The sequence below is a fragment of the Hyla sarda genome, chromosome 3 (assembly GCF_029499605.1).
Source record: "Hyla sarda isolate aHylSar1 chromosome 3, aHylSar1.hap1, whole genome shotgun sequence".
In the NCBI taxonomy this organism is placed as follows: Eukaryota; Metazoa; Chordata; class Amphibia; order Anura; family Hylidae; genus Hyla; species Hyla sarda.
In genome coordinates this window covers 83844039-83912120 of record NC_079191.1, presented here as the reverse complement: position 1 = coordinate 83912120, position 68082 = coordinate 83844039, and the positions used below count along the sequence as shown (strand labels likewise).

The 68082-nt window shown below is 43.6% G+C and overlaps 2 protein-coding genes across 2 annotated transcripts in view; both read left to right on the top strand.

Annotated features, from left to right (window-relative positions):
- RNF7 (ring finger protein 7) overlaps positions 1 to 813 on the top strand; it is a 15588-nt gene extending 14775 nt beyond the window's left edge. Inside the window, exon 3 of the mRNA XM_056564467.1 lies at positions 498 to 813. Within this exon, the coding sequence (XP_056420442.1) occupies positions 498 to 616 (119 nt within the window). The 3' untranslated portion in view covers positions 617 to 813. The remainder of the gene's footprint in view (positions 1 to 497) is intronic.
- Positions 814 to 7943: 7130 nt separating this feature from the next.
- GRK7 (G protein-coupled receptor kinase 7) lies at positions 7944 to 58660 on the top strand. Its single transcript, XM_056564466.1, has 4 exons — positions 7944 to 8784; positions 19653 to 20090; positions 46995 to 47263; positions 58002 to 58660. Exons 1-4 carry the CDS (start codon positions 8179 to 8181, stop codon positions 58342 to 58344), a joined length of 1656 nt encoding a protein of 551 aa, XP_056420441.1. The 5' UTR covers positions 7944 to 8178; the 3' UTR covers positions 58345 to 58660.
- The last annotated feature ends 9422 nt before the right edge of the window (positions 58661 to 68082 follow it).

Below are 68082 nucleotides of genomic sequence, written 5' to 3'. Positions count from 1 at the left end.
ACCTCACTACTACATCTATTTACTGGTATTTAATGATCTCGGATCTAATGGGTCTAGAATATAGCCAAAGTTTTCTTTTTAAATTTTTTTGTTTTTTGTTTTTTTAATCCAGTTGACCTGTTTAGTGATAGTTGTGAACCTGCCAAGTAAATGTTAGTATTTCTTAGTGGTATTGTTCCTTACAATAACCCCCAGAACTTGTTTGTTGCTGCTTTCTTTCCTCTCTTGGAGGAGATGGCTTCCTTGGTGGTTGACGTGTGGTAAAGATCTGCTCAGACCTCTTCTTCTCTAATGTATTCTTTATATACACTGTACTTTTATATTGCTGTGGTGTGTTTTTTTTTTTTATTTTATTTTTTTTTTTCTTTTATTTTTTTTTCTTTCTTGTATTAAAGTCATTGACTTTCTAAAGCAGTCACAAAGTGTAAACCAGTCCTGCGTGCCCTGCACCGTTTGTATGACCAATCATGCCAACACTGTGCTCTGTTCTCTTACAGTGGTATGGGGAGAATGTAATCACTCATTCCACAACTGCTGCATGTCCCTGTGGGTGAAGCAGAACAACCGGTGCCCACTGTGCCAACAGGACTGGGTGGTGCAAAGAATAGGAAAATAACCCGTTTGCGTCCTGTCCGTCATCCAGACACATCGAAATGCTCGTATACAGTTCTGATGTACAGATCGTAGTGCTCAACGTGAGTGACTGGTAATATTTAAGAATACACTAGCTGAGGATGGAAGCAAAGGGACCCCCTTGTGAATCTGCAGCAGATCTGACTAGACTTGGTGTTCAATAAAGTTAACCTACCTTTTTGTGTTACTTTTTCCTTTTGAATTGTGGAATGAATTATTCTTTTTATTTTTTTTCAAGGGTTTTCATGTTTGTTATTTTCGTCAGACATCAGAGTTAACCAGATCTGTAAGCTGAATATATTGTGCTAAGTCGGTCATTACAGAATACAAGCAGAATAATAGTTATGAGAGGACACACGCTGCTGCTGTAGTCTCTATTAAAATAGGAGCTAAACATGTCTTGCATAAATAATTATAGATCTTCCTGCAGAAGGAACCAGTCACATATAAAGTCCTGATGTGTTTTTTATATAGAGATAAGAAACTTCTTAATTTGGGTCAGTGCTTTTATATTTGGTGGGAACATATGAGACTCTCTCCTGTCTATAGGACAGGCCCCTTCCTCGAGTCCATGTAGCCTGGATGCTATGGTCAGGATTGGAAAACGGCCACAAGGGTTGTTCTACGCTCTTTCTGTAACTCATTGAACTATATATAGGATCTAGGGAAATGATCTATGCTGTAATGAAACTTTACATTTAAATTTTTATTAAATTTTTTTTTGTAATTCAGGTCAGGTGGGTCAAGGGGTTTCCTTCTGCAGGTAGGTGGGGAGCCCAGACGTGGCATTGACATCAGCCAGACATTTAACATATTCTGTGGTTATGCTATAAATGGCAGTGTTGGTAATAACCCTTTTTAATGCAACCAGTATAAGCTGAGGGAAAAAAAATAGGGGTCCAGCACCCTGACATGTGATCCAAAATCTTGCCTCTTGATTTGGCAGGTACTTTGATCAGATGGTATTACAGCTACAGATCCTGGCTCGCTTGTGAATAATCAGAGACCCCGATACAGCTGCAGAGGGTATGTTCACGCAGGGGGAACATGCGTTGTGTGTTGTGTGTTTTTTTTTTTTTTTTTTTTCTACCCAGTCCAAAAAATCTTCTCCATTGTCTTTTTGGAAAATGAACCTTTGACCTAGTCTCGGTTCACAGGCTCTTTTGTGTTTGCGGGTTTTCTGCTGCGTATTTGAAAGGGTGGGGGCTCTACTCGGCTGTCCGGAGCAGATTTTCCACGGAGGAATTTAGGCTGCGGAAAATCCGCCGCAAGCCCCATTGAAGTCAGTAGGGACTGCAGTGGATTTTCCGCAGCGTAAAGTCCACCGCCCACAATCTGCTATGGACAGCCGAGAACAGCGGAAAACCCGCAAATACAAAGAGTGTGTGAACGCACCCTTAGGCTCGATTCACACTTGTGTTTTTTTTTTATTTTTTTTTTTTAATGGCAAACTATTTTCTCTCGATGTGAGCATAACCACAACAAAAAACACATACCTGATTTATTGAAATGTGCGAGAGAAAAAGTGGAGGGATTTTGCCCATAACAACAAATCACAATTGGTTGCTTTGGGGAAAATCTCTTCAGTTTTTCTCACATATATAAATCAGTGTGGGCCCCAGCCTTACAGCATTTCACCTTTACCGTGAGTCAGTGTGTGAAACATTTGATAGGTGTATCTCTCCCCCCCCCCCCCCCCCCCTTTCCAAACAGTGTGTCTCCAGCTGTTGCAAAACTACAAATCCCAGCTTGCCCAGACAGACGTTGTAGGTGACTGGTTTTTGACTGCACTAAAAAGTAAGGTAAGTTTCCATAGAATTGTTCACCACTAGAGTTAAGCGAAGTTACAGTGATTCAATTTGTCACAAACTTCTCGGCTCGGCAGTTTGATGACTTTTCCTGCATAAATTAGTTCAGCTTTCAGGTGCTCCGGTGGGCTGGAGACTCTCTCCTAGGACTGTATCCATCTTTTCCAGCCACCGGAGCACCTGAAAGCTGAACTAATTTATGCAGGAAAAGTCATCAACTGCCGAGCCGAGAAGTTTGTGACAAATTGAATCACTGTAACTTCGCTCATCTCTATTCCCCACTTTATGATTTGCAGTGCAACAGTAAAGCTTTGTCTGCACAGTGACACGTCACATGACAGCAAATCCTAGTTGTGGAACTTTACTACAGTTGCGATTTTGCTGTTAAAATATAATGTCTAAATTGCAGAGAAGCCACAAGCGAGTCAGTCACATGAGACTTACAGTGGGGCCTATGGTGGTGACCTAGGATCAAAAATGCTGCCCTGAGAATTACACTAGAAAAACATATTTTTTATTTTTGTCCACTATGAGACTGGAATTCCACTGACATTTTTTTTTTTTTAGCAAAAATGCCATAAAAACGCCCATTTCACCGCACAGTGTTTTTTTCAGCAAAAAAAAGCCACGTCCAGATGTTAGATGAAAGTCAATAGTAAACTGCAAAATGCCAGATCCACTTGGCGTTTTTCAGTTTTTGCGTTTTTTTTTTAAAATTTTTTTTTATTGCAACAATTTTGGGCTCAGAGGCTGTTTTTTCAAAACGCCCAACAAAACCTAGTTTGGCATTTTTTGCACAGAAATCTTGTGTTTTCCTCTCGTAGAAGTCTATGGCAGAGCAAAAACGCCATGCTGGTTTTAACTTTACCATTTTTGCCGGTGATTTTTATTCTTTTTTTATTTTTTTGGACTTTTTCGATCTAAAGTGATGGAGATACCCTACGAAATTTTTATAAAAGGTACCATAAAAATAAATAAATAAATAAAAATACAGTAGTGATGGAATAAACTGTATTTAACAAAATGAATCGTTTTTTAAAACATTTTTTTTTAAACAGGACTCAATTGGCTCAAAGTGTGTGTGTGTGGGTTTTATTTTTTAAATTTTTTTTAAATTTTTTTTTTTTGGTAGTACTGCTACTCCCAGCATGGAACACTGTTTCATGATGGAAGTAGTAGTACCTGTACTAATTGACAGATCGTCCCGGGTCTGTTGCGATCTTCCTGTATAATGTATGGATGCGGCCGGCTGCTCTTCTATGGTCTGCTGCACTGCCGTGTGTGTGTGTGTGTATATATATATATATATATATATATATACACACATACACATACATACATACAGATGGTTCCAGCCAATCACAACTCTCTGTGGTGATGTATGAGTAGGTGGGTATATACACGTCGGTGCAGGGGATCATAGAGCAGCAGCCCGCATCTATACATTATACAGGAGGATCACAGTGGGTGTCAGGAGTGGCACCTGCTGTGATCTGTCCTTAACTGCAAGTACTACTCCTCCCAACATGGAGCACACTCTTCTCCATGCTGGGAGCTGTAGTACCTGCATTAATAGACAGATCGCAACAGGTGTCAGAAGTTACACTCGCTGTGATCTGTCTATTAATGCAGGTACTACAGCTCCCAGCATGGAGCAGAGTGTGCTCCATGTTGGGAGTAGTACTACCTGTAGTTAAGGACAGATAACAATGGGTATCCCTCCTGACATCTGCTGCGATCGTCCTATCTATTGCAGATGTGGAGCGGCTTTCTCCTGCGCTCCGCATGTCTGCACTATAATCCGGCCAGTGATGTGAATAGAACATCACTCATTCATATTTCCCTCAGAGATGTGATTTGCTGCAACAATCCGCCTAATCCCCACTCTGGGCGGAAAATATGAATGAGTGATGTTCTATTCACATCACTGGCCGGAGTTCAGAGCAGAGATGCGAGCGCTGTATAGAGCTGCTCCACATCTCTGCAATAGATAGGACAATCGCATCGGGTGTCAGGAGTGACACCATGGGCGATCTTTCTATTAGTACAGGTACTACTCCCAGCATGGAACAGTCTGTTCCATGCTGGGAGTAGTAGTACTACCTTTTAAAAATGTAAAAAAAAAAAAGCGTTCCCTTAAGAAGTCACCTTAAACAAGGGTATACTAAAACTACACTCATAGACAAATGACTCTTTATATTTGTGAGGAAAACCTGTACAATTGAAAGGAGAATCTAGTTCCCTGGTGGGCTGTCTCTAGTCTGAATACAAGACGTAACATGTTTGGTATGGAGATATACAGGCTCCATATGGCATCATGCAGCATATTTTGCCCACAGATTTTGTAACTGGGCCAGTAATCCTGCTACAAATGCTCGATTTGCAATAAATCTGGTGACCACGCATTTCAAAGAAGTCTTGCAATCTGGCAGGGCATTCCTTGGATGAGCATTATTCTGATAAAAAAATTCCAGTTGGAAGCCCTGCCATGAGATGCAACACATGTGGCCACAGGTTGTCCTGCACATATTACGGAGCTGTTAGTGGCCCTCATTATTACTAGGGGTGACCGGCTGTCATGTGTGATGGCTCCCCAGATCATCACACCAGCATTGGGACCATCTTGAACCCAAACAACCTGAATTCATCACAAAGTAGGATACTGGCTGTCAGCGGCAGGACAGGCAATGGGTGCTGTAACAAATATCTTCCTGGTAAGGTCCTTGAAATGGTCTAGACCAGTGGTCTGAAACTGTGGCCCTCCAGATATTATAAAAATTCAACTTCCAGCATGCCGTTCACTTCAGCCATTGGCTGTCTGGGCATATTGGGAGTTAAAGTTTTGTAATATCTGGAGGGCCACAGTTTGAGACCACTGGTCTAGAGAGAAACAGGGGTGGTCTGTCTGGGCCTGCTGGAGCCTTTTCGCTGTGTGTATGCCTCATGTAACCACTGCCCCCCAACACCCGCTTGCCCAGAGTGACCTAGATAGCGGGCAATTATTTGAAACAACCATCCTGCTTCTCTCAGGCCAATGATATGTCCTGTCTCAAAGTCTGTCAACTGCGCAAAATATATGTGAGTGCGTTGTTGGCATTTCTAATAATTAATACACTCTCACGAAAAAAAGTACACTACACAAAAGTGGCCGCAAAGAGCCTTTTACAAGGCATTGGGGAAGCACTTTTATACCCTCTTATGGCAATACCCATCAGACCTGTAATAGTTTACACATCTGCTTAAAGGGGTACTCCCACTGGAAAACATTTTTTTTTTTCTTAAATCAACTGATGACAGAAGGTTAAACAGATTTGTAAATTACTATTGAAAAAAATCTTAATCTGTCTAGTACTTATAAGCTTCTGTATGCTCCACAGGAAGTTCTTTTCTTTTTGAATTTATTTTCTATCTGACCACAGTGCTCTCTGCTGACACCTCTGTCCATTTTAGGAACTGTCCAGAGCAGGAGCAAATCCTCATAGCAAACCTCTCTTGCCTTGAGAGTTGTTAAATATAATCGGAACGCTACAATATAACCCGGTCTGACCATGGAGAGAGTGAGCTCTTTGTTTTAAAAAACAAACATTTATTGTATTGTAATCTTCTTGACATCATGGGAGACAGTACATAAAACAAGAAATCTTCATATAAAGGCAGTCCTTAGTATAAGTAAATAATGTAGGAGGGTTATGTAGGCATGTCCATAAATCTCTGTTAGCTTCCGCTAGCTGTCATCCTCCTTGTTCTGGAGCTCTGCAGGATTTCCTTGGAGACCTTCATCTGTTCCTCCCTCTGTTCGTCCCATCCTGGCTTTCTCTGGAGCAACTTATGCTCAAATAATGGGTGTGTCCATCATGATTGAAGGTGTGTCCTTTATAAATGTGGGTGTGTCCATCATGATTGAAGGTGTGTCCTTTATAAATGTGGGTGTGTCCATGATTGAAGGTGTGTCCTTTATAAATGTGGGTGTGTCCATCATGATTGAAGGTGTGTCCTTTATAAATGTGGGTGTGTCCATCATGATTGAAGGTGTGTCCTTTATAAATGTGGGTGTGTCCATGATTGAAGGTGTGTCCTTTATAAATGTGGGTGTGTCCATCATTATTGAAGGTGTGTCTTTTATAAATGTGGGTGTGTCCATCATGATTGAAGGTGTGTCCTTTATAAATGTGGGTGTGTCCATGATTGAAGGTGTGTCCTTTATAAATGTGGGTGTGTCCATCATGATTGAAGGTGTGTCGTTTATAAATGTGGGTGTGTCCATCATGATTGAAGGTGTGTCCTTTATAAATGTGGGTGTGTCCATCATGATTGAAGGTGTGTCCTTTATAAATGTGGGTGTGTCCATCATGATTGAAGGTGTGTCTTTTATAAATGTGGGTGTGTCTATCCCAAGTGATCCTGTGTCTACTATCCATAAATATACAAATATGGTTTATTAAAAGTATATATCTCCTCCTAGTGGGTTGGCTGAATATATATATTTAACTTGTGGGTGTATACATTATGTCATGTTATGTTGTTATCTGATTGGATACTACTAGCTCTACAAATATGGTACTTCTCTGAAGTCTCGACATGACTATTCTTCTGCTACATATATACTGAAATAGTATATAGCGTGTCATGTTGTCTATCTATAGACATTATATCCTTTGACAACTGGTGAGCATGGAACATGTACTTAATAACCTTAGTTATTATGCGATATTGAAAAATGACAAGCTTTTAATCAATAGTTCCTGACATGGACAGAGGTGTCAGCAGAGAGCACTGTGGTCAGACAGAAAGGAAATACAAAAAGAAAAGAACTTCCTGTTGAACATAAGGAAGCTTATAAGTACTAGAAGGATTACATTTTTTAATAGAAGTAATTTACAAACCTGTTTAACTTCCTGGCACCCGTTGATTTAAAAAAATAAAATGTTTTCCAGCGGAGTAACCCCTTTAAGTTTTGGAGCAATCTCCTATTTCTATCTGGGTGCTTATTTTTTGTCTATGAGTATAGTATGTTACAAACTTATTATTTTTTTTTTGGGTGCATCATGCAGCATATTTGCCCACAGATTTTGTAGCTGGGCCAGTAATCCTGCTACAAATCCTCGATTTGCAATACATCTGGTGACCAGGCATTTCAAAGAAGTCTTGCAATCTGGCAGGGCATTCCTTGGATGAGCATTATTCTGATAAAACAAAAATAAAAAAATTCCAGTTGGAAGCCCTGCCATGAGATGCAACACATCAGTGTTTGACTCCGGTCGGCTCATTAAAGTAAATGGAGTGATGGGCTGATCCGGCTGGGGTACGGGAGAGCCCGGTTTTGATCCGGCAGCCGTATGTACAAAACGTGGTGTGAATGCAGCCTAATAAAGGATTATATAATTTTAATATGTTCCATTTCACAACTTTTGCATTGCTCCTCTCTCCCTTGTCCTTGTTCTAATGTCCCTCTGCCTATTGTAACACTCCTTGCTGTATGTAATCAGCAGCTATACATAGCATGCCAAAAGCTCCTTACTGCAGAGAAACCTCTTACCAGTCACTTTCCACAAATGGTACAAGCAAAGGGTCTTAATGAAAATCCCTCAGTAGTATTTAATGCTAACTCCGGCAGCCGAACCTGGTCACAGTTCCTGTGGAGATAAGAAAGGGAACAACAAGGCAGAGAGGGGAGAAGTCATTGGTCCTGTGACCTCTGTGTCTGCAGTCAGAGTTTAGCCAAGTCTCCGAGGCAGCCATGTGTGACATGGGAGGACTAGATAATCTAATAGCTAACACAGCTTACTTGCAGGCCAGAAAAAGTAGCGAAGGAGATCTGAGAGAGTTACAGAAGAGGCGTAAGAGTCTGTCGCTACCTCCCAAAGACTCTTGTCGCAACGAAATTAAAGACTCTATTCCCTTGGACTATCAAAGTATCTGCGTAGAGCAGCCGATTGGCCGGAGACTGTTCAGAGACTACCTAGCTACAGTGCCGGAGTACCTGCTGGCTCAGACTTTTCTGGAAGAAATCACAGACTGGGAACTGGAGGAGGACTCCGCCAAGGATCAATTGTTACAGAGCTTGGTTAGCAAAAGGTTCAAAGATGATGCTGAGGGTCCGTTGCCTTTCTTGAGTGCAGATATTACAAAAAAAATCAAGCAGGCACAGCTCAGCGAGCTCCCACCATTGCTCCAGCTTTCTAAGGAGGAGGTAAATAACTACCTGAAGGAGGCACCATTCCAGGACTTCCAGAACAGCATCTGCTACGACCGATTCCTCCAGTGGAAAGCCTTTGAGAGACAACCAATCACACACAAGTACTTTTATGAATTCCGGGTGCTGGGGAAAGGTGGCTTTGGAGAGGTATGGGCACTTTTTATGGTTCTAGAAGAAGGATGTGTTAAGTACTTTTGATAATACCAGAGTTTAAGCACCTATAGAACACTTCTATTAGGAATGCAGTGCTGTAACTTACTCATAAACCTGCATTAAAATTCTAATCTATATGTGATCTTGTGCAACATACGGTAAGTTGGAAGTATGCAAGAGCATTGTTGGTTCACCTACTTCTCACCCCTACAGCTGGCTCAACAAATAGGACATGTAGTAAATGGCCATAGGCTAGAGGTAATGTATTTGCATGTTAACAAACATTGACTCCTTCTGTAGGTTCAGTCCTTGAGATGTAAATTTTAATGCAATTTTTTGTTAGGATGTTAAAAATGTGTTTCAAGTCCATGAAAAAGATGGAGCACTCACCAGGTCTTTCGGGGTGAATCAAGCTTCTTTATTCATGTGAATATGCTTGATAACATGGGTACACGTTAGGGAGAGCAGGTAGACAGGCGGGGGAGAGAGATAGGGCGACGGTCCGTATTCGCGCTCGTAGCGCTTCGTCAGGCCCCTCAGGGGCCTGACGAAGCGCTTCGAGTGCGAATACGGACCGTCGCCCTAACGTGTACCCATGTTGTCAAGCATATTCACATGAATAAAGAAGCTTGATTCACCCCGCAAGACCTGGTGAGTGCTCCATCTTTTTCGTCTTTTGCATGGACTTGTTACCGATTCATTATATGTGAGCACCGAGAGGGTCTGAACAGCATTTATACCTGAGTGCCGTGGACGGCTAGACTTCAGTGCCGGGTTTCTCTCTTTATTAGGACTGTGTTAAAAATGTGTTTGATCCTTTTTACCAATAACTATTTTATGCTACAAAGCCCTTTATAATAGTAATTGTTCCAATAATAAGTTTACAATGTGTGTCCCATCAAAGGTAAATATAGGATAGTTTTTTTCACCAATATACAGTAACCCCCCCGACCTACGATGGCCCCGACATATGATAAAATTGACATACGATGGCCTCTCAGAGGCCATCGCATGTCGATGTCAGCATCGACATACGATGCTTTTATATGTCGGGGCCATCGCATTAACTGCTATCCGACAGGGCAAAATGCTTAAGCTGCTGTCGGATAGCAGTTTAAGCATCCCTGGCAGGTTCGCTTACCTATTCCCGCTGCTCCGGGTCCACTTCGCGATCCTCCGGTGTCTTGCGCATCTTCTCCAGGGTCCGGGCCTCGCTTTCCGGCGTCGTTATTACGTCACTACGCACGCCGCGCCGGCGCAGCAGCGTAATAACGTCACCAGAAAGCGAGGCCTGGACCCTGCAGAAGATGCGGAAGAAGCCGGAGGATCGCGAAGAAGACACCGGAGCAGCGGGACAGCATCGGGAGCCCCTGGGACAGCATCGGGAGCGGTGAGGACCTGGTCCGGAGCGACGGGGACAGGTGAGTACAGCTTCCTATATTTTACATTGCACGGATCACTCAACATACGATGGATTCGACAAACGATGGGTCGTTTGGAAGGAATTACCATCGTATGTTGAGGGACCACTGTAATCTGGTTAGGTTGTCCGTCACACACCCCACTATTGAAATACTATCTGGCTTCTGTAACAGAATGTTGCCATATATTAATTGGTGCCCCCATATAATTTCCAAGGTCCAGCCCTTTCATCTGCATTTGGCACCTATAAAAGAGAGAAGCTTTGTATTACTGTGTAGTTGCATATACATTAAGTGTAGAAAAATAGATCTGTTGGGATATGGGGGAAAAAAAAAAACAAGAAACATTACAATATGCTGGGAACACTATGGGCTTGAACAAATAAACGGTGACTAATATGAATATAGGAAAACGAATGTATTAAATGGAAGGTTGATCCCTTCTGACCAATCACCAAACACTGGAAGCAGTTCCTTCTTTTCTTCACATAAGATTTTCGTTATCGTCAGAATCCCAGCCTTTGTCTGTCCAGGCATGCTGGGAGTTGTAGTTCCGCAACAGCTGAAGGCTCACTGGTTGGAAAACACCGATCTAGCTTGTGGAAATTTCGTATCCTGTATTTATAGATAATACACTTAATGCCTCTATTACCGTTTGTAGGTACAAATAAGTACAATTCAATACAATAACAGGTTTCAAAGACTAACCCTATAATGGTCTTGTTGTGGGGCTCCCACATTAGAATGAATAAGCTATTGTAAAAAATTAGTACAGTGATAAAATTCAACAGTAGAAGTTATATCCTTGGATTCATCTCCTTGGATTCATCTCGGCTCTTTATTTTTACTGTCTCCAGAATGTGTCTACTTGGTCACCCATGGCCACTCTTTTTAACAGGTAATTGTTGACTTGTTCACCGATACAGCAGAGATAATTAACGTAACGCATCAGCAGCGGAAGCGCAGACGCCAGTCACTAGAGCGAGCGTTGGCGCATCTGCAGCTTGTAATACCTGCAGATGCGCTATGTGTGACCCTACCCCAGTAGAAATCAAGCAGTATAGGTTGCTGAATCCCCAGGTGAACACACTTACCTTTTGACTCAGTCAATATTTGGTCAATATGAGCTTTTGGGACTAGTGAGATTGTGGCTGGACAATTGGCATGCTTAAACTATGAGTATACAAAAGCCTATAACAGGCATAGGCAACCTTCGACACTGCAGATGTTTTGGACTATGTCTCCCATGATGTTTTGGCATAGGAGATGTAGTCCAAAACATCTGCAGTGCCAAAGGTTGCCTAGGGCTGGGCGGTATGGCCAAATATGTGTATCGCTGTATTTTTTGTAACTTATGGCGGTTCCACGGTATATAACGTTATTCCCCCCCCCCCCCAAATTGATTATTAGCCCAGTGCTGCACTGTCCTCATCGGGGTACTAATCGGGGTCACCCGCAAGCGCTGCTCTCCTCGTCCTCGTGTTTGTTGTGGCCGCCGGCGCTGACACTCTATAGCTGTATCCCTATGCCCGGGCAGCAAAAGGTAAACAAAGATAAACTTTAACACATGTTCCTACGTCGGCCTTCCTGGTGACATGAACGTCGGTCAGCCGTCAGCCTATCACCGGCCGCAGCGATGTTCCGCCTCGGCCGGTGATAGGCTTAGCCCACTGTCATGTAAGAAGCCGGCTACAGTGCGCTCAACCTATCACCGGCCGAGACGCAACATCGCTGCGGCCGGTGATAGGCTGATGGCTTTCTGACGTCCCATTCCCTGGGAAGCAGGTCCGGACCGACGGGGAAGGTGAGTTAAAGTTTATTTTGTTTACCTTTTGCAGCCCGGGCATATGGATACAGTACAGAGCAGTGGTCTTCAACCAGCAGACCTCCAGATGTTGCAAAACTGCAACTCCCAGCATGCACGGACAGCCAATGGCTGTCTGGGCATGCTTGGAGTTGTAGTTTTGCAACATCTGGAGGTTGAAGACCACTGGTATAGAGTATCAGCGCTGGCGGCCGCAACAAACAGGGGGGTGAGGAGGGCAGCGCTTGCGGGTGACATATGTGAGTAGTACCCTGATGGGGACAGCGCTAGGCTAATAATTAATTGGGGGGGGGGAGGGAGAAGCAGAAAAGCCCTCGCGGGTCACATATGATTAGTTCCCTGAGGGGGAGGGGCCAAACCGGCATTGCAGTATGGGGAAAAATTCATATTGTGCAGCACAAAAATTTTGGTATTTGGTATGAACCGGTATACCGTCCAGCCCTAGCCTGGCCTATAATATAGTGACCTCTAATATTCTTAATCAAAACTCAGACAACAAAGAGTGGGCACTTGACTCTTGAATCAAATTGATGCAGAAGCAATAAAAGCAATGCGTTCTACCAGAAAAAGTGCTGGTAAATCCATGACATATTGCGTATTAGCTTTATTATCCTGAGAAGACACAATTGTTTTGGGTTGTTCTGGCAGATGACGCAGCCGATGTATATGCCGCTTAAGATTTTCATATCTGACTTCATGTCTAGTTGCTATGTAGTTTGCTTGTGCTACTTATTCCAAAGGATGACAGGATCATTTCTCACCAGGTAGCCTATTTCAGGCTGTCTCAGTAGAAAAGGATTGTATTAATGGCTCTCTTAATTTTTGAGCTATAACCTTAATATACAGATTTGTGTACATTTTTATTTTTTACCATTCCTTATATAGGGCAAACATATTCTACACACAAGCATTGCCACTATTCAGCCCTATCCCAAATGGGACTTACAGTCTAATTTTGCTACCTCATGCACATGCATACAAGAGCAAGAATCCTAGTGTAGCATTGGCTGAGGGCTTCCCCACCGACCTTGTCTGAGCTGATCTCGAAAATTAATAATATCATCCATTTAGAGAAAGGAGTATATACTAAGCGAAAAGCTATGAGGAAATTTGTGTACATTTGGGGCCCCTGGATACATAGATACTCCTGGTCTACCCTCTACCTACTTAAAGAGGTATCCTATGGAGGGATATGTAATGGGAAAGGGTGTCCCTAGGGGGACGATAGTACTGGTTGATCCGTAAGTTATGGATAGTCTACCCAGACGATGGTTCTCCAGCCATTTTGCTCTTCCCTTTGTCTGTCTGTCTGCTAGCCCTCCTGGCCTTCCATTCTCTTTTTTATTTTCTTCCTCCGTTTGTGAGTTTTGTGCCTCTGATCTGTTCACCCAATGTAAGTGTCTTGGTTTCATTTGTTGTTGGTGCTCCTTGCTCCCCAGATAACTGTACTGTCACGATGCCGGCTGGCAGGTAGTGGATCCTCTGTGCCAGAGAGGGATTGGCGTGGACCGTGCTAGTGGATCGGTTCTAAGTCACTACTGGTTTTCACCAGAGCCCGCCGCAAAGCGGGATGGTCTTGCTGCGGCAGTAGTGACCAGGTCGTATCCACTAGCAACGGCTCAACCTCTCTGACTGCTGAAGATAGACGCGGTACAAGGGATTAGACAGAAGCAAGGTCGGACGTAGCAGAAGGTCGGGGCAGGCAGCAAGGTTCGTAGTCAGGGTGGATAGCAGAAGTTCTGGTACACAGGCTTTGGACACACAAAACGCTTTCACTAGGCACAAGGGCAACAAGATCCGGCAAGGGAGTGCCTGGGAGGAGGTCAGATATAGTCAGGGACCAGGTGGAAGCCAATTAAGGTAATTGGACCAGGCACCAATCATTGGTGCACTGGCCCTTTAAGTCTCAGGGAGCTGGCGCGCGCGCGCGCCCTAGAGAGCGGAGCCGCGCGCGCCAGCACATGACAGCAGGGGACGGGAACGGGTAAGTGACCTGGGATGCGATTCGCGAGCGGGCGCGTCCCGCTGTGCGAATCGCATCCCCGACGGCCATGACAGTGCAGCGCTCCCGGTCAGCGGGACCGACCGGGGCGCTGCGGAGAGAGAGACGCCGTACGCGCTCCGGGGAGGAGCGGGGACCCGGAGCGCTAGGCGTAACATGTACTGCCTGCTGAAGTTATTGTAGCTCTGTGTTTGTACTTTCCCCATTTTTGTTTTCGTCAAAAATGCATTATGGAACCTTGTTTATTACAATGGGGGGAAAAAGTATTTAGTCAGCCACCAATTGTACAAGTTCTTCCACTTAAAAAGATGAGAGAGGCCTGTAATTTCCATCATAGGTATACCTCAACTGATAGACATAATGAGAAAAAAAATCCATAAAATCAAATTGTATGATTTGTAAAGAATTTATTTGCAAATTATGGTGGAAAATAAGTATTTGCTCACCTACAGACAAGCAAGATTTCTGGCTCTCACAGACCTGTAACTTCTTTAAGAGTCTCCTCTGTCCTCCACTCGTTACAGTATTAATGGCACGTGTTTGAACTTGTTATCAGTATAAAAGACACCTGTCCACAACCTCAGACAGTCACACTCCAAACTCCACTATGGCCAAGACCAAAGAGCTGTCGAATTGACACCAGAAACAAAACTGTAGGCCTGCACCAGGCTGGGAAGACTGAATCTGCAATAGGCAAGCAGCTTGGTGTGAAGAAATCAACTGTGGAAGCAAGTATTAGAAAATGGAAGACATACAAGACCACTGTTAATCTCCCTCGATCTGGGGCTCCATGCAAGATTTCACCCCGTGGTGTCAAAATGATCACAAGAACGGTGAGCAAAAATCCCAGAACCACACAGGGGGACCTAGTAAATGACCTGGAGAGAGCGGGGACCAAAGTAACAAAGGCTACCATTAGTAACACACTATGTTGCCAGGGACTCAAATCATGCAGTGCCAGACATGTCCCCCTGCTTAAGCCAGTACATGTCTGGGCCCGTCTGAAGTTTGCTAGAGAGCATTTGGATGATCCAGAAGAGTATTGGGAGAATGTCATGTTGTCAGATGAAACCAAACTAGGACTTTTTGGAAAAACACAACTTGTCGTGTTTGAAGGAGCAAGAATGCTGAGTTGCATCCAAAGAACACCATACCTACTGTGAAGCATGGGGTGGAAACATCGTGCTTTGGGGCTGTTTTTCTGCTAAGGGACCAGGACGACTGATCCGTGTAAAGGAAAGAATGAATGGGGCCATGTATCGTGAGATTTTGAGTGAAAACCTCCTTCCATCAGCAAGGGCATTGAAGATGAAACGTGGCTGGGTCTTTCAGCATGACAATGATTCCAAACACACTGCCCAGGCAATGAAGGAGTTGCTTCGTAAGAAGCATTTCAAGGTCCTGGAGTGGCCTAGCCAGTCTCCAGATCTCAACCCCATAGAAAACCTTTGCAGGGAGTTGAAAGTCAGTGTTGCCCAGCGACAGCCCTAAAACATCACTGCTCTAGAGGAGATCTGCATGGAGGAATGGGCCAAAATACCAGCAACCTTGTGTGAAAACCTTGTGAAGACTTACAGAAAACGTTTGACCTCTGTCATTGCCAACAAAGGGTATATAACTAAGTATTGAGATTAACTTTTGTTATTGACCAAATACTTATTTTCCACCATAATTTGCAAATAAATTCTTTATAATTCAGACAATGTGATTTTATGGATTTTTTTCCTCATTATGTCTCTCATGGTTGAGGTATACCTATGATGTAAAAATAGGGTAGAATATACAGTTCAATGATATTGTTCTTGATTTGTTTCGAACCCAGAACCCGAGTACTGCAGCAATGCAGAGCAATAAGCAACTTTATTGCCTATGTGCCTTTTATCTGTATTATGTAGTATGAGGACATGTAGCCTAAAAAGCACTAGCACTAAAGAAACAGACATGAGCCGCTCGGAAGCACAGCAATTCACAAGGAGAGAAGATGGGGCCGGCCAGCATATAGTGACTGAGGAGCGCTGCAAATGTAAATTTGAAGGCAGAGTACATATAAAGTAAATGAGAGAATACACCCGAACATAACACTCAGAAATGCTTCAGTACTTCAATTCTTTGAAGAACCAATTTGACGCACATATGACATCACGGGTGGAGAAGTAAAAGCTAGAGCTCGAGGGAGTGGCAACGGCTTCATTTCACAGGTATACTGCCTATAGGCGTGATCAAGCGGTATACCCATAAAATAGAGCCTTCACCGCTTCCTGGAGCTCTAGGGAGTGCTACGTTAGGGTATATTCTCTCTTTTAGTAAAAAGTACTAAGGTTTATGGTTTCTCTACGTTAATGGATTATTAGTTTGATGACCGTTACATTTATGATGAACCGATTTATAATAACAATAAATCTGGGTTTATAGTCCTACTGCAAAATCTTTTTGCCACTAAGAATTAAAGGACACGGCCCAAGGTGATTTACTCTACATCAATGCAATTAGGAAAGACTGGAGTCCTGACATCCCCTCTACCTTCATTAATTCCCTGTAATCCTCTGCACACAGTGAAGACTTCCCACTGACAAAAGAAGCATTTCTTCGGAGAATTACCAGGGTGAAGAGTTGACCACATCCAGATTCAGGCAGGGTTTTTAGTTGGGGTGTCTGACATGAAGCAGATCCTTGTGATGCCACTCTTAAAGAGTACCTGTCCTGATCTTGTTACATTTTATAATCCTCCCAGTTCACTGCCCCCATCATGATAAACCACCTCCTGTCTTTATTTTTATTCTTTTTTTTAGTTTTCTACCTTGATATATTTGCTTTGTATTTTCTGTATTTCCTGTTTTTGGACTTCTGCCAGCCAGCAGGAGTCCAAAGTCTGTGCAAGAGATGGGGGGAAATGTGCTCTGGACAAGTAGGGGGACATCTAGTGGCAGCTTTTTTAAATGCAAATAAAACATAGAAAACTAAAAAAATTTTAAGCTAAGTACATTAGAAAGATTATTTATTTCCCATAAGGAGTGCAATAGCAAAAATTAGTTTTAATAAGAGTGCCCATTTAAGTCAGCTTTAGACACAAAGCTTAGACAATATTAGAACCTTCTTTAAAACCCCATAAATATGCAAATGTTTTGCTGTAATGGAGCTGTTCCCCGTTTTTGCAAATTAAGGCCCTTATTTACTAAGAGTGTTGTGTAGGTTTCTTTGTGGGTTTTAATTCCCCACAGTTTATTTTCCACGGTATTTACTAAGGTTTCCCTACAGTTTCCACTTTCCCTACACTTTTCTTTTTTTTACACATGCTCTGATCTGTCGGGTTTTCCTCAGCTCAAATCCACCACAGTTTATGTGGAAACCTTAGTAAATATGTTGGGTTTTTGTGAAAATGTCAGGAACATGCCCCTTTTCGGAGGCCACGTCCCCTTTTCCCGGCAGCCATGCCCCTTTTTCAGGTTTTCATAGCAAAATGGAGAGTTAGTCGGGGTTTTTTCAATTCTGGCGCAAAATCTGGCGCAGACAGAATTTCTGGTGCAATGCGACAGAATCTGGCACACAACCCGACAAAACATGTCGGGTTTGCAATAGTAAATGAGGGCCAAAGTCTTTCTTTGGCACATCCAGAGCAGTTGTATCCGTAGGCAATATAGTGATACTAATACCCAAAAAGTTTTGAAACACAATGCCTAATGTTTTGCTCCACACCTGACGGAAAATGATCACCATGACCAATTGCTGAGAAAGATACTGTGTACCCTATTAGGTACTGATGGGGAACAGAATATTGGGTGGAAGGTTTGACTGTAGGAGTCTAGCAAAAAGCATTAAACAGAGCCATGAAAAATCTTATCTAATGCTTTTTTTAAATTTTTTTATTGATCTTGATCCTGTTAAAGTATATGAATGCATATAGACTAGGTAGTGATATGCTCTCCCAGTAAACATGCATGCTTGGCATGGTGAGCTTGAATGTTTATCTCAATGGATAGAGATGATCTCGGGCTTATCTTCTGTTAGAGCAAAGCATTGGGTTTGTTGAGATCCATCATACCTGAGCCAATTTTACTTTGACATCTGAATGTTCATGTGTTCTTTATGGGGAGGGGTATGCCACAGCCAGAAATCTCCCGTACCAGCTTATCTCTCCCAGAACAATATTTTCGGCCAGTAAAAATTTGAAATGCCAAACCCCTTCTCCTCACCAACATAATCTGTCGGTGGAGAGTTGGGAGGCTTCTATATACCTTAGAAAGTTGGCTGAACCTACTGAAGGCGGTGGGTTTGGCCAACTTCATTTTAAAGTTTATGGGCACCATTACCCCAAACACATTTGATCTGTTTGCCACTGTCAAGATGTAGCCATATTAATCTTACATTTAATATTTTTGGTGGTTTATCTCAAGTATAGCTTTTTATTTCATAAGACTAATGGTAACTTTTTTATAACACAATTCGTTTTTCTGATCTTATGTTTTAGTAATATATTTATAACTACTCGGTTCTATTGGAAAAACAATAAAGGAGTATTCTGGTGCAGAGTACTCCTGCTCCGTTCTGCCCGGGCTGCAAAAAAAAAAATGAAAATAAACCATCGCTCACCTTCCTGGGTTCCCGCGGAGCGCCACTACAGCTGATTGGTCCTCCGGTCCATCTTCTTCATACTTCCGTGTGAACGAAGAGTCACATGGCGCTCAACCTATCGCCGGCCGCCGCAATGTTCTGCCTCGGCCAATAATAGGCTGAGCGCCATGTGACGCTTCGTTCACATGGAAGTATGAAGAAGATGGACCGGAGGACCGATCAGCCGTAGTGGCGCTCCGCGGGAACCCAGGAAGGTGAGTGATGGTTTATTTTCATTTTTATTTTTGCAGCCCGAGCAGAACAGAGCAGGAGTACTCTGCACCAGAGTACTCCTTTAAATTAGGTGTTCCTATTGGCACTAAAGCAAAAATGTTGCTATCATACACAGACTTTTTGATTTTATAGGGCTGTCCTTTTAACCCAGTCACTTACCTATATAGACGCTTACTTGCCCTGTTCTCCAGCCCCTTCTCATCACTTCAGAGCTTTCAGGCTTGAATATAGTCACTTCTTTGGGCCTATGTGAAAAGTAATTCCTTTGTAAGGTATCAAGGAGCAAGGCTTATTCCTCTACAATGTTAAAGTAGTGCTCCACTGCTCAGCGTTTGGAACAAACTGTTCCGAACGCTGAAGCCGGCGCTGGGAGCTCATGACGTCATAGCCCTGCCCCCTCATGACGTCACGCCACGCTCCCTCAATGCAAGTCAATGGGAGGGGGCGTGACGGATGTCACGCCCCTCCCATAGACTTGCATTGAGGGGGTGGGGCGTGACGTCATGAGGGGCGGAGCTATGACATCACAGGCTCCCAGAGCCGGCTCCAGCTTTTGGAACAGTTCCAAACGCTGAGCAGCGGAGTACCCCTTTTAAGCCTTACAGACTTCATGTGAAACCTAATCACTATAGCTATGTTATGGGAAACCATGTAGGTGTAGGGTGTAATAAACCTAAATCTCCAAGAAATAGTCTTGGTTTACAAAAATAACAACTTGTAAAACAAAAATACATATATATACATGTTATATAAGATTGTTGTTTGGTTCTAGGTATGTGCCATCCAAGTCAAGAACACAGGACAGATGTATGCATGTAAAAAATTGGACAAGAAGCGTCTAAAGAAAAAGAATGGGGAGAAGATGGCTTTGTTGGAAAAGGAGATCCTAGAGAAAGTTCACAGCCCCTTCATTGTCTCTCTGGCCTACGCTTATGAAAGTAAAAGCCACCTGTGCCTAGTGATGACCCTTATGAATGGAGGAGACCTCAAGTTTCATATCTATAACATTGGAGAAAAAGGTCTGGAGATAAAACGAGTGATCTTTTACTCCGCTCAGATCTGCTGCGGGCTTTTGCACCTTCATTCTCTTAATATCCTCTACAGAGACATGAAGCCTGAAAATGTTCTTCTGGATGACAATGGCAACTGTCGGCTTTCTGATTTAGGACTTGCGGTCATAGTAAAGGAAGGAAAACTCATCAGCAACAGGGTAAGTAGCACATTGTTCAGCGACTACTGACATCCCATGGCAAAGTGGAAGAGTTGACTGAGCTATTTTACCTTGCATTATAAGAGCAAGTCTTAATTCCTTGGGATTTGGCCTTCGTTAAGGACCTTATGTGGCTATTTAATTTTAAAGGCAGATGGTAAGAAGATTTTGCCAATTAACCATTTGAGAACTACTTAGCTTCCCGTTTACATAATGTTGGGGACACTGAGGTCTGTGTCTCTGGTGGTATAACATTATGTCTCACATGCCTTTCTGCCATGTGACATGCTTGAGGTATAGGATCATGGATATATCAGGGACGGCTGAGAATGGTAGCCTTCTCAATCTCCATGAATGGCTTGCTTTATCTGCTTCTAGGAGAGATAAGTTGCATAGCCTGATTTTCACACATATTGTGATCAAGCCGGGTAATAGGGAGCTATTAGGATCATCTGTCGTGGGGAGAATAAGGAGGGTGCCATAAAGCTTTGACAGTTGGCCAAGCCTGACGAAATTGAAGGACTTGGTTGACTTAATATAAGATGTATCGGCACTTTAATCCCCTAGATGCCACAATCATTGTTGACTGAACATCAAAGGGGTTAAAAAGTAGGGTCAGAATTATCACTTAGGCCCCTTTCACACTGCCATTGCTACCCGTCAAGAACTGCCGTTAGTCTTTTCGGTGTGACTTTAACAGACGTTCTCGTGACGGGAAGCAACAGGCAACCATGGGTCCCGACGGCTCCCATTTACTATTATAGGGGCCATTGGGCACCATTGTTTTTTTGACGGGAATAGCGGGAGAAAAAGACGGGGCTTGCTGTATTTTTTCTCCCGCTGTTTTCCCCTGCTCCCCCAACGGCCATCACACTGCCGTGTCATAACTGCAGTGTGAAAGAAGCCTAATCCCATCCATTAGAGCTTGTTGACAACTGTGTAAAACTGCTATCAACTACAAGTGATGGCAGAGGTACAGTGTATCACTATGACATACACTTATACTCTGTATATTTGCAATTAGACAATAGTATGTCATTGGGCACAAAGGGGTTAAAGTGTTACTGTCACCTATATAAGCTTGAGAAAAAAAAATATAGAATCCCCACACTTGGAGGATGGTCACAAATCACAAATATGACACAAAGCAGTGGATGTTTACAAGCTGAACATTGTAGAATAGTGAATGACCATAAGTCGTCAGATAAGTTAAAGAAACACTCTGGGGATTTTTTTTTTGGTGCATATAGGTGGAGATTTATTAAAATCTGTCCAGAGGAAAAGTTGCCCAGGTGCCCATAGCAACCAATCAGATCGCTTCTTTCATTTTTAACAAGGCATCTGAAAAATTAAAGGAGTATTTCAGGCAAAAAATTTTTTTTATATATCAACTGGCTCCGGAAAGTTAAACAGTTTTGTAAATTACTTCTATTAAAAAATCTTAATCCTTCCAATAGTTATTAGCTTCTGAAGTTTTCTGTCTAACTGCTCAATGATGATGTCATGGCTTGTGTATGCAGAGTGCTTACCTGTTTATCTGATGTGTCAGGCATGTGTTTTCAGCCAAATTAATTTCTGTTTCCACACTGAAATTATTTTTTAAATGCTTCCTACATTTCCCATGAAGCCTCTCACTTGGCAGAAACAGGGTGGGGAGTTAGATCACTGCACCTGATCATCTTATTAGGCTGCTGGTCCTGGAGTTCAAGTGAGCAGATTAGGCTCATAAGTGGGTTGGGTTCAGTTTACAATATAAACAATTTCTTAGAGAAATATTGGCATGAGGAGTAAGTTATTTGACCTATAGTCACATTTAAAGGGGTACTCCACTGAAAAATGTTTATTTTTTTATTTTTTTTTATCAATTGGTGCCAGAAAGTTAAGCAGATTTGTAAATTACTTCTATTTAAAAAATGTAATCCTTCCAGTACTTATCAGTACTTATAAGCTGCTATATAGTCCACAGGAAGTTCTTTCTTTTTTTATTTTTTATTTCCTTTCTGTCTGACCACAGTGCTCTCTGCTGACACCTCTGTCCATTTTAGGAACTATCCAGGGTAGGAGCAAATCCCATAGCAAACCTCTCCTCCTCTGGACAGTTCCTAAAATGGACAGAGATGTCAGCAGAGAGCACTGAGGTCAGACAGAAAGGAAATTCAAAAAGAAAAGAACTTCCTGTTGATCATATAGCAGCTGATAAGTGCTGGAAGGATGAATATTTTTAAATAGAAGTAATTTACAAATCTGTTTAACTTTCTGGCACCAGTTGATTTAAATTAAGATGTTTCCCAGTGGAGTACCCCTTTAACCCCTTAGGAACACAGCCCATTTTAATTTTTGTGTTAAATTTTTTTTTCCTCCCTGTCTTTTAAGAGCCATAACATGTAATTTGTGCATCCAGAGACCCATATGAGTGCTTGTTTTTTGTGTGACCAATTGCTCTTTGGTATATAATAGGTATTTCCACATCCGAAATGACATGTACAGTGGTCCCTCAAGTTACAATATTAATTGGTTCCAGGACGAACATTGTATGTTGAAACCATTGTATGTTGAGACCAGAACTCTATGGAAACCTGGTAATTGGTTCTGAAGCCACCAAAATGTCATCCAAAAATAGGAAAAAGTGAGGATTATAGAAAAATAAGTAGATAACTAATATAGATAAAGCAAATCCTTACATATAAAAGTAAGAAAGATCTGCTGGGAGCTGTAAATCACTGTCTATGTCAGTGTTTCTCAACCAGGGTGCCTCCAGCTGTTGCAAAACTACAACTCCCAGCATGCCCGGACAGCCGTTGGCTGTCCGGACATGCTGGGAGTTGTAGTTTTGCAACAGCTGGAGGCACCCTGATTGGGAAACAATGGTTTATGTAGAGGACAGGAGCTTCTTCAGGGTCCTATACAGTACACATAGTGTCCCAAATGGAGCCGCCCTTACTTGGGTGTCCAAAGGAGCAGCTAACCCTGGCACAGGTAAGCAGTAGTACAGAACTTGTAGTTCCTCCCTGTACTGTAGGGGGCGCTACCAGACACCAGTCAGTGCATGCACTTAAGTAATAGAGGTGATTTACCAGTAAAATGTCCATTCTGATTGGTCAGTTCCTCAATTTGTGACACGTTTCACAGATCTGGACTGTCTGTACATTGTATTTTGAGTCTGGTTTCAAGTTACAATATTCCAGAAAAAAACATTGTATGTTGAAACTATTGTATGTTGAGGCCATTGTAAGTTGAGGGATCACTGTACTATAAAACTATAATGTAAATTATTCCGTACGGTGAACGCCATAAAAAAACAACAAAAAAGTGCAAAATTCACCAATTTTGGTACAAATTGCGGAAGTAAAAAAGATAAAAAATGATACTAATGAAAAGCACAGCTTATCCTGCAAAAAATAAGCCCTTACTCAATGGAGTCAGACAAAAAATAAAAAAGTTACGGCTGTTGGAAAATGAATGGCAGAAAAATCATTTTGCTCAGAAAAGGAAAAAGAACATAGAAAGCTATATAAAATGGGTATCGCCATAATCGTACTGACCCACAGAATAAATATAACATCACTTTTTCCGCACAGTGCACACATCAATAAATATAACATCACTTTTACCGCACAGTGCACACCATAAAAAAATATTTTTTTAAACGCCAGAAATTTTCCAGTTTTTTTTTTTTACAGTATTTTGAAATTTTTCACAAAAAATGCTGCATGTGTCAACAAAAATGCACCACTTACATAAAGTACAATATGTCACAAAAAAACAATATCAGAATCGCGCCGCTCAGAAAAAGCGTTCGAAAGTTATTACCATTTAAGGAGACACATGCCAAATAAAAAATAAGAAAAAAAGAGCCTGGTCATTAAGGTAAAAAAATGGGTCTGTCCTTAAGGGGTTAAAGGCTTTATTTATTTACTTGACAAAGGCAATATGGTGCTGCCACACCGTATTTTTTGTGATGACAAATAAAAGCTAACAATGGCTTTGCATATAAGGATTTCCTATTCTTCAACTAGTTTGGATATATACAGTATAACGTCCATAGAGGTCGGCATCTGACACTCCATGATTATTCTTATTTATGGAATATGTTTTTCCAGACCAAGTAAAGTAAAAATATATGAAATAACTCACATGTATATAAAAATTCTAAAATCAACCTTCTATACTAGCACATAAAAATGCTAATTAAGAGAAGCACTTACAGGCCTTACCACACTGTGGGACTTTTCTGACCGAAAGAAAACATTGCATCAAATAGAAAGTATTATAAAACTTTTTTAAGATGGAAATTTAGCACAGAGTATGGCAAAGGATGATGGTTGTTCCCAATCAGCTCTGAAAACATTTTGGTGCAAATATGAACAACATAGGAAAGTTATAAAAGAAAGAACAACATACAGGTTTACCAAGGAAGTTAACGCATCAAGATAGAAAACTAACAGCGACATGCCTAGAACATGTACAACATAACAAATGGAGATTGAATAATTAGATGAAAGTGATTTTCAGTGATTAATCACCAACTGCATTGGCCAAGAAGATGATGCTGAAATGTTTGGTGCCAAACTGCGGAAACATAGGACATAACCACATTTCCCTACTCATTTATGATATGTAATTGCATAGTAGGTAAAGGACCAGGGAGATGGCAATCATAACCTCAAAAGTGGCATGGACATAGAGATTGACGAGCCTTTTATCATTCCATAGGGAGAAAATAGATTTAGTGAAGAAAAAGTCATTATATAGGATAATAATGCATCTTTTCCAGCGAGCAAAGAGTGTTCAAGCTATTCTTCAGGAAAAGCATAGCAACTCAATAACATCACCAGGAAACAAAAATGATGGTTTAAATAAAAAATAAAAAAATGTTTATATGTTCTGTTAAACTTATCTGTCTTTTAGAAAGTTGAGTAATTATTGAGATTTTTATTTATTTATTTTGCATAATGTTGTCCTCTACTTTATCTGGTAAAATATCAATCTATTCTCATTTGAATGAGGATTGTTTCATGACGAGTGTTCAGCTATTAAACATTTTGTCATATCTGTGATTTGTTTGTTTGCTATGAAAAAAAACAACCCAGTGACCATCTTGAAACTGTTATGATCTCTTAAAGGGGTACTCCACTGCCCCAGCGTTAGGAACATTTTGTCACAGCCCCCCCCCCCTGACATCACGCCACGCCCCCTCAATGCAAGTCTATGGGAGGGGGTGTGGCAGTCACCACACCCCCTCCCATAGACTTGCATTGAGAGGGTGTGGTGTGACGTCACAAGGGGCGTGACCATGATGTCACGACCCCCCGCAGCCCACACCCAGTATTCGAAACAAAATGTTCCGAACGCTGGGGCAGTGGAGTACCCCTTTAATTTCTTGTCCGGGTTGTCGTAGATATAGCCTGATAGGTTTCGTGTCATGATTTATTGGTTTATTAATGGACATAATTGAATTCCATTCTGTTACCACATGATCAATTATCTTGCTTGTTTGGGTCGGAAAATTTGCTGTAATAATAGATGAATTATGATCATCTAAATAATTTTTTAGGGCAGCGATATATCACTATGGGGCTGTGTATTGCAAGGATTTTTACAGAGCATCTAACAAAAAATAACCAGTAGTTTAGGTAAATATAATTTCTTCAGATATGATTTCTTTTTTTCCTTTTTCTTGCTCTCTTATTTTTGCTGATGTCCACTTTTAGGTTATCTTCACATACATTAAAATTGTAAAAATTTTTAACTTATAAAAACACTGTTTTCACAGATAAAAATTGTATGGTTTCCTTGTAATAATGTGTGCAATTGTAGTCCATGGAAAATTGGCCATTAGTGCCCACATGATGTCAAATATCAGTTGTTATTTCAACGGTCGGTAAATTATCCAGGGATAGAAAAAAACAAAACTGATTTCTTCCAAAAACAGCACCACACCTTTCCTTGGTTATCTGCGGTATTGCAGCTCAGCTCTATTGAAGTGAATCAAGCCAAGTTGTAATACCACATAGAACCTGTGCCTGTTCACCTATCTCCAGTTAACCCCTTTAACCTGTTGGGGACGGTGGTACTTAAGGACGGAGGGTGTACCTGTACGCCCTCCGTATTTCCGATCACCGCTGCTCGCCGGGCGGTGATCGGAACGGGATGCCTCCTGAAATCATTCAGCAGGCATCCTGTGGCAATGGCTAGGGGGTCTTGAGACCGGGGAATCACTGTTATTCCGGGCTGATCAGGTCTCTGGTGACCCGTTTGCCCGGAAAATAAGGGTGATCGAGGCTGTCAGAGACAGCCCAGATGATCCTGAAGAATAGGAGTGAGGTGGCAGGGGTGTCACCTCCTCCTATCCCCTGCTATTGGTCAGTCGCAAGTGACCAACCAATAGCAGAAGAGGGCGGGGGGTTAAAACATTAATTCCCCCCGCTGCCCACCAATGGTGGTCCGGGCAGAGAAAGGGGAACCGATAAAGGAGCGGTGGGAGGCATACGACGGGAGGCATGCAGCGATTGTCAGGCGGCGGTGTGGGCACACACTGTGGCCTTCCAGATGTTACAGAACTACAATTCAAAGCATTGTCTGGACATGCTGGGAGTTGTAGTTTTGCAACATCTGGAGGTCCACAATTTGGAGACACTGTATAGCGGTCTTGAAACTGTGGCCCTCCAAATGCTGCAAAACTACAACTCTCAGCATGCCCAGAAAGTCAGGCATGCTGGGAGTTGTAGTTCTGCAACATCTTGCCCTTCAGATGTTGCCAAACTACAATTTCCATGCTAGGAGTTGTAGTTTTGCAACAGCTGGAGGTTTGCGCACCCCTCCCCCATCTGAATGTACAGGTTACATTTACACGGGCGGGTTTACAGTGAATTCCCACTGCAAGTTTGAGATGCAGCAAACACCCAGCTCAAACTCGCTGTGAACCCCAACCTGTCTGAATGTACCCTGAAAACACTACACTAACACAAGATAAAGAGTAAAACTACACCCTTACACAGTACCCCCCCCCCCCCAAAAAAAATTTTTTTTTACAAATGTCTCGTATGGCACTGTTTCCAAAACGGAGCAAAATAACTCCCTGTATTGCCGGATAGCCATTGACTGTCCAGGCATGCTGGGATTTTTGCAACAGCTCGGGAGAAATACTCGGGAGAAATTGTCTTTCAAATTTGGGGGGCGTTTTCTCCTTTTACCCCTTATGAAAAGAAAAAGTTGAGGTCTACACCAGCCTGTTAGTGTAAAAATTTTTAATTTTTTACACTAACATGCTTCTGTTGCCCCATACTTTTCATTCTCACAAGAGGTAAGAGTGAAAAGTAATGCTGAGTACGAAAATACCCCGTATGTGGACGCAAAGTGCTCTGCGAGTGCATAACAGGGCTCAGGAGTCAGAGCGCCTCGTGTAGATTTGAGGCCTAAATTGGTGATTTGCACAGGAGTGGCTGATAGTTACAGCGATTCTGACATAAACGCAAAAACAAAAAAACACCCACATGTGACCCCATTTTGGAAACTACACCCCTCAAGGAACGTAATAAGGGTTACAGTGAGGATTTACACCCCACAGGTGATTGACGAGTTGTTGTTAAAGTTGGACGCGAAAATGTAACATTTTTTTTTTTTCACTAAAATGCTGGTGTTACCCCAAGTTTTTTATTTTCACAAGGGGTAATAGAAGAAATGGAGTTACAAGTTTTGTGGGGGATTTTTCTTCTTAATATGGAAATACCACATATGTGGATGTAAAGTGGTCTGCGGGAATTTGGCTGGAATTGAAGGCCATCTGTGTTTACAAAGTCCCCATGCTGCCAGAACATTGAACCTCCCACATTTGACCCCATTTTGAAAACTACACCCCTCACGTAATGTAATAAGGGGTGCAGTGAGCATTTACGCCCCACAGGTGTCTGACAGATTTTTGGAACAGTGGTCCGTAAAAATGAAAAATGTATTTTTCCATTTGCACAGTCCAATATTCCAAAGATCTGTCAAACGCCAATGGGGTGTAAATGCTCACTGCACCCCTTATTACATTCTGTGAGGGGTGTAGTTTCTGAAATGGGGTCACATGTGGGGGGTCCACTGTTCTGGCACTATGGGGGCTTTGTAAACACATATGGCCCCAACTTCCATTCCAACCAAATTCTCCAAAAGCCCAATGGCACTCCTCCTCTTCTGAGCCCTGTAGTGCGCTTGCAGAGCACTTTATATCCACATATTGGGTATATCCATGCTCAGAAAAAATGGGGTTACAAATTTTGGGGGTCTTTTTCTCCTTTTTTCCCTTGTGAAAATGAAAAATTTGGGGTAACACCAGCATTTTGGTGAAAAAAAATCACTTTTTTTATTTTAACGTCCAACTTAAACGACAACTCGTCAATCACCTCTGGGATGTTAAGATTTACTTTACCCCTTGTTACGTTGCTTGAGGGGTGTAGTTTTCCAAATATTGTGCCATGTGTGTGTGTGGGGGGGGGGGGGGGGGTTGCTGTTCTGGCACCATGGGGGCTTCCTAAATGCGGCATGCCCCCCAAAAACCATTTCAGCAAAATTCGTTCTCCAAATTCCCAATGTCGCTCCCTCCCTTCTGAGCCCTCTAGTGAGCCCACAAAACACTTTACATCCACATATGAGGTATTTTCTTACTCAAGAGAAATGGGGTTACAAATTTTGGGGGACATTTCTCCTATCACACCTTGTGAAAATGAAAAATTTGGGGTAACACCAGCCATTTAGTGAAAAAAATAAAATTTTTCATCTTAAGGCTCACTTTACCCCTTGTTACATTCCTTGAGGGTGTAGTGTCCCAATAAGTGTGCCATGTGGGGGGTTGCTGTTTTGGCACCATGGGAGCTTCTTAAATGCGACATTTCCCCCCAAAACCGTTTCAGCAAAATTCGCTCTCTAAAAGCCCATTGTCGCTCCTTCTCTTCTGAGCCCTGTAGTGCGCTCGCGGAGCACTTTACATCCACATATGAGGTATTTCCTTACTCAAGAGGAATCGGTTTACAAATGTTGGGGGTCTTATTCACCTTTTACCTCTTGTAAAAATGAAATAAATGGTGCTACAAGAACATGTTAGTGTAAAAAATATAGATTTTGAATTTTCTCCTCCACTTTGCTGCTATTCCTGTGAAACACCTGAAGGGTTAACAAACTTTCTGAATGTCATTTTGAATACTTTAAGGGGTGCAGTTTTCATAATGGGGTCCATTATTGGCCATTTCTAACATAAAGATCCTAAAATTCACTTCAAGGCTGAACTGGTCCATGAAAAATTCTGATTTTGAAATTTTCCTGACAAATTGGAATATTGCTGCTAAACTTTGAAGCCCTCTAATGTCATCAAAAAGTAAAAACATGTCAACTTTATGATTCCAACATAAAGTTAACATATTTTATATGTGAATTAATATATAATGTGGTATGTCCATTTTCCTTACAAGCATAGTTTCAAAGTTAGAAAAATTCAAAAATTTCATGAAATTTTAGAATTTTTCACCAAGAAATTATGCAAGTATTGACATAAATTTACCACTATCTTAAAGTAGAATATGTCATGAAAAAACTGTCTCTGAATCAAATTCATAAGTAAAAGCATCCCCGAGTTATTAATGCATAAATTGAGAGGTCAGATATGCAAAAAATCCTCTTGTTCTTAGGGTCAAAATGGGCTTCGTCCCCAAGGGGTGAAATGGATTTATTGCAGCCAATATTGCTAAAAATATCATTTTTTTGTGCCCTGTATTGTGTATGTGTAGGTTTTAGTGACAACTTACGCCTGCTAGCAGGCATCAATTGTAGTAAATTTAGCACTTGGAGGTGACTATGCCCCTTTTGTACTAAACCATGCCCCCTCTACACAAGCCTTATAGCTTGCGACTCTTTGACAATTGCTGCCAAACACAGACTTCTATAAATTCCCCCCTTATGTTTGAATCTAGACCTTATTCAGCCTTACCATTGTTGTGTCAAAAAAAAAAAAAAAAGAAAATCATACTCCTAAATGGAAAATATGTCTAATTATGCAATGATCTAACCCCCCAAAAAACATCTTTATATATTTGGGACTACCATCCAAAAGGCTTAATTTTTATTTATCTGTTTCATAAAATAGAGAAATATATATTTAAAGGGTACATGTCATATCACACAAAGGTTATATATTACTCAGGACCTAATCCTAATCATGTACATATAAATGCAACGTGTTTAGCAACTATATGTCACAATTATCTTCTTTCTGTTGCTCATTTGGTTTGTCATTTTGTGCTTTGGAGGGGTGTGTCCTCACTCTGCATGACTCCTCATCCTCCCTGAGGCTGTGCTGTGCTGGGTCTCTTCATCCAGTCACTACAGGCTGCTCTGTAACCCCCTCCTCATTGTTTTCCTGCAGCAGTCTGATAGGACAGGAGTGAGCACAGAGAAGTGCCAGTCTCACTTTAACGTACTAGACTTTGTCCCTTCCTGTGCTTCAGCTTAGACAAAGGTGATGCTGCAACTGGACAGAATTATGCTCTGGATGGCATGGGGACCCATAGTGGTGTTTTATATTATAAGCCATGTTATTATATTAAAAAAAGTTAATGTTTTGCCAAGATGTGCAACATATAAAAAGTTTGTTTCCCAATAAATTATATTTCTCGGTCCTATTTACACTGGTGTATTATCACTGCAGTTGACTTATTTTTCATAACAATAATTTAACAAGGTGTATGAAAGCAATGTAAAAAGCCATCACTAATCCACAATTATGCTCCTTATGGATCTATCATATGTAAATGACCATCAGATTCTCTGGAGCTACTTGTCAAACAATTGATCATTTGTCGGTGTATTGTGGTCATACATGTTTCCTTACACCACAAAAGTCTAGCTGTCTACCTTTGCACGATTGATGCTTTGAAAATGCTCATTCCATCAATCTTGCCTTGTTCTCCATAAGTCAGTAAGATATTAGGGCCATTTCCCTTTTATTTCCTAAAGTTGCACATAGGTGCAGTATTGTAAAGTTTCATGAGCAAATCTTCTTGTGCATAAAGTCTAATGGGATAAGTGAATAGTCAGGAGGATTTGGGCAATTGTAAGAAGGCAATGCTAAGTGACAGTAAGAACGCAGATTCTTTTAGGGTCATTAGGCTCAAGAGATTATAAATCCCCTGAAATAAGATGAGATTTAAACCAACCTAAAGTCACCAATATAGTCCTGAAATGGATACACTTGCATGGTGTTGATTTCGTTTGTAGGTATTGCTCGGGATACTTTTAGGATCAAGGGCAAGTCAAAAAATGTTTCAAGATACTTACTGCTTAAATTGTTTTATAAGGAAGTTTTGTTTTCTTGAAGTGTACCTATCATATCCCACAAAAAAAGGTATACGTTACCTAGTTCCTAATCATGATCGTGGGCATATCATTTTCATGTGTCTAGCACCTTTATTTCTCTCACAAATACCTTCTTTCTCTTGCTCACTTGCTTTGTCATTCTGTGGTTTGAAAGGGGTGTGTCCTCACTCTACATGACTCATCTTCCTTCCTGAGTGCTGGGTCTCATCATTCAATCATTGTACAATAGCTGCTCATCATCCAATCACTGTACAATCACTGCTCTGTAACCCCCTCCTCTCAGCCACAGTCTGATAAGACAGGAGTGGGCACAGAGGAATCCTAATCCCACCCTCTGTTACTAGAACTGGACAGGATTGTGTTCTGGATAGTATAGGGACCCATAGTTTTTTTTTCTTCTTCTAAGCCATGATTTCTATGAAAAGGGAAATACAACCTTCTTATAAAGTATATTAGGTTAATGTATTTCCATGATGTACAAGTTTTTGTATCTGACAGCACCCATATAAATTGTTAGGATTTTAAAAATATGTATATTTCGATACCAGCTTAGTGGCCATAAAGATGGTGTCGATGGGAACAGTGTAAAATACATGAGTGAATAATATAACCTTAAGGCTACTTTCAAACTGCCTGTTATGATTTGGCAGGCTGGAGGTGGATCCTCTGTGTCAGAGAGGGATTGGCGTGGACCGTACCGGTGGACTGGTTCTAAGTTGCTACTGGTATTCACCAGAGCCCGCCGCAAAGCGGGATGGTCTTGCTGCGGCAGTAGCAACCAGGTCGTATCCACCGGTAACGGCTCAACCTCTCTGACTGCTGAGACAGGCGCGGTACAGAAGGACAAGACAAGAGCAAGGTCGGACGTAGCAGAAGGTCAGGGCAGGCAGCAAGGGTCGTAGTCAGGGGCAACAGCAGAAGGTCTGGAACACAGGCTTTGGACATACACTAAACGCTTTCTCTGGCACAAGGCAACAAGATCCGGCCAGGAAGGGAAGGGGAAGTGAGGTTATATAGACAGGTGCACAGGAAGCTAATCAGACTGATTGGGCCAGGCACCAATCATTGGTGCACTGGCCCTTTAAATCTTAGAGAGCTGGCGCGCACGCGCCCTAAAGAGCGGAGCCGCGCACGCCAGGACGTGACAGCCGGGGACCGGGACAGGTGAGTGACTTGGGATGCGATTCGCGAGCGGGCACGTCCCGCTATGCGAATCGCATCCCCGCCGGCAATGTCAGTGCAGCGCTCCCGGTCAGCGGGTCTGACCGGGGCGCTGCAGGGAGAGGAACGCCGCGAGCGCTCCGGGTCCCTGCTCCTCCCCGGAGCGCTCGCGGCGTTCCTCTCCCTGCAGCGCCCCGGTCAGACCCGCTGACCGGGAGCGCTGCACTGACATTGCCGGTAACACTGCCGTTGCACCCCGTCAAGAACGGGCATAAAACTCTCTCTCTCTTTTTTTTTTTTTGGGAGTTTGACGGCCGTCATTTTGACATGGCACAGCAGGCAACAGTGGGTCCCGATGGACCCCATTATAGTCAATGGGGTTCGTCGGGCACCGCTGTTTTTCAATGGGAGTAGTGGGAGAAAAAGACAGCGCAAGCAGTATTTTTTCTCCCGCTATTCGCCCCGGCGGCTCCGACAGCCATCACACTGTGTGACAACGGTAGTGTGAATGGAGCCTTACAGTGTTATTAGATCCCTTATGGACACTACTCTTTTTATCATGTGTTCGTGTTGCGGACATCTCTCCCCTAATGCAGTAACTTAGTAGGAAGTTATTATTGTCTGCATTGTTACAGATACAATAAAACAGCAGCCCGATCACTATGCCTACAATCCTGGTAACTTACCTTACAGTTGCCTTCTGCCTCACTTCTCTTGCACTGCAAGGAGTGCATGAGTGCATGGCTCTGTGCACTGGGGGAAAAGCAGGGCTCTGTACACTGAGGACAAGTAGGGCTCTGTACACTGAGGACAAGCAGGGCTCTGTACACTGAGGACAAGCAGGGCTCTGTACACTGAGGACAAGCAGGGCTCTGTACACTGAGGACAAGCAGGGCTCTGTACACTGAGGACAAGCAGGGCTCTGTACACTGAGGACAAGCAGGGCTCTGTACACTGAGGACAAGCAGGGCTCTGTACACTGAGGACAAGCAGGGCTCTGTACACTGAGGACAAGCAGGGCTCTGTACACTGAGGACAAGCAGGGCTCTGTACACTGAGGACTAGAGGGGCTCTGTACACTGAGGACAAGCAGGGCTCTGTACACTGAGGACTAGAGGGGCTCTGTACACTGAGGACAAGCAGGGCTCTGTACACTGAGGACTAGAGGGGCTCTGTACACTGAGGACAAGCAGGGCTCTGTGCAGTGAGGACAAGCAGGGCTCTGTGCAGTGAGGACAAGCGGGGCTCTGTGCAGTGAGGACATGCAGGGCTCTGTGCAGTGAGGACAAGCGGGGCTTTGTGCAGTGAGGACAAGCAGGGCTCTCTGCAGTGAGGCTCTGTGACATTCTCCTGGGCTCACACAGCAGGCTGATTGACAAGCCAAAAGCCTGCACAGAGTCCTGCTGGTCACGAGCACACTTCCTATATTTTGTCTCCGCACAGAGACACACAGGCAATATCTGAAAGGACACTATTTTAGCAAACAAAAATATACACATTTTTTAACCAATGTAAATAACAAATATATGTGTTATAAATATAAAATATTTATAGTACTGCAGATATAGGGTGGAAGTAAAGTGAAGAATAAAGAAATGGAACAGATAGTATAGATGAATGGAAATTGATTTATAACAATTGGTGTATGTCGTCACCTTTAGCAGGGCCCTTGCGTGGGGTGAACGGCAATACTAATTGATAACAATAAAATATAATGGTATTAGAATGTAATTAAAAAGTAATTAAAAATATTATTAATATTAATAAAAATATCAATTTTGATAGATATGCTGTAAAAAATTAATCTCACTCGCTAATTGCACTTAGTCCATTCAGTGTCTTGGATCCATAAATGATACAGTTCGTAAGATTGTATACTTGTGTATACCTCCTCTGTATTTAGTGGATACAGTTCATAGGTATAGTTCGTTGGTGATATAGTGCCGATTGTGATGGTATTACTAGTAGATGTAGAGGTGTCTTAGAAGCGTACTGACTGTGTAACGCTTGTAATGATTACCGGTGCACAGCACCACTCACCCACTGCAGGATATATTTCTGCTTAGGCTGGTGCGGCTGGTGCGGCTATCACGACTGCGTCCTGTGCTGGGGACGGCTTTGTCCTGTGTGAGCCCGGGCTGGCACGGCAGGCGTCTGGCCTGTAGATGTGATGTCCGGGACTCACGTAGGTAAACCGGGGCTGTGAGGATGGATCGAAGAGAGCGTTCCACGTGTGTGAACGCGGCACTATGTATGTATGTTCACACACGTGGAACGCTCTCTTCGATCCATCCTCACAGCCCCGGTTTACCTACGCGAGTCTCACATCACATCTACAGGCCGGACGCCTGCCGTGCCAGCCCGGGACCCACGAACCGCCGGAGAACCACTCACCCATCACACAGATGGGCTCACACAGGACGAAGCCGTCCTCAGCACAGGACGCAGTCGTGATAGCCGCACCAGCCTAAGCAGAAATATATCCTGCAGTGGGTGAGTGGTGCTGTGCACCGGTAATCATTACAAGCGTTACACAGTCAGTACGCTTCTAAGACACCTCTACATCTACTAGTAATACCATCACAATCGGCACTATATCACCAACGAACTATACCTATGAACTGTATCCACTAAATACAGAGGAGGTATACACAAGTATACAATCTTACGAACTGTATCATTTATGGATCAAATACACTGAATAAACTAAGTGCAATTAGCGAGTGAGATACATTTTTTACAGCATATCTATCAAAATTGATATTTTTATTAATATTAATAATATTTTTAATTACTTTTTAATTACATTCTAATACCATTATATTTTATTGTTATCAACTAGTATTGCCATTCACCCCACGCAAGGGCCCTGCTAAAGGTGACGACATACACCAATTGTTATAAATCAATTTCCATTCATCTATACTATCTGTTCCATTTCTTTATTCTTCACTTTACTTCCACCCTATATCTGCAGTACTTTAGAGGACTGGTATCTATAAATATTTTATATTTATAACACATATACTTTTTAGCTATAGGCCTTTTTTGGGTGAAGGCAACACCGTTAACCTCAAGTACTATCTCTATCCTAGGTGAGCTATACACTTCACATAGTCTATATTACAAATATATATGATGTTATCTACATTATATTAAAAAAAATTTGAAACCTGCTGTAGCACTGCTCAAACCATTGCGCAGTTGTGACTGTGTTTGAATGGCAGTTCATCTCACATTTTATCCGTACTCTATGGTTGAGACTGTTACATGGCACCTTTAGAGTTGCAGTCTAGCACAGACTTTGTGTGAGATTTTATAGCTATGATTATATTGACCTAGAAGTTTTCTCTTGAAGGGCAGTGAATAGACTAGAACATTTGAGTTAACTGCAGATATTATAATGTGTGTGGGTTCTCACAGACTACTATCTCATATCAATTATTTTCTATTTATTAATAAGATATTACAGTATAAAATTACTCCAACCTCAATTCAACCCAATAGTTTGCAGAGTTCTGAATCCCCAGTGCTCCTTTTCCAGTAATGGCCTTTCTCTCCTCTCTAAAATATTTGCTAATAGCTCTGACACTACTATTCTTGGCAAAAAATACAACTCTCTGTGTGCAGGACAGCTGCCAAGTATCAATAAGTCTCTTATAAGGCATTTATTAGACTGTACAGTTGGTTCAGAGCTGTGCCCTACTGCAGCTGCCGCACCCTGTCTGTGGATGCCATACAGCATTTCCTTTGTGTTAGAAACATATGCATTGCATGTCATGCATTGTAAACGCGCAGCCCTACTACAAAGCACCTTGGTCCTAAAGCTTTAAGATAATGGACTTATAACTTAACTTTTTTTTTTCCACTTCAATACTCCTTTAATGGAGAGCCACATATATAGTCTCTGGATGCCCCAGAGGTAGAACCCCCAATGAGGACTACCATCAGAAATTTTGGGGCCCCTTACACAGCTGAAGGCCTGGCCCCTCCCCCTTGGCCCACCCACTATCTTCCCCATTGTCTATGACAGTGTTTCCCAACCTTTTCTGGCTTGGGGCACCCCGTGAAGAAAAAAAATTAGCGCGGGGCACCCCTACCAAAGTTAACGAGAAAAAAAAAAAAAGGCTGCAATGCACAATATCCAATATCTATTTATCAGTGGGTATGTAGTTTAAAGTGCTTCTTCATACAGCAACTCACATGTGACGTCTTCTCTGATTAGTGTCGTTCCCTGTTCTTCTTCATCTGGTCCGGACTGTCCTGACCATTTCTTCCAGCCACAACTCTTCACCGTTTAACCTGAAAAACAAATCTATTAGGCTCCGCACTTTACCAGCATTAGCCTCCAGATTCTCCTTTTACAAGTGAAGAGGAATACAGGGGCGTATAGGTGTAAAGGGGTAACAGAGGGGTGCAGAAAAGTATACATGGGAGACAGGTGTGTAGAGGAGTATACATGGGTGACAGAGAGGTGTAGGGGGTGATAGAGGGGTGTACAGGGGTGTACAAGGGTGACAGAGGGGTGTAGAGGAGTGTACATGGGTGGCAGAGGGGTATTGAGGAGTGTACATGGGTGGCAGAGGGGTGTAGAGGAGTGTACATGGGTGGCAGAGGGGTGTAGGAGTGTACATGGGTGTCAAAGGGGTGTAGAGGAGTGACAGATGGATGTAGAAGAGTATACATGGGTGGCAAAGGGGTGTAGAGGAGTGTACATGGGTGGCAGAGGGGTGCACATGAGTCGCAGAGGGGTGTAGAGGAGTGTACATGGGTGGTAGAGGGGTGTAAAGGGGTTTACATGGGTGGCAGAGGGGTGTAAAGGAGTGTACATGGGTGACAGAGGGGTGTACGTGGGTGGCAGACGAGTGTAGAGGGGTGTACATGGGTGGCAGAGAGGTGTACATAGGTGGCAGTGGGGTGTAAAGGGGTGTACATGGGTGACAGAGGGGTGCAGAAGAGTGTACATGGGTGGCAGAGGGGTGTAAAGGGGTGTACGTGGGTGACAGAGGAGTATACATGGGTGTAGAAGAGTGTACATGGGTGACGGGGGTGACGGGTGGACAGGAGTGACAAGGTGGTAACGGGTAGAAAGGAGTGACAAAGGGACAGAGGGGTGATCATGGGTGACAAGGATGTGGTCAGAGGGGTGGACAATTGGGGGGTGAACATGGGTGACACGGTGATGGACAGGGATGACAGAGGGGTGGATAGGGGGATTGCCAAGGTGGACATGGATGACAGTAGGGTGGACATGGGAGACGGGGTCAGAGGGGGGGACAAGGGTGACAAGCAGTTAAAAGAGGGATGGACAGGAGTAACAGAGAGGGGTGGACTGGGGGGACAGAGGGGGAATAGGGGGGGTGAACATAGGTGACAGAGGTGTAGACTGGGGGGGTGAATAGAGGGGGTGAACATGGGTGACAGGGGGGTGGCCAAGGTGCACATGGATGACAGGAGAGTGGACACGGGAAATATGTGGGTAAACAGGGATGACAGATGGGATGGCAAGGGGGATAAAAGAGGGGTGACAAAGGGACAGAGGGGTGAATAGGGGGTGGACATGGGTGACAGGGGGTAGACTGGGGGGGTTAGACTGGGATGTGGACACGGGGGGGGGGGTGAACATGGGTGACATGGGGTAGACTGTGGGGTGGGTGAACATGGGTGACAGGGGGTAGACTGTGGAGTGGACATGGGTGACAGGGGGTAGACTGGGGTGTGGACAGGGGGGTGAACATGGGTGACAGGGGGTAGACTGGAGAGTGGACATGGGTGACGGGGTAGACTGGGGTGTGGACAGGGGGGTGAACATGGGTGACAGGGGGTAGACTGGAGAGTGGACATGGATGACAGGAGGGTGGACATGGGTGTGAGGGGATGGAAATGGGTGAGAGGGGGGGTGGACATGGGTGACGAGAGGGGGGGATGTGGACATGGTAAGTACCTTAAGCAAGCCATTTTTCTTCCCTGTTCTTCCCCTCTTCGGCAGGGCTCCGTCAGGGCACCGACTCAGGGCTCTGGCAGGGCAGCGACTCATGGCTCCGGCAGGGCACTCATTCACTGCGCTGCAGGGGGAGGGGGGCGCTGGGGCACGGGTCACTACATCGGCCCGGTGCAGCATGAGCGTTCTTCCCATATTTGGCAGTGCACTCACTGGGCTGCACGGGGGAGGGGAACATAGTATACCCATGCTGTTACTGACCAAATCCTATATACTGAGAACAATATTACCAGAATACAAGGCGGAGAAATAATAATTCAGCCACACCATGACCTCACATTACCCTCACATAGTGACTGTATAAATATCACTGAACATAGACCAATATCCCCCCCATACAAAGCCCATAGATAGTTTTTCAACAGTTGGAGGCACCCTGGTCGGGAAATATGGAGAAATTGCCCATTCACCTCCTAAACTGCAACTTGCCCCCTTCCCCCTTTTCCTCCAGAAAGTTACCTACTGGATGGACAGCATTAGCATCTTCCAGTTCCCTGTTCCTGGCAGCACGAGCGGGTGTTGGAGTGCGTGGCGGAGCAGAAAGCAAAGTACCTGCCTACTCCACCAATAGGACTTCAGCTTGCACGCACCATAGACTCAATGTGGCTGCGGCCCCTGCACTGACTTTAAAGGACCACAGGCTGAATATTTGAAAGGGAGCACCCTTTAAACATCTGCCCCAGGGCTGTATTTTTATATATAAGTGATAATTGTATCATACAATAATACTCTTACTAAATCTAAATATAAGTAATAGGAGGTTGCTAAAAATACCAGTTGCTAATCTATAGTATGTTGTTGTTTTTATTCCCTTTGGCAGTGCTGTAGTGCGTTTGTGTAGGTTTACAGCACTGTCACATAGCACCTGCTCGTGTCCACACCATATAGAATTCATAGAAAAATGAAATACAACTTGCTGTGCAATCGGACGCACACAGCTGCCATACCAGCCCGGAGATTCATGAGCGTCAGTCCTTAGGTCACAACCAACATAGACTTGATTCATCTGCAGATCTCTACACAATTAGTTATGGTTGTCACGTAAATCAATGCGATCAATACAGCGGGGTCCTATTCGGAGTAGGAGGAGGGATGGTTGCTTCTTCCATTTTAACATATGTATTTTGTATATAATAGACAATTCAGTCACATTTGTCACATTTAGAAATTGATAGATCCATGAAAGATGAGAATGTTTTTAGTGCTGGAAATGGTGGAATAACATTTTATTTCTGTCATTTGTTTTTATAATCTTGTTCTAATTCCAGCATATGCTAAAATATGGTGCAAATGAAAAAGAGGAAAAGGGGGAAAAAAAGGGAAAGTGCAAAAAGTTAACAAAGAGGAGAAGACACTGTTACATCTCATGACTAGCCACAATCAGATTTTACCCGTTATAACTACCAGCAGGATATTTTACAATAATGTTTCCTACCATGCCCGTATATACTCTGATCCGCCCTCCATATTGATTGGGTTATCAGGTCAAAACATTTATTTAACCTATGTGCCCCAGTAAAAAAAAATGCAATTAAAATAAAAAAGCTTACACGTGCTTCCCTCGCTCTCCGCCAGGCTCCGGTGTCAGCTGGTCTCATCTGTTGCCGATGGCACTCTGGCAGCTGTGCCTCGCCTAGGTCTGGGATTGGCTTAGCGGCACTTTGTGCTATCTTAGCTGCAGACTCTACAATCTGCAACTATGAGATGCCAATTGTCAGCGGCCTAGATGGGACCCCCTGACACCAGAGCTCAACGGGACGCAAAGGTAGCGGTAAGCTTTTTATTATTTTATTTGCAAGCCTGGGCACATAGGTTAAAAAACTGTTTTGACAGGGTAACCCTTTAAAACTCTCCCTCCCCATATGATTATTGGGGTAAATAGTTACAATAGTAGCTGTCACAGTGCCGGCTGGCAGGTAGTGGATCCTCTGTGCCAGAGAGGGATTGGCGTGGACCGTGCTAGTGGACCGGTTCTAAGCCACTACTGGTTTTCACCAGAGCCCGCCGCAAAGCGGGATGGTCTTGCTGCGGCGGTAGTGACCAGGTCGTATCCACTAGCGACGGCTCACCTCTCTGGCTGCTGAAGATAGGCGCGGTACAAGGGAGTAGGCAGAAGCAAGGTCGGACGTAGCAGAAGGTCGGGGCAGGCAGCAAGGATCGTAGTCAGGGGCAACGGCAGAAGGTCTGGAAACACAGGCAAGGAACACACAAGGAACGCTTTCACTGGCACTAAGGCAACAAGATCCGGCAAGGGAGTGCAGGGGAAGTGAGGTGATATAGGGAAGTGCACAGGTGAACACACTAATTGGAACCACTGCGCCAATCAGCGGCGCAGTGGCCCTTTAAATCGCAGAGACCCGGCGCGCGCGCGCCCTAGGGAGCGGGGCCGCGCGCGCCGGGACAGAACAGACGGAGAGCGAGTCAGGTAGGGGAGCCGGGGTGCGCATCGCGAGCGGGCGCTACCCGCATCGCGAATCGCATCCCGGCTGGCAGCGGAATCGCAGCGCCCCGGGTCAGAGGACGAGACCGGAGCGCTGCAGCGGAGAGAGTGAAGCGAGCGCTCCGGGGAGGAGCGGGGACCCGGAGCGCTCGGCGTAACAGTACCCCCCCCCTTGGGTCTCCCCCTCTTCTTGGAGCCTGAGAACCTGAGGAGCAGACTTTTGTCAAGGATGTTGTCCTCAGGTTCCCAGGATCTCTCTTCAGGACCACAACCCTCCCAGTCTACTAAAAAAAATTTTTTCCCTCTGACCTTTTTGGCAGCCAAAATTTCCTTGACCGAGAAGACGTCCGAGGAGCCGGAAACAGGAGTGGGAGGAACAGATTTGGGAGAAAAACGGTTGAGGATGAGTGGTTTGAGAAGAGAGACGTGAAAGGCATTAGGGATACGAAGAGAAGGAGGAAGAAGAAGTTTATAAGAGACAGGATTAATTTGACACAAAATTTTGAAAGGACCAAGATAGCGTGGTCCCAACTTGTAGCTAGGGACACGGAAGCGGACATATTTAGCGGAGAGCCATACCTTGTCTCCAGGGGAAAAAACGGGGGGAGCTCTTCTTTTCTTATCCGCGAACCTCTTCATGCGTGAAGAAGCCTGTAAGAGAGAATTTTGGGTCTCTCTCCATATAATGGAAAGGTCACGAGAAATTTCATCCACAGCGGGCAGACCAGAGGGCAAGGGGGTAGGGAGGGGGGGAAGAGGGTGACGGCCGTACACCACGAAAAATGGGGATTTGGAGGAAGATTCAGAGACCCTGAAGTTATACGAGAATTCGGCCCATGGAAGGAGATCTGCCCAGTCATCCTGGCGGGAGGAAACAAAATGTCGCAAATAATCACCCAAGATCTGGTTAATTCTTTCTACTTGTCCATTGGACTGGGGATGATATGCAGAGGAAAAATTTAATTTAATCTTGAGTTGTTTACAGAGAGCCCTCCAGAATTTAGACACGAATTGGACACCTCTATCCGAGACAATCTGCGTAGGCAACCCGTGAAGACGAAAAATGTGTACAAAAAATTGTTTAGCCAACTGAGGCGCAGAAGGAAGACCAGGAAGAGGGATGAAATGTGCCATTTTGGAGAATCGATCAACGACCACCCAAATAACAGTGTTGCCACGGGAAGGGGGTAAATCAGTAATAAAATCCATACCAATCAGAGACCAAGGCTGTTCGGGGACAGGCAGAGGATGAAGAAAACCAGCGGGCTTCTGGCGAGGAGTCTTATCCCGGGCACAGATAGTGCAGGCTCGCACAAAGTCCCCAACATCCGTCTCCAGAGTCGGCCACCAATAGAAGCGGGAGATGAGTTGCACAGATTTCTTGATGCCCGCATGACCTGCGAGATGGGAGGAGTGACCCCATTTGAGGATTCCGAGGCGTTGGCGTGGAGAAACAAAGGTCTTTCCTGGAGGAGTCTGCCTGATGGAGGCAGGAGAAGTGGAGATCAGGCAGTCAGGTGGAATGATGTGTTGCGGAGGGAGATCAACTTCTGAGGCATCCGAGGAACGAGAGAGAGCATCGGCCCTAATGTTCTTATCGGCAGGACGAAAGTGAATCTCAAAATTAAATCGAGCAAAGAACAGAGACCACCGGGCCTGGCGAGGATTCAGCCGTTGGGCAGACTGGAGGTAGGAGAGGTTCTTGTGGTCGGTGTAGATAATAACAGGAAATCTTGATCCCTCCAGCAGATGCCTCCATTCCTCAAGTGCTAATTTAATGGCTAGAAGCTCTCGATCCCCGATGGAGTAGTTCCTCTCCGCTGGAGAGAAGGTCCTAGAGAAAAAACCACAAGTGACAGCATGCCCGGAAGAATTTTTTTGTAGAAGAACAGCTCCAGCTCCCACTGAGGAGGCATCAACCTCCAATAGGAAGGGTTTGGAAGGGTCAGGTCTGGAGAGCACGGGAGCCGAAGAAAAGGCAGACTTGAGTCGTTTAAAGGCGTCTTCTGCTTGAGGAGGCCAGGACTTGGGATCAGCATTTTTTTTGGTTAAAGCCACGATAGGAGCCACAATGGTAGAAAAATGTGGAATAAATTGCCTGTAATAATTGGCGAACCCCAAAAAGCGTTGGATAGCACGGAGTCCGGAGGGGCGTGGCCAATCTAAGACGGCAGAGAGTTTGTCTGGATCCATCTGTAGTCCCTGGCCAGAGACCAAATATCCTAGAAAAGGAAGAGATTGGCATTCAAACAGACATTTCTCAATTTTGGCATAGAGTTGGTTGTCACGAAGTCTCTGAAGAACCATACGGACATGCTGGCGGTGTTCTTCTAGATTGGCAGAAAAAATTAGGATATCGTCCAGATATACAACAACACAGGAGTATAACAGATCACGAAAAATTTCATTGACAAAGTCTTGGAAGACGGCAGGGGCATTGCACAGTCCAAAGGGCATGACCAGATACTCAAAGTGTCCATCTCTGGTGTTAAATGCCGTTTTCCACTCGTCCCCCTCTCTGATGCGGATGAGGTTATAGGCGCCTCTTAAGTCCAATTTAGTGAAGATGTGGGCACCTTGGAGGCGATCAAAGAGTTCAGAGATGAGGGGTAAGGGGTAGCGGTTCTTAACCGTGATTTTATTAAGACCGCGGTAGTCAATGCAAGGACGTAGGGAGCCATCTTTTTTGGACACAAAGAAAAATCCGGCTCCGGCAGGAGAGGAGGATTTACGGATAAAGCCCTTTTTTAGATTCTCCTGGACGTATTCGGACATGGCAAGAGTCTCTGGGGCAGAGAGAGGATAAATTCTGCCCCGGGGTGGAGTAGTGCCCGGGAGGAGGTCGATAGGGCAATCATAAGGCCTGTGAGGAGGTAGAGTCTCAGCTTGTTTTTTGCAGAAAACATCCGCGAAGTCCATATAGGCCTTAGGGAGACCGGTTACTGGAGGAACCACAGAGTTACGGCAAGGGTTACTGGGAACCGGTTTTAGACAGTTCTTGGAACAAGAGGACCCCCAACTCTTGATCTCCCCAGTGGACCAATCCAGGGTTGGGGAATGAAGTTGAAGCCAGGGAAGTCCAAGGAGAATTTCCGAGGTGCAATTGGGGAGGACCAAAAGTTCAATCCTCTCATGATGAGATCCGATGCTCATAAGAAGGGGCTCCGTGCGGAAACGTATGGTACAGTCCAATCTTTCATTATTTACACAATTGATGTAGAGGGGTCTGGCGAGACTGGTCACCGGGATGTTGAACCTGTTGACGAGAGAGGCCAAAATAAAATTTCCTGCAGATCCAGAGTCCAAGAAGGCCACAGCAGGGAAGGAGAAGGCAGAGGCAGACATCCGCACAGGCACTGTAAGACGTGGAGAAGCAGAGTAGACATCAAGGACTGTCTCACCTTTGTGCGGAGTCAGCGTACGTCTTTCCAGGCGGGGAGGACGGATAGGACAATCCCTCAGGAAGTGTTCGGTACTAGCACAGTACAGGCAGAGGTTCTCCATACGGCGTCGTGTCCTCTCTTGAGGTGTCAGGCGAGACCGGTCGACCTGCATAGCCTCCACGGCGGAAGGCACAAGAACAGATTGCAGGGGACCAGAGGAGAGAGGAGCCGAGGAGGAGAAACGCCTCGTGCGAACAGAGTCCATATCTTGGCGGAGTTCCTGACGCCTTTCGGAAAAACGCATGTCAATGCGAGTGGCTAGGTGAATAAGTTCATGTAGATTAGCAGGAATTTCTCGTGCGGCCAGAACATCTTTAATGTTGCTGGATAGGCCTTTTTTGAAGGTCGCGCAGAGGGCCTCATTATTCCAGGACAATTCTGAAGCAAGAGTACGGAATTGTACGGCATACTCGCCAACGGAAGAATTACCCTGGACCAGGTTCAACAGGGCAGTCTCAGCAGAAGAGGCTCGGGCAGGTTCCTCAAAGACACTTCGGATTTCCGAGAAGAAGGAGTGTACAGAGGCAGTGACGGGGTCATTGCGGTCCCAGAGCGGTGTGGCCCATGACAGGGCTTTTCCGGACAGAAGGCTGACTACGAAAGCCACCTTAGACCTTTCAGTGGGAAACAGGTCCGACATCATCTCCAGATGCAGGGAACATTGGGAAAGAAAGCCACGGCAAAACTTAGAGTCCCCATCAAATTTATCCGGCAAGGATAGGCGTAGCCCAGGAGCGGCCACTCGCTGCGGAGGAGGTGCAGGAGCTGGCGGCGGAGATGACTGCTGAAGCTGTGGTAGTAACTGTTGTAGCATAACGGTCAGTTGAGACAGCTGTTGGCCTTGTTGCGCTATCTGTTGTGACTGCTGGGCGACCACCGTGGTGAGGTCAGCGACAACTGGCAGAGGAACTTCAGCGGGATCCATGGCCGGATCTACTGTCACAGTGCCGGCTGGCAGGTAGTGGATCCTCTGTGCCAGAGAGGGATTGGCGTGGACCGTGCTAGTGGACCGGTTCTAAGCCACTACTGGTTTTCACCAGAGCCCGCCGCAAAGCGGGATGGTCTTGCTGCGGCGGTAGTGACCAGGTCGTATCCACTAGCGACGGCTCACCTCTCTGGCTGCTGAAGATAGGCGCGGTACAAGGGAGTAGGCAGAAGCAAGGTCGGACGTAGCAGAAGGTCGGGGCAGGCAGCAAGGATCGTAGTCAGGGGCAACGGCAGAAGGTCTGGAAACACAGGCAAGGAACACACAAGGAACGCTTTCACTGGCACTAAGGCAACAAGATCCGGCAAGGGAGTGCAGGGGAAGTGAGGTGATATAGGGAAGTGCACAGGTGAACACACTAATTGGAACCACTGCGCCAATCAGCGGCGCAGTGGCCCTTTAAATCGCAGAGACCCGGCGCGCGCGCGCCCTAGGGAGCGGGGCCGCGCGCGCCGGGACAGAACAGACGGAGAGCGAGTCAGGTAGGGGAGCCGGGGTGCGCATCGCGAGCGGGCGCTACCCGCATCGCGAATCGCATCCCGGCTGGCAGCGGAATCGCAGCGCCCCGGGTCAGAGGACGAGACCGGAGCGCTGCAGCGGAGAGAGTGAAGCGAGCGCTCCGGGGAGGAGCGGGGACCCGGAGCGCTCGGCGTAACAGTAGCCTACTCAGGTATGCTTGACAGTCTGAGTAGAACCGACTATCTGCTCGCTGTGTTCTCGCGCAGGCCTAGGTCTTCTTCAGTGAAAAGAACAGTGATATCGGCCGTGCTGGTGCTGTCACTCACACCTAAAGTAGGCGTGATGATGAAATGAATAGGTGAGGTCAGCAAATATACATATATATATGTCACCTGTTCACACTTGGGCGGGTGTCTTGCGTTTTATAAGTGAGGGCTCCCAACTCACTAAAAATCCAAGTAACAAAAGTGAAAAAACGCCACCAACAACTTTGTAACTTTATAATTTGCTTTTAGTGAAAACTTTAAAAAATTCACAATATGTCAGGCAAAGTCTTTGCAATAAGTAGATATTACAAAATTTTAATTAACCCAAAGTGCACCTTCTTCGGACACGCTCGACACTCTCCAAGCTGTAGCAAGTCTTCACCCCATGTCCGGGCTTCCTTCAGTACATGGACCTTCCTCTCACAAAGGGGAACAGGCTGGAGCTTTCGTCGACACCTTACGACGTTTCGGAGACCACGCGTGTGAGATCACCGAGTGACCTGACATTGGGATCTCTAGTGATCGGCTATAATCTATTGGGAAATGTTAATTCTAAGTGTTCAGCTCCCCAAGCGCACCAGTCCTGTGGAGATGAAGCATGACATGGTGCCCATTTAACTGTGTTATCCTAAGATTAAAAATGATTTCCTATCTACAATGATCAGCTATCTTTGGAAGATCCATAAAGAGTGAAAACATTTAATCTTGGGATAAACGCTAATCATTTTTTTTTGTATTTATTATGTAATATAATCTATGTGGAAGATTTCTTCTCACTTGTCCTTTCTCTTTGTGTGTTATAGGCTGGTACTAATGGCTACATGGCACCCGAGATCCTCAAGGATGAGAGTTACTCATATCCAGTTGACTGGTTTGCAATGGGCTGCACTATATATGAAATGATCGCAGGCCATACGCCATTTAGAGATCCAAAGGATAAAAATAAGGATGACCTGAAACGCAGAACATTGGAGGAGGAGGTTGTATTCAACCATCCAAACTTTACCACAGAGGCAAAGGATATATGTAAATCATTGCTCGCCAAGAAGCCCGGGGAGCGACTTGGCAGCAGGTAAGATTCAAAATGAGCTTATGAATTGTAATTTAGGGCTCAACCCTTTATATTTGGTCTGTACACAAGCAACATAGGATCGTGCAACCTGGAGATATCACATTCTAACTGGACATACAAAAGAACCACACAGTTAACATTTGGGTACAATTTAAAATTGTATTTGAATCTGTATACATGGGCATCCTCAGGGGTGGGCAAGGGGCGCAGCTGCCCCTACTTGAATCTGGATGCTCCCTTAAAAATGTAATTGGGAGTTTGCATCTCCTTACACGTGTTCCCAGCCCTAGTGGTGACTGAATGACTCTCAGTGCTCACCTCATGTGTCTTACACCCCCTGGAGAGGGGGGGGGGGGGGGGGGCGGTTAGCTTACACTTCACAGGTAACTCTGCTCCTTTAAAAATGTTATCCTCCGCCAATAGACTATGGCGCTGATGGCAACGAGCAACATCGGTGCCACGAAGGGGCAGTGTAAGGTCAGCAGAAAAACTACAGCCTGCAGTGTTGACATTATTTCTGCCCCTTGAGTCACAGAAAGTATTTACACGTCATCAGGGGTCTCCCAAAATCTCATTGCAGCCAGCTGCCAGTACCTGTCAAGCAGCAAGGCCAGTGCATAACTGGATAGATGATAATCATGGATCATTATGTCAAAATGTTGCTGTCCTGAGCCCATGTATGTTTATATTCTCAGTCTTATACACATTTTTTTCCAATGATTATATATATGCATTTAATGTTAACATAAAAACAGATTAGAAATTGCAATACTTTAAATCAGGCAATAGCAGCTTGCTCCTTCTATTAAGCTTTTGCATCAGGGTTCTCCACCCATTGCATGCCTGTGCTTTATATGATACTGACTATGCCCCTCCCCTTTATGACATTGTCAAAAAGAGCCAGAGCATAGACGACATTAAAATTATTCCCCCCCCCCCCCACCGAAGATACCAATGTCTGTGTATAGTAATAAAGGGGTACTCTGGTGGAAAACTTTTTTTTTTTTTTAAATCATTTGGTGCCAGAAAGTTAAACAGATTTGTAAATTACAGTGATCCCTCAACTTACAATGGCCTCAACATACAATAGTTTCAATATACAATGGTCTTTTCTGGACATTGTAAGTTGAAACCAGACTCAACATACAATGTACAGACAGTCCAGATCTGTGAAACGTGTCAATGAACTGACCAATCAGAATGGGCATTCACTGGTAAAACACCTGTATTACTGAAGCATATGCACTGACTGGGATCCGGTAGCGCCCCCTACAGTACAGGGAGGTATTACATGTTCTGTACTCTTTACCTGTGCCAGGGTTAGCTGCTCCTTTGGACACCAGGTGAGGGCGACTCCATGTTACTTTTTTAGGACCCTGAAGCTCCTGTCCTCTACATAGACCAGTGTTTCCCAAGCAGGGTGCCCCCAGCTGTTGCAAAACTACAACTCCCAGCATGCTCGGACAGCCAAAGGCTGTCCGGGCATGCTAGGAGTTGTAGTTTTGCAACAGCTGGGGGCTCCCTGCTTGGGAAACACTGAAATAGACAGTGATTTACAGCTCCCAGCAGATCTTTCTTACTTTTATATGGAAGGATTTGCTTTATCTATATTAGTTATCTACTTATTTTTCTTTAATCCTCACTTTTTCCTATTTTTGGATGACATTTTGGTGCCTTTAGAACCAATTACCAGGTTTCCATAGAGTTCTGGTCTCAACATACAATGGTTTCAACATACAATGGTCGTACCAGAACCAATTAATATTGTAACTTGAGGGAACACTGTACTTCTATAAAAAAAAATCTTAATCCTTCCAGTACTTCTTAGCTGCTGAATACTACAGAAGAAATTCTTTTCTTTTTGGAACAGAGAGCTCTCTGCTGACATCTCAGTCCATGGAGAAAATCCCCATAGCAAACATATGCTGCTCTGGACAGTTCCTAAAATGGACAGAGATGTCAGCAGAGAGCACTGGGCTCGTGATGTCAGCAGAGAGCACTGTGTTCCAAAAAGAAAACAATATCCTCAGTAGAATTCAGCAGCTAATAAGTCCTGGAAGGATTAACATTTTTAAATAGAAGTCATTTACAAATCTGTTTAACTCTCTGGCACCAGTTGATTTAAAAAAAAGTTTTCCACTAGAGTACCCCTTTAAAGAAGATTTAGTGATCCAAAATTAAGGAAATCTTCAGAACCCAACCTGATTCTATCAAATGGGGACTAAAATCTCATGTCTATGGGGACAGACCAAATTCTAGCTTTAAAGGAAACAAGGATCTGACAGGTTGTAATTTGTATCCGTCCTGTGGTGCCATATAAGTGCTTTTACTATTTATTATTCTGGGCAGAATAACATTTTGTAGGAGATAACTATAGATAAACAGATCTTATGTCAACAGCCAGCAAAGAACTACACAGAATAATGTCTTGAGCTTGCTATGTAGCCTGTATATATATTATCCCCCAGTAGAGGGTGCCGTAGGTATCAGACAAGAGAACATTGAAAACCCATCCTTAAAGGCATTGAATGTACAATCTTTTATAGTTTTTTTTTTTTAATCTTTAATATCTTTTTACATTAAATTGGTGACAAAGTAAAGGAAAGTTTGTTAGATACTATTTTAAATAGCACTTTTTACTTCTGTCTTGCTTCAAGTTTTTCTGAGCTGATTGACATTATACATTGACATTATTACATCTCTCATAACCCCAATAGCCAGAGCTAATATAGTAGTGCCAGATAGGGTTAAGATTAATATAACAATATCTATTTATGCAAAATTTAGAAATGTATTCTTAGTTAGTCACTTACTGCAGTGATGACCTGTACTAGTCAGTGATTGGCTGAGCCGGCACTTCCTTGTGTTATGACAGAGACAAGGAAGGGTTAATGCACCGGGACTCCATCAGAACAGTGAGACAGGGGGTGGGGCAGGTGAGTATGCTAGTTTTTGAGAACTCATGGATGGAGTTAGACCAAAAACGCAAAACTCGGAAAAAGAGTCCTTTAGCCTCTTTTTGTGCAATATTGGCTGCATGCTATTGGCTGTGCTTGAGCAGTCGTTTTCCAAAATGTCTAGAAATCTATCCCAGCCTACTCCACCAGCTACACTAGTCAGGTTTAGAGATGAGCGAACTTACAGTAATTTGATTCGTCAGGAACTTCTCGGCTTGGCAGTTGCTGACTTATCCTGCATAAATTAGTTCAGCTTTCAGATGCTCCGGTGGGTTGGAGACTCTCTCCTAGGACTGTATCCACCTTTTCCAGCCCACCGGAGCACCTGAAAGCTGAACTAATTTATGCAGGATAAGTCATCAACTGCCGAGCAGAGAAGTTTGTGACGAATCGAATTACTGTAACTTCGCTCATCTCTAGTCAGGTTGTTAGAAAAGGTTAAAGGGTTACTCCACTGGAAAACATTTTTTTTAAATGAACTGGTGCCAGAAAGTTAAATTATAAATTACTTCTATTAAAAAAAAATCTTAATCCTTCCAGTATTTATCAGCTGCGTATGCTCCACAGGAAGTTCTTTTCTTTTTGAATGTCCTTTCTGTCTGACCACAGTGCTCTCTGCTGACACCTCTGTCCATTTTAGTAACTGTCCAGAGCAGGATAGGTTTGCTATGGGGATTTGCTCCTCCTTTCCTGTGGATCATACAGCACCTGATAAGTACTGGAAGTAATAAGATTTTTTAATAGAAGTAATTTACAAATCTGTTTAACTTTCTGGCACCAGTTGATTTAAAAAAAATGTTTTCCAGTGGAGTACCCCTTTAAACAGACAGTTACTGATGAGCTAGTAAATCAGATTTGTCAGTCTCATATCTTAAAGGGAATCTAACACCTGGTTTACCTGCGTTTAACCTAATACACAGGGTTAAAGTGCCTGTGGAAAAGAATAAAATGATGTATTACCCATCTGAATCTGTGGTACCGTTCCGAAGATGCACGATATAGTAGCCCCTGTTGCTTATATGTTAATTAACCCCCTTTGCTCGCTGGGGGTGGGAGCCGGTTTTCTGCGCTTCTCTGCCTACAACCCCCTCTCTCTTGCATTGAGGGGGCGTGGCTATGATGTCACAAGCTCTTGGCGCCGGCTCCAGCGTTCAGGACAGTTTGTTCCAAACACTGAGCAGTGGAGTACCCCTTTAAGTGGCAAAAATGTCTTCCAGCAAATGATCCTCCATGCTGGAGAAGCTGAGGAGTTTAGTTTTTTTTTGTCATGAACAAAATCTCAACTTTTCTGGAAAACAATAAATTATCTAGTGTCAAATGATGGCCTGATATTACTATAGCTGTGTTCAAATTGTCCTTGCCAGGTTAAGAGCCCAAAGATGAAAGGTGTATTTTCTGACTGCGGCACTACAAACTATGATCAATGGCCGTAAAGAAACATATATTAACCAGATTGAACACCGCACTGCTAGCCTGGACTGTATATCAATAAAGTAAGGTCAACCTGTGATTTTTTATGTTGATCAATTTTCTGCTAGGACATCAAGTCATCCAACAGTTAAAACCTTTCACTCTCTATCTTTCTGTTTCTGCTTTACAGAATTCTAGTAATTATTACTCCATATCACCACTTGCTGTATTCCCATTAGGGATCGACCGATATCGTTTTTTTTAGGGGCGATACCGATAATCGGTGCAGGTTAGGGCCGATAGCCGATAATTTATACCGATATTCCGGTATAAATTATCGGCTATTTATCCCCCCGCAACACCGCTGCAGATCATTGATTTAAAGCGGGCGCTTTAAATCAATGCACTGCAGTGGCTTTTGCAGTGCCATAGGCCGTCGCCGGCGCCGCCACCACCCGCTTCTCTCCCCCTACCTGTCAGGGTGGCCCGGGCCATCCATCCTTCCTTCCTGTAGTGTCCGGCGGCATTCCGGGTGGAGGGTGAACCGGTCCGGGCTCTCCTTCTTCTCTGGGGGTCATCTTCTCTACTCCGGGCAGGCTCTGGCCTAGTAACGCAGCATAGACGCCGCTGTGCAGTGACGCCCGTGCGCAGCTACGGACCTGACGTCACGGCGTAGCAGCGTCTATGCAGCGTACTAGGCCGGAGCCTGCCCGGAGTGGAGAAGAGGACCCAGGAGAAGGACAGCCCGGACCGGTTCACCCTCCACCCGGAATGCCGCCGGACACTACAGGAAGGATGGATGGCCCGGACCACCCCCATTACGGGTAAGTTTAATTTTTTTTATTGACTCGGAGGGTGGGGAAGGGGCCTGACCGGTATAGCGGTATGGGCAAAAATCCATACCGTGGGAGAAAAAAAAAAAACGGTATCCGGTTCATACCGGTATACCGCCCAGCACTACGGTGGGGGGTGCGACGCGGTGCGGTGGGTCAGGGGGGTGGTCACGGTGCGGTGGGGCCGGTGCGGGGGGCGGGGCATTGTTAGCTTGTCGGCAAGGTTATTGCCGATACAGATAATGCCCAAAATCGTGATTATCGGCCGATAATATCGGCCATACCGATAATCGGTCGATCCCTAATTCCCATCATAAACATTTATGGCAGAACTACAGGATATGCCATAAATTCTTTACAGGTACGGGTCCTACACCTGGGACCTCTACCTATTTAGAGAAGGGGGTCCTATGACCACCATGGTTACTAATTTGCACCTACTGCTGTGTGGTTTGAATTGGCGAGTGGGGGTCAGGGGACTTCTCTTAATTTGGATGGGAGGGGAAGGGGGTTTATAGCAATTACTGTGGAATACGATTTTAAAATATGCACCTTTCATGGTAGTTCATAGGATTTAAGGGAATGTCAGAAGTATTTAATTTTGGTTTAATTTTCAAATCTGTAGCAAAAAAATAATGGTGCAGATATATAAACTAAAGTAGAAATTTATCAAAACCTGTGGAGGGGAGAAGTTGCCCATAGCAACCAATCAGATCGCTTCTTACATGTTTAACAAGGCCTCTGCAAAATGAAAGAAGCAATCTGATTGGTTGCTATGGGGAACTGGGCAAATTGTTATCTGCACAGGATTTGATAAGTCTCCCCCTAAATCTTTAACAGTTTAACTTTAGACTAGCTTAGCCAGGCAGGGAGAAGAGAACGCTTGGCGCCCTGCTGCTCAGCACTTGCTGTGTGATTTGGGAGCGATTAGCGCTGCCTCAATACACGGCATCCAGACCTGACCAGAGAAGCCAGAGTAGCACGGTGAGTAAGTATTACTAGGTGGACACTTCATTTAGGGTCAGTGTTCCCCAATCTTTGGCTCTCCAAATGGTGCAGAACTGCAGCTCTCATTATGTCCTGCTGTCCAATCCCAAGCTTTTGCTCCAGGACCCACGAGCCCTTAGCTACAGTCCTGATGTGAAGTCATCTACAGCAAATTGTGAAAGATTTTTAGCTCAGGCAGTTTTATTTATTCCCCCCACTGTGTTTTGTATTCTGTTTTCCTGTGTGTGTATTTATTTTTAAAAACTTCCCTGGGGGTACACATTTAGTATAGGCATTGAGGCCTGACTGGGTGAAGCTTTCTACCCACCAGCAGCAAAAATTAGCAAATTTTTACCCGATTCCCCATTATGAAGCACCTCACTAAATAGAGGGTCAGTCAGGTTACGAAACATATAACCTCCTTTACTGTGAGCATAAAGCCTGTCTGAGAGAGTATGGTGGCCATATGGCTCCTTAGCACAGGCTCCTCCATGTATAGACAGGGACATTACTATGACCAAAAAGGTCTGGGCACAAGCCCCATATTGTATCTTTTTCACCTCCCACCCTGCCTCAAATAATTTGTATATATAACAACATATCTCTGCATAATCCAGTCCTGCACTTACTACAGGTGACATCTTCTCTCTGATCAGAGTTGGTAACTTTCCCCTTTTCTTTTCTCCAATTGACTCAGACACCAGACTTCTTCTTACTGCAACTTATCTCTGCAGCATTTGCCCCCTCATATACCATATGATAATAATGTCCTCAATAATAATGCCCAACTGTGATCCCATTCACAAATAATGCCCCAGCAGAACACAGACTTAAAGCGTACCTGTCAGATCCCACAAAAAACTGTTATGTTACTCAGTACCTCATCCTGATCATGTAAAAGTAATTTGTATTTATCCATCACCCGTATTTCACTTAAACATAGCATATTACAGCTGCTCAATGTCTTTTCCATGTTGTCAAAGGGAGAGGGCGTGTCCATCTCTTGCCTGCCCTGTGACTCCTCCCTCTCCCTTGCTATGCCTACAGCTTTTGACTGTCCAGGCATGCTTGGAGTTGTAGTTTTGCAACAGCTGGAGGCACATGTTTGGTGAAACTCTGTGTTACACAAGTGTTGCTGCAGGCTGTGTTTCTCCTGTAGCCTTGTCAATCAGCTGTCTCGTGTCCTTGCCCCTTGGACACACTCATGCTGCTGTGGGACTGGCTCATGGCAAATGTGGTAAATGTGGTACCAATATTTAAAAAGGGATCAAAAGGTGACCCCGGGAATTATAGACCTGTTAGTTTAACCTCTGTTGTATGTAAATTGTTTGAGGGTTTTCTAAGAGAAGCTATTTTGGAATATCTTAATAAAAATAAGTGTATGACTCCATATCAGCATGGCTTTATGAGGGATCGGTCCTATCAAACTAAACTGATCAGCTTTTATGAGGAGGTGAGCTCCAGACTGGACCAGGGGCAATCACTGGATGTTGTATATCTGGATTTTTATAAAGCATTTGATACGGTGCCACATAAAAGGTTGGTGCATAAAATGAGAAGGATGGGGCTGGGGGGAGAATGTGTGCAAGTGGGTAAGCAACTGTCTCAGTGATAGGAAACAGAGGGCGGTTATAAATGGTACTTATTCTGATTGGGTGACTGTTACTAGTGGGGTACCACAGGGGTCCGTCTTGGGTCCTGTTCTATTTTTAATATATTTATTAATGACCTTGTAGAGGGGTTGAATAGTAAAGTATCAATCTTTGCAGATGATACTAAACTCTGTAAAGCGGTAAACACAATAGAGGACAGTGCACTGTTTCAAATGGATCTGGATAGGTTGGGGATTTGAGCTGGGAAGTGGAAGATAAGGTTCAACACTGATAAATGTAAGGTAATGCACATGGGGAAGAAAAATCCGGGCTGGGATTATGTATTAGATGGGAGAACACTTGGGACGACTGATGTAGACCAGTGACCGGTGTCGGGCAGCTGCTGCCAAGGCTAATAAAATCATGGGGTGCATCAATAGGGGCATAGATGCCCACGACAAGGAAATAATTCTACCGCTGTACAAATCACTAGTCAGACCACACATAGAATACTGTGTACAGTATTGGGCACCAGTGTACAAGAAAGATATAGTGGAGCTGGAGAGGGTTCAAAGACGGGCAACCAGAGTAATACGTGGAATGGGAGGACTACAGTACCCAGAAAGATTATCAGAATTAGGGTTATTTAGTTTAGAAAAAAGAAGACCTAATAACTATGTATAAATATATCAGGGGACAGTACAGAGATCTCTCCCATGATCTATTTATACCCAGGACTGTATCTATAACAAGGGGGCATCCTCTACGTTTAGAGGAAAGAAGGTTTCTACACCAGCACAGACGGGGGTTCTTTACTGTAAGAGCAGTGAGACTGTGGAATTCTCTGCCTGAGGAGGTGGTCATGGTGAACTCTGTAAAAGAATTTAAAAGGGGTCTGGATGCCTTTTTGGGGATTAATAACATCCCTAGTTATGGATGCTAGATTTGTAGGGACAGAACGTTGATCCAGGGATTTTTTCTGACTGCCATATTTGGAGTCGGGAAGTAATTTTTACCTTTAGTATGAAGGTTTTTTGCCTTCCTCTGGATCAACTCAGTAGGGACTCATTAGGGTTATAGGTTGAACTTGATGGACTCTGGTCTTTTTTCAACCTTATGAACTGTGTTACTGTGTTAGTGTCCCAGGAGGTATGGGGACCCCTAGTGGTGGGATTTTTAAAGGCAGTTTTCTTTAATAAAATGTGATTTTTATTTTTTAAAGAAGTATATTAGAAAATTATTGTTTTGCCAAGATGTGCAACATATAAAAGTTTTTATATCTTACAGTGCCCATTTAATACCCCACTGAGCCCATCAGGCAATAATATTGCCCCTCGTGCCCCCATATACTAGTAATATCCCCTTGCATTAATAATGCCACACTGTGCCCCAATCTAGTAATAATGCCTCCTGTGCTCTCATGCAGTTATAATGTCCCCCTGTAATAATAATGTCACGCTGTGCCCCATATAATATTATTCCTTGTTCCCCAATGTACTACCAATAATTATTTTTATAGCACACACAGATTCCGCAACGCTGTACACTGTTCACTGCCCTTCTGTTTCTTCATACAGAAATAATGCCATCCAGTGTCCTCATGCAGTAATAATGTGCCCCTTACACACATAATGCCCCCTGTGCCCCATATACAAATAGTGCCCTCTGTGCCCCACGTACCAATAATGCCCCTTGGTGCCCCCTTTAGTAACAGTGTCCCATTTCCTCATATAGTAATAATGCCCCTTATGTCCAAATACAGTAATAATACCTCCTGTGTCTTTTATACAAATAATGCCACCTGTGCCCCATGTACTAATAATGCCACTTTGTGCTCCCTTTAGTAATAATGCCCCCCTATGCCCCATATAGTAATAATGCCCCCCTATTCCCCATATAGTAATAATGCCCCCCTATTCCCCATATAGTAATAATGCCCCCCTGTGCCCCATATAGTAATAATTTCCGATTTCTTCATACAGTAATAATGCCCTCCTGTGTCCTCATAGAGTCAGAATGACCAACTGTGCCCCATGTAGAAATAATGCCCCGTTATGCCCCATATATTAATATTGCCCTATTATGCCTAAATACAGAAAACTACGATATAGACTAACAATTTCATACTTACCTTATCCTGTTCCCACAATGAGCAGAATGGATTGCACTTCTAGTCTACAGCCTGTATGCAGCAGGGACAAGATCTCCAGGCAGGCACAATGATCGCACTTCGGCATCTTATAGACTGTAGGCCTATAGCACCAGATTTATCAAACTCTGTGAGAGAAAAAGTGGAGTGATTTTCCTACAACAACCAATCACAGCTCTGCTTTCACTTTACCACAGCTCTTTAGCTGAGCTGTGATTGGTTGCTGGGGGAAAATCTCTCCATTTTTTCTCTCACACAGTTTGATAAATTTGGGCCATAATACCTGCCACCTGTGACAGTGAATGGTTGAGCTGGGAGCTACAAGAGACTGCATCTGGAGGATACAGGTGCATGCAAGGGAGATCCATGACACTGGGCCAGATATGCTAGCGTCACCCCTGGGGACATAGATTTTCTTCTTTAGAAGCTATCTCTGTACCTAACAAGTTAGGGGAAGCATGCTACATACAGATTCATACTTTGTTTATCTCTGTATAAAGTTGTAGGCACATGAAGGTATAGTAGATTTTTATATACCTCTACAACAGCCCTATTTTTCATAGGGACCCAGTTGACATTGGTGAATTGTAAACAAGTTAACAAAAGTCAAGAGTCAAGTCAAGTCAAGAGTAATGGAAATTGAGAAACACTGTAAACTGAACTGTGATAGCACCCACACCCATCCAGCCTTCCTCGAGGTTAATAATCTCATTCATGAAAAATTAGTAAATTAATAGGCGTTGTATGTTCCACTAAGTGAATATTGTCCTGCTTTCCTGCCATTGTAACTTGTTACATAATCTCTTGCAGATCCAATGATGATGACCCAAGAAAACATACTTTCTTTAAATCTGTAAACTTCCAAAGGCTGGAAGCCGGAATGGTTGACCCGCCATTTGTACCAGACCCATCTGTGGTCTATGCCAAGGACATTGCAGACATAGCTGATTTCTCTGAGGTCAAAGGGATTGACTTTGATGAGAAAGATGCCAAATTCTTCAAGAAGTTTGCTACTGGCGCAGTACCAATCAGCTGGCAGCAGGAGATCATTGACACTGGACTATTTGATGAGCTCAATGACCCAAGAAGGGAGAGCTCTGGGAGATACATGAGTAACGGAGAGAGGAAGTCAGGAGTATGTACTATAATATAGTTGGCACTCACTGTATATTAGCGACAAAATTGGGACATATTCTCTAAGCAGATTCCGACTACTGAGCGTTTAATGCTTACAAAACTACTGTACATTCCATCCATGTCCTTGAAATCTGGCTTTTTACACAATATGACCCCATGTGACACAGGTAGTTTATTACCAAGGTATCCGTAACCTTGAGTATCTATGTTTTGGCAATCTTTTACAATAATCTCTTGTCTCTCGGTGTATTACTTCATTGTAACTTGTTACACAACAGACTGCACATTTATAAACTCACAACAAGAGTTTGTTTTTTATTAAAAGAAGGAAGTTTGTGGGTATTTGTGGTGTTTTGATTGGTTTATTGTTTACAAACCTTTGCCTATAAGGTGATTATTGATTTCTGACTGTCTTGTCCTATTACATGAAGTAATTTGTCTGCCGAAGAACTAATCATGAAAGTTTTCGGCTAGATTGTTTCCCAAAAAGGGACAAAGTGTGCTTTTCAGAACAACCTCCTGCATTCTGGTGGGTGGTATCATTTTCTATCAAGTGTATTTAAATGTTTAGATGTAAAAATAATAATCTGACATTTTCATGCCATCACAAAAAAACATAGCAAATATATATGCCTTATCTTCAGCAGGTATATACTGTGCAATTATTTTATACAGTACGTTTGAAAAGTTTACAGGCCCTTTCACTTTTTTACATTTGTTATGTCGCGGCCTTGTTTAAAAAAAAAAAAATTTTTTTTAAATTTTCCCCCCATCATTCTACACTCAATACTCAATAAAAAATCTTTGCTAATTTATTGGAAAGAAAAAAACTAAAGTCTTGCATTGACATAAGTATTAAAGGGATTATCCAGGAAAAAACTTTTTTTTATATATCAACTGGCTCCAGAAAGTTAAACAGATTTGTAAATTACTTCTTATTAAAAAATCTTAATCCTTTCAGTACTTATGAGCTTCTAAGGTTAAGGTTGTTCTTTTCTGTCTAAATTCTCTCTGATGACACCTGTCTCGGGAAACGCCCAGTTTAGAAGCAAATCCCCATAGCAAACCTCTTCTAAACTGGACGTTTCCCGAGACAGGTGTCATCAGAGAGCACTTAGACAGAAAAGAACAACCTTAAGTTCAGAAGCTCATAAGTACTGAAAGGATTCAGATTTTTTAATAGAAGTAATTTACAAGTCTGTTTAACTTTCCGGAGCCAGTTGATATATATAAAAACGTTTTTTCCTGGAATACCCCTTTAAGACCCTTTACTCAGTACTTTTTTGCCCTCCTTCTCTGAAGATCCTCTTAAAGGGGTACTCCGGTGGTTAAGATTTTTGGCTATATTGCATCTTCTTTTCTGTTTCAATGTTTTTATTATTATTAAGGTGATCAAAAATTAATAAGCATACAAAACGTATAACGTCAGCAGTACACATTATGCGAACTGTAAAGAATTGTAAACTTCAACAAGTAATTAGCAATATATTAGGCATAAGTCCGAAAGGTTCGGATCGCAAAGTCACAAATCAGTTGTGGCTTCCCATTAAGGGATTCCTATGAAGGCTCCTCCGCTTGAACAAGAGACACAAGATGAGCCTTTGGAAGGAGCCAAAGCTACCTGAATCAACCAGTATATGATCAGACAAATTAGCCTGGTGACACCGGGTTTTAAACAATACAAAGACAGACTCACAAGGGGAAACAGCACAAGGAATGAAACAGAGGAGGGAGAATAGTTCCAGTAGGAGAAAAAGAAAGGAAGGTAAGAGGAGAAAAGAACAGAGACAGAAACTTCAAGAAGGATTACCCAGATAGTCCACCCAAGGTTGACAGGTAGCCTCAAACGACTGTTGGGAATCATTTAAAAGGCTCGTCAATTTGTCATTAGCCATTATCCAATTTATCTTGGGGCGTATCAGCTGAAATTGAATAGAACTTGATTTCCAATTAGTCGCTATGGCTATCTTAGTGGTTAGAAAGATGTAGGAACTAAGTTTGCGTAGTCCCTTTGAGATATTCGGGATTGGGGCATTTAGTAGAGCTTGCTCCGGGGATTTCACGAGGTTCACACCTGTTACCGACAAAATAAAATAATAGACCCGTATCCAAAAGCATTTTACACGTGGGCAAGCCCACCAAATATGAAACATAGTTCCCATCTGCTGGCAATTACGGAAGCATAATGGAAAAGCTGTGGGGTACATTTTAGCTATTCTAGTAGGGACCAAGTACCATCGAAGGAGCACTTTCCAGCCCGCTTCCTGCAAGGATGTGTTAATGGAGAGTTTGGAGTTGACAGAGGCGCTAAGGATCCAATCTTTCAAATCAATTTCCTTCCCCAGGTCCTTCTCCCAGGCAATCACGTACGGCAATTTGGTGGGGGTAGACAATAAGGTATCATAGATAGTGGAAATAATGCCCCGGCTATCGGAAGCTCTCAGGCACAATGATTCATGAGAGGTGCGGGAAGTTATATCCGTCCCCGTCTTCTTAAGACCCGACAAGAAATGAGCAATTTGATTGTTACGGAATAATTTGGGTAACTTATAGAAGGCGCGGAAGTAGGCAATTGGTTTGATACCCAGTCTTTCAATAAAGTCACCTATGCAAAACAATCCCTTATTCGTCCACCAAGAGAAAGCCAGCGAGACCATGCCAGGAGGAAATTTTGGATTACGCAATAGTGGCGCCACCGGGGTATGGATTGATTGTAGAGGGATTCTATTGCTAAAGGCTATCCCATAATTGTAGCGATTGCGATAAAATAGGAGAGAGGATTGAGGGCCTTTCCTTAGCTGGGAGCCAATGTAAAAGTGATCTAGGGACGGTGGGTGCAGCTAACTGTTCAATAGAAACCCATTGGGGGCTAGAGTGGTGTATGTGAAACTGGGTAAGCTGACCCAGCCTCGCTGCTTGATAATATTTCTTGAGGTTTGGGACCCCTAAGCCCCCTTGAGAACAGGAAGTAAATAGCGTCCCACGTCCCACTCTGCTACCCCTAGAGCCCAAAATAAACTTGAGCAAATCAGATTGCAAGCGGTCTATGGCTTGAGAGGGAACAGAGATTGGTAGGGCACGGAAAGCGTAAAGTACTCTAGGTAAGAGGTTCATTTTGACTGAGGCAATTCTACCCAACCACGATACGGGGAAGCTAGTCAGAGTTCGTAAGTCACTCCGAATGTCACGAAACAACTGGGGAAAGTTGGCTGAGTATAAGGAGGAGATCGAGGGGGTCAAATTGATACCTAAGTAAAGATGTGTAGTCCATTGGAAGTCAAAGTTTAGTTTCAGTAGTTTAACCATCCTGTCTGGCAGATTTATGTTCAGAGCTATCGACTTGGAAGAGTTTAATTCCAAACCGGATATCTCCGCAAATTTGGATAAAACATGGAACAAGTTAGGGAGAGAGGTCAAAGGGGAGGACAAAGTCAGTAGGAGGTCATCTGCAAAGAGAGCCACTTTATGTTCCCCAGTTCCCGCCCTGATGCCTATTATAGAGGGGGAATTGCGAATAACTGCTGCCAGCGGCTCCATAGCTAAGGCGAACAAGGCAGGGGAGAGGGGACAACCCTGCCTCGTGCCCCTCCTGACCCAGAAGGCCTCCGAGGCATAACCTTGAACATTAACCATAGCCCAAGGATCTGAATATAGTGTGCATAGGAGTCTGATAAATTCTGGGCCAAAGCCCCTATGTTTCAGAGCTAAAAATATATATTCCCAATGTAAAGAGTCGAAGGCTTTCCGAAGGTCCAGAGAGAGCAGAAACCCTGTTTGGCGACTAGTATTGCCATCCCAAGGGGAGTGTAAGAGAGAGATCAAATCTATTATTCTTCGAGTCTGGTCTGGGGCCTGTCTACTTGGAATGAAGCCCACCTGGTCCGGATGGACATAGGCCCCTATAAAAGTATTCAGGCGCAAGGCCATAATTTTGGTCAATAATTTCATGTCATTATTAATCAAAGAAATTGGGCGGTAATTGTCACATACAGAGTGGTCTTTGTTCGGTTTCGGGATGGCTTTTATAACAGCCATGGAATATTCCGGGCCCAAAGGAGCCCCCTCCGTATAGCATTAAATAAATCGGTAAGATGAGGTAGGAGGACCGGGGCAAACTTTTTATAATAAAAGGCTCCAAAACGGTCTGGACCAGGTGTACTAGATGTTTTAGAGGACCTGATGGCCAAAGAGACCTCCTCTGGAGTGATGGGTTTCTCCATGGTCTCTTATTGCATCTTCTTTTAATGTTCATGTTGTTTGCAATTGACATGTATTATATGTTTGTGTAGCATGTGTCTTTTTTTCTTACCTGTTTGTGGGCCAGGAAGTTCTGTAGTTCTGTGTTGGATCTCTGACTGTTGTCGACAGGTTAGGATTAGGCTGTGGACAAGATGTCAGAGCTTTTTTTTTCTCTGTTCTTTCAGAACTGCATGAAAGAAATAAGCCACGCCCCCTCATCTCCCCCTCCAGGTGGTCACAGGTGTGCATGAGAGCAAGAAGCTCCTACACAACTCCTCATCACCCTTCCGGTTATGTGAAGGGATAACCAGGTTCACGGGCTGGGGATGCATTGACTGCAGGGGAATAAATCTCGGACTGGGATGATTTCTGTGTGTGAAGGGGGAGGGGGGGGGGACACTCCTGAATGACACATGCTGGGAGTTGTAGTCCATGTTATGTGTGTGTATGCTAGTGTTTACAAACCAGTCTGCCTCCAGCTGTATCAAAACTACAACTCTCAGCAAGCCTGGACAGACTTTGGGCATGCTGGGAGTTGTAGTTTTGCAACACCTGGAGGCACACTGGTTGGGAAACACTGTCCTAGCCTATTCAGCATACACATCATGTTACACCAGTGTTTTCAAACCAGTGTGCCTCCAGCTGTTGTAAAACTACAACTCCCAGCATTCCCTGACAGCCTTTGAGCATGCTGGCAGTTGTAGTTTTGCAACAGCTGGAGGCACACTGATTGGGAAACACTGGCCTAGCCTATTCAGTATATTACAAACAAAGTGCATTGTTTCCCAACCAGGGTGTCTTCAGCTGTATCAAAACTACAACTCCCAGCATGCCCAGACAGCTTTTGGCTGTCCGGGCATGCTGGTAGTAGTAGTTTTGCAACACCTGGAGGCACCCTGGTTGGGAAACACTGGTGTATGCCCTACAGAGGTGTGGTGAACTACAACCTCCAGGAAACTAAAGAGGCAGCATGCTGGTGTTATACCACAGACTGAAGACTCCTGAATGACACATGCTGGGAGTTGTAGTCCCTTTTGTGTGTGTATGCCAGTGTATACTAACCAGGGCTGATTATATTAGTGTGCTGTGTATAAGGGGCTGACCCGGGAAAATAGTAGGGTGGGTAAAGGGCGGAACAAACAAACAAACAAACAAAAAAAGGAGCCGCCCCAAACCAGCAAGGCATGTGGCATACTGGGATTTGTAGTTTTCAGCACAGCAAGAAACAGGAAATGGAAGCAAAGATAGGAAAACAAAGTGGGGGATAAAAAGACAACAAAGAATGGAAATAGAGTAGGCTAAGCAACAAGAATAGAAATGAAACCAAACAAATAGGGTAAGTCACAAACGGAAAAACACGTTGACCACCGGAGTACACCTTTAAGCTCTGTCCAGTTGGATGGGGGCATCAATGGAAGCCATTTTCAGGTCTCTCCATGTTTTTTCTTATTTAAAGAAACAGACATAAACAGAAACCACAATGACCGGCGGTATGCACACTGTCCAAACAGCATTGAGTAGATGACAACTGAGATAAACATGAGCATCTATAAAATACCATGGCAGCTACATATGAGAGAGAAGTAACGAAGGAAGCCAAGATAAGGAAAAAAATGCAGCAAGGTCTAAACATGGCTTAACAAGGAGAACGGGTGGGTAAAAATGATTATAACAACAGACGACAGTAACAAGAGGAAAAGATATAGGAAAAAACACTAAGGGAAGGGGGAGGAAGGGCCACAACCCCACAGGGTTAGGTCTCTCCATGTTTGATTGGGTTTAAGTTAGGGTTTAACCGGGGACTCGGTGCTAAGACCCCCACCGATTGCTAGATATAGCTAAGAGAAGCATACGGTTGAGTACTTTACTACCCTGCTTACTCGATCCGATTTGTTGCAGGAGACTAACCATGATGGCCATCTCATACGACAAGCTGTGCGCTCCTCCTGGCTCTATCTAGAGAATGTAGCGGTCTCAGCACTAATATAAACCTATGTCCTCAACATCACGACCATCTTGGGTACCTCACATTGTTGTGATGTTGTAGACATGGGTTTATGTCTTTTAACTATACCTACTAAGGTTTATTCTTATTTGTCTAGAACCCGGTGAGCACTGCTCTGATCCCTGCATAGAAGGCTTGTTGTCCTGATCCATGCATAGTTTTATCTTTATTTGAGAAGGGAAAGAAGCAGGTTAACAACCCCTAAAGTAAGCCAACATATAAAACAGAAGTCAATTTTTAGGCCCCTTACACACTGCTTAAACCACAACGACTTCAGATATTTTTTCATATTAATGTTACAGTCTTACTCTTAATATTGTGTTATTATTTGCAAACTAAATTGTGTTGACATTAGGAACAGATCTTTTTTCCAAAGGCGGAGCGAAAATCGAGTATACAATTGAATTCCGTATCTTATCTTATTTGTGTGAACTCTACGAATCACTAGAAGATTGAATATTCATTACTGATGGATGTTATAATAATAATAATAATATTACTATGCTAGTGTCCTCATAAGAACCTGCTGCTTATGGGAAGGAGTAGGGGTTTTATGGGGGGTTCATTCTAGCATCTCATGGGATAAAACGGTTCTGTTATCACAATTTTGCACAGGAGTGGAAGGTCAGTCATGTTAGGAAGCTTATTACAATTGGAGCAGTGTTCGTGGGCACAGGTTGGGTGATCTGTGACAAGGGAATCACAGCAGGGATGGTGAAGAACACTTTGTGATTGATGGAACATCACCAGGCCCATGGCCGTTACAGAATCATCTAACACAAAGACACTTCCTGGGCTTCTGCAGGGACTGGTGAGGAATAGTAAGAAGAGCCAGGCACCTAATGAAAAGGTTCACTGTTAGGTTGGGGAACGTCCAGATCCTGTTCTGATGGCAGACCTGAAGAGGACAAAAAAGAAACTGAGGACAGTCACTTGTTTAAGTGGTTTGAAAGGAGCAATGCACATGCAAGAGATTGGAAAAGATAGCCAAAAAAATAATGATTGTGATTTAAGGGTAAACTTGGGGGAGACGTGGCAGATTTGTGCTGCTGATTGTGCATTGCAAATCTGAAAAAAAATTACACTTTAACCCCTTAAGGACGCAGGACGTAAATGTACGTCCTGGTGCGGTGGTACTTAATGCACCAGGACGTACATTTACGTCCTGTACATAACCGCGGGCATCGGAGCGATGCCCGGGTCATGCGCGGCTGATCCCAGCTGCTGATCGCCGGCCATTAACCCCTCAGATGCCGGGATCAATACAGATCCCGGCATCTGCGGCAGTACGCGATTTCAATGAATGATCTGATCGCCCGCAGCGCTGCTGCGGGGATCCGGTCATTCAGAACGCCGCACGGAGGTCCCCTCACCTGCCTCTGTCCGGCTCCCGGCGTCTTCTGCTCTGGTCTGAGATCGAGCAGACCAGAGCAGAAGATAACCGATAACACTGATCTGTTCTATGTCCTATACATGCAACAGATCAGTTGGGGACTATTCAAGTGTACAAAAATTTAAAAAAAAAATGTAAAATAAAAAAGAAGTGAAAAATCCCCTCCCCCAATAAAAAAAGTAAAACGTCAGTTTTTTCCTATTTTACCCCCAAAAAGTGTAAAAAATAAATTTAATAGACATACTTGGTATCGCCACATGCGTAAATGTCCGAACTATTAAAATAAAATGTTAATGATCCCGTACGGTGAACGGCGTGAACGTAAAAAAAAAAAAAATTCTAAAATTGCTACTTTTTTAATACATTTTATTAAAAAAAATTATAAAAAATGTATTACGTTTTTAAAATGCAAATGTGGTATCAAAAAAAAAGTACAGATCACGGCGCAAAAATGAGCCCTCATGCTGCCGCTTATACGGAAAAATAAAAAAGTTAGAGGTCATCAAAATAAAGGGATTATAAACGTACTAATTTGGTTAAAAAGTTTGTGATTTTTTTTAAGCACAACAATAATATAAAAGTATGTAATAATGGGTATCATTTTAATCGTATTGACCCTCAGAATAAAGAACACAAATCATTTTTACTGTAAATTGTACAGCGTGAAAACAAAACCTTCCAAAATTAGCAAAATTGCGTTTTTTTTAAAATTCCCCACAAAAATAGTGTTTTTTTGTTGCGCCATACATTTTATGATATAATGAGTGATGTCATTACAAAGGACAACTGGTCATGCAAAAAACAAGCCCTCATACTAGTCTGTGGATGAAAATATAAAAGAGTTATGATTTTTAGAAGGCGAGGAGGAAAAAACGAAAACGTAAAAATTTAATTGTCTGAGTCCTTAAGGCCAAAATGGGCTGAGTCCTTAAGGGGTTAATACCTGTGAATAGAGGGTTAAAAACTCCATCTAGAGCAGTGGTCTCAAACTGTGGCCCTCCAGATGTTGCAAAACTTCAACTCTCAGCACGCCCAGACATAGATCAAAAGTACAAGGGAATAAAAGAAACTGTGTTATACATCTTATTAGACAAAAAATGCTTTTCTTCCCTGTTAGCCAAACTTTTTCCTCTCCCTCTGACTTCCCCTCTGCTTAAATCTCCTTCTCTCAGCTCAGCTTTGTCCTGGAAGGGGTTCCACCCACCAGTTCTGGGAGAACAGCAAATTATAGATGAAGCCTGCAAAGCAAATATCTGCTGAAAAATAGCATATACATATTATATAATGCCCAGAAATAGTGCTGCTTCTTCTATAAACACACAGGGAAGCTTATTCTAAAAAGTCACCTGAAATGACAGGAACGCTTAATGGGGTACTCTGGTGGAATTTTTTTTTTTTAAATCAACTGGTGACAGAAAGTTAAACAGATTTGTAAATTACTTCTATATAAAAATCTTAATCCTTCCAGTACTTATCAGCTGCTGTATGCTCCTAAAGAAGTTATTTTCTTTTTATTTTCCTTTCTGTCTGACCTCAGTGCTCTCTGCTGACACCTCTGTCTATGGCAGGAACTGTCCAGAGCAGGAACAAATCCCCATAACAAGCCTCTCCTGCTTCAGACACTTCTTGACATGGACAGAGGTGTCAGCAGAGAGCAATGTGGTCAGACAGAAAATAAATACAAAAAGAAAAGAACTTCCTAGTATACAGCAGCTGATAAGTACTGGAAGGTTAAGAATTCTAAATAGAAGTAGCTTACAAATCTGTTTAACTTTCTGGCACTAGTTGATTTAAAAAAATATATATAAATAGTTTTTTACCAGAGTACCCCTTTAAAGACTTTCATTCAAATACACACTTTTTTAAGGTAGTACTTGCAAGTACAGTACCCTCCAATATCCAAACTTTTTTTTTGTGACCAATTTCCCAAGATGGCCTATAGAAGCTGGCCCCCTATAAACTGACTGCCCCCTTAACCCACTTTTTAAGCAGTTTTTTCTAGATGGAACTTCTTTAAAAAGACCACCCATTGAGTACTAGCACTGAATCATCTGGATACAATCTGCATTGCTTTGCATCGCTGGATCAGCACCGGAAACTGGTGGTTTAGCATACAT

What these genes read in the sequence shown, in the direction of transcription:
- GRK7 (XM_056564466.1), top strand. Translation starts at nt 8,179, where the DNA reads ATGTGTGACATGGGAGGACTAGATAATCTAATAGCTAACACAGCTTAC. An exon ending in GGAAAGGTGGCTTTGGAGAG is followed by an intron (nt 8,785 to 19,652) that starts GTATGGGCACTT and finishes GTTTGGTTCTAG; the next exon opens with GTATGTGCCATCCAAGTCAA. An exon ending in GGGGAGCGACTTGGCAGCAG is followed by an intron (nt 47,264 to 58,001) that starts GTAAGATTCAAA and finishes AATCTCTTGCAG; the next exon opens with ATCCAATGATGATGACCCAA.